The sequence below is a fragment of the Hippoglossus hippoglossus genome, chromosome 17, assembly GCF_009819705.1.
Source record: "Hippoglossus hippoglossus isolate fHipHip1 chromosome 17, fHipHip1.pri, whole genome shotgun sequence".
Lineage (NCBI taxonomy): Eukaryota > Metazoa > Chordata > Actinopteri > Pleuronectiformes > Pleuronectidae > Hippoglossus > Hippoglossus hippoglossus.
Window position 1 is genome coordinate 18,644,171 of NC_047167.1, and position 61,975 is coordinate 18,706,145.

The following is a 61,975-nucleotide window of genomic DNA, read 5'->3' on the forward strand; positions in this document are numbered from 1 at the left end:
GTTGTGCGAGGGAGGTTTTTTTTGTCCCATTTATGTAGAGATTATAGTTATGTATAGCAGAGATAGATTTGTAATGAAATGGATGCTCAGTCCAACATGGCTTTAACGCATAGCTTGACATTTCTGACAGCACACAAACAGCTATTATATGGCAGGAGGCTTACTTCCCTATAATCAGAGCTACTATGCTGACCAAGTTTTGCTCAACTGTTGATGTGACATCACTTTATCCGAGACAATGGCAGGAGTGGCAGGGATGGGATGAATCGGTGGAGAGAGAGGTAGAAAAATGAAGGCGACTCAGAAGCATGGAAGTGTTCCTCTCGTACAGAAGCAGTGGCTCTGTCTCCTTGACTCAGAGGGCTGCTTGAAACCCCACCTCCCCCGGTGCGTCTCTCCTCCCCTCTCCTCCCCTCCTCTCTCGGTCTCTGGCCACGGAATCCCAGACAGTGTTTAATTGCAGAGTGCAAAAGGCTTTAGTTGGACTAATGAGCGGAGGAGCCACTTCACACACCATCTGAGAGACTGAAGCCCCACATGGAGTCCCTTACCGGAGGAGCCCGGATCTCAGGTGGTGGAGGCAGAAGGAGCTCACAGATCCAGGTACTGCAGAGTATGTGAGAGAATAAACCAGAGGCAGGAGACGGAGTAAGAGGTGGAGGAAAAGAGGAGAGCAGGAGAGGGGAGGGGAGGAAACGGGAAATACACAGCCAGAGAGAGAGAGAGAGAGAGAGAGTGAGAGAGAGAGAGAGAGAGAGAGAGAGAGAGAGAGAGAGAGAGACTAGAAGCCTGCAGCAGCAAATGAGATAGAACAACGAGGCGGGAGAGGTAGAGAGACAGACAGAGGGAGGGAGGGAGAGGGGCCCAGTGTAGGAGAGAGGGCTACAGGGTAAGGAAGAAGAAGGAGTAAGAAAAAGTTGGGAGAAGTAGGAGAGCGGGTGTCCAGGGAAGGAGAAGAACTGTAGCAGAGATTAACAACTGCAGGAGAGGTGAAGCAGCAGAAGAAGGAGAAGGAGAAGGAGAAGGAGAAGGGAAACAACAGACAGGAAGGAAGGGGAGGGAGAAGTCTTGGGTAGAGAGAAAGAAAAAAGGAAAAAAGAGCTGAAGAAAAAGTTTTCTTGTGGGAAGGCGCAGATGAGGAAAACAGAGGGAGTGAATGACTGGGCTGGAGAGAGCAGGGAGGGGAGGAAACCAGTTGTTTTCTGACGCCTTTTCCACGCAATCCTCTGGACTTCTTTGGACATGTACACAGAAAACGCACAAACAGCGGGACACCATCGATTTCTTCAGCACAAGGGCACCCCGGCACCCTGCCCCTGCCAGCACTGTGTCCACCATGAGCAGCCATATGGACATCACGGTGGGCCGGGATACCAACCAGCATCAGCCAGACAGCCGGACCACCCATCTCTGGACTGCAGGAGAGACGTCCAGGCTCCTCGGGTTAAAAACGTAGGAGGCAGAGGTTTCTTGGTGGACAGGGTAGAGAGAAGCGGTCATCGCAGCCCACAGAGGAGGCCTGTGTTTGCGGGGCCCGGCCCTTGCACTCATTCAGACGACTTGAGCCAAGTGTGCCCCTGGGAGTTGAACCCTGCCCAGTGGAGCTACGCACTGGAGTCTGGGGTGAGACACTACCCGTCTGTCAGAGAACAGTGTGGCTGTGTGGTGCAGGCTGACACCAGGGCGCACGCCTTCAAGGCCGGGACGCCACATCCTCTTCCTCATCTTCAGGTCAAAGGTCAAGGATACAGGCACAGGAGGACTGTCAGGTATGTGTGCGTGGATGAGGAAGAGGAAGGATGTGAATGCACCCAGGAGAGCCAGCACGCGGAGCTGCACTGTTCCCCTCCGGGTCATTTGCCCGTGCCAAATGGCCACTGTGGACCGAGGCCAGTGGTTTTTGAGGGAGGGCAGGAAAGAGATAGCCATCAGGACTGGGGCAAACAGAGGGGTGGATCAGAGGAAGGTTACAACGGACGCAGTGGCTCCCACAAAGGTTTCTTCCCCACTGAAGTCCCGCAAAAACACTTGAACCAAAGCAAACGGAAGGGGCCCTGCATCCCTCCCTCTGGCATCAGCAGTGCGGAAACCTCAAAACCGACACCCACCGTCGACCACCAGCACCAGGCTTCTGAGGTGGTGAAGCCAAAGAGGAGGGAGGACTCGGTGAGGGATCAGATCCGACAAGTGGTGACAGATCTGGAGGATGTGTTGGGGGGTTTGAAGCAAGTTCACGTGGAGATGAGAGAGGTAGGAGGCTCCGTTGTTATCCTATTATCCTGTTGGTTGAATAGATGTAAATCAGGTGTTTAACCTCGATGGCCGGTGTCAGGTGCAGATGTCCCAACCTTTCACAGAGGCTCCACTGGACATCGTCACGTTTAAAGCGATTAAGCCGCGATGCTAACAAAAGAGTCACAGTGCAGATCAGTTAGACACAGGTTGTGTGTCTGAGTGAGCATGAGAGCATAATCAGGATGTGTGTGTGTGTGTGTGTGTGTGTGTGTGTGTGTGTGTGTGTGTGTGTGTGTGTGTGTGTGTGTGTGTGTGTGTGTGTGTGTGTGTGTGTGTGTGTGTGTACTTGCTGACTGCATTGTTTGTGACTCACTCATGGTCTCTTACCGAAGCAGCGATTGAGAACGATTCGCTCTGACCTTTTGCACAACACTGCCTGAAGTTGGCAGTCTCCCGACCAGCACATTAAAAAAGCCTGGCTTGAGACTATTACTGAATTATGCCTTGCTCTTACAGTGTCCATTTTGCATGCAGCTGTGGAATAGCATCGATTCACAGCTGAATGCATCTGTGCGAGGGGAATATACATTTGAAATAAAATCATCTCGGTGATTGTGCATTTAGACAGTTTCAAAACAAAGCAAATCTGAAAACAGCTTCATTCTGAAAAGGTTTGGTTGAGTTGCTGATTGTGACTTCAGTTTTAGCACAGTCTGAGCTTGTGGTTGTAAATACTGTTTGGCAGTGGTGTTGGAAAAAGAAAACTCAATTTACGGGTAAAATACTGCAGTAAAATCATACTTAAGTAAAGTAAGAGAGGATTTATGAGCTTAATGTACCTCAAGTATCAAGAGGAAGAGGACTTGTATCTTGAAATCAGCCCCTGTGACTGTGTGGATAGTTTAGTCCAACAGCTTCATCCCGAAGTGTCACCTGACAAATGAGAGGTCATGGGATGAGGGAGGGAAGAGATAAGAAAGTCCTGCTTCACAAATCTGCTGGAACCACAGGTTCAATCTCAACAATATTCTGCTTTTTATCATTTTATTCCATGTTAACTCCTTTTCTGAAAAGTAACAGTCAAATAAGAATTTCCTTCTGAAATATAGTGGATAATAAAGTGGCACTAAATTCACATAAAGTTCAGGTAACTAACTTGAGAACTGCACACAAGTACAGACTCATACAGCACAGAATGTCCTTAGTTATTTTCCATCACTGCAGTTTGGACACGTATTGACCTTCTTTATTATCATTCAGGTGGTCCAGCAGATTGATCGTCTCACTGCCAGTATTGACCTCAGCGAGGAGGTGCCCTGCAGCATTCAGGGGCTGTCCAATAACTCTGACAGCTCGGCTCATTCCGGTGACACCAGGCCGGCCCTGCTGCCCAATCACAGGCCCGCTGCGGTCCTGGCGTCGCCAAACGTCGTCGAGGAGCGCATCATCTTAAGGACTAACTCTCCCTCCCCCGTCCACATGGCAGCTGTGGTTAAAACCAGCCGCTTCACCAGACCCAGCCACAGTAAGGATGCCAACCACGAAAGGCCACGTGTGAACGGCCACCCGCCTCACCTGCACCCCCATACTCCCCCACAGCCCCACCCACAGACTCTGGACCCCAAGGTCATCATTGGGAACAGCACCTCCAGTTCAAAAACTCAGAAGCCTCCACCTTACCCTCAAAACGGGCGGTGCGGCAAGGGCCCGTACCCGCCTCCCAAACCTGCGAGGACCCCTGCCTACCTCGGGAGAGGCCGCCAGAGCACCAGCATGGTGTGAAGGGGGTTGGGGGTTGGTGGTGGTCTGCCCCGGTGCCAAGGGGGCCTGAAACATGAGACCCTGCTGCAGCGAGTGGCGGTCAGAAGGGACCAGGCAGGGGAACAACTCATGGTGAGCTCAGATAACAAGAGGATGTTTATTTTCTCTCTCACTACTTTTACAGTGTTGATGTTTCCGTCGGTGCTCGCAGCTGATGACGTTCGCCGTGTTTACTGGCAGCGTAGTTTTCAAAGTCAGTAAATGAATTGCAGCGTTCCTCCCTGTTACAAAAAAGGGTTTATTGACTGTTTGATGTATGCGTGTGTGTGGGCGGCGGCAGAAGGGGGGGGGGGGGGGGGGGGCGTAATGTGTCTGCTTTTGTTGATGTCACATGATTTCCCACTTCTTCACTACACTGCAAAATGAGCCTGTCTCGGCAAGTGAAAGAAGAAGGAAGCCCTTTTTTGTAGTTCCGTTTGTTTTAGACGTCATTCAAAATCAGCCGGGAAGGTCAGATCAGCTGAAGGGAAATACACATTTTGAGGTGATAATATTCCACGACTAAACATACTTTATTGCATATTTTAAGACACATCTATGAGACATGTCTTATTCGAGCTCCTAAAACTCAGAAGAAGATAATTCAGACTTTTTTTTTACAGTGTATCTTAGTCATCTTACCATATCTTGGACCTTCAGAGTTTTGGCAGAAGCTCAGTGTTTTTTGGCACAGCGAGACCCTCGAGCCACTTGACTCCAATTATGTGAAACAAAAGAGGAGTCATTATGTTTACAGGATGATCACAGCTCTGACTCACAATTGGAATAATTTACTGTTGGAGGGACGATGATGAGAAATCCAACCTCTCTTCTGATGCCACACTCAGTAAGTATCATTACTGACGGAACTAGGAGCAGAACTAATAACAAGATGACATCTGTGAAAAACTCCCTGCAGCACAATAGGAACATTTAAACAGCACATGCATGATACATAGTATTCCCCCTTAAAAAAAAAGTCCACCTTTGCAGATGCTGCAGAGGCTGCATGTTTCTGTACTTCCCTCTTGTGCAGAGTATGCGTTACTGCAATCTATTTTTCTGGCCTCTCAGAGTTGGGCAAGCACAATCTGGTTTTAATCATAAAATCCCCCTGGCCACGTGCCAGAACGGAGTGAGGCAAACTCCTGGTATATTTGTGACGTCCATATAAACAGGAGCACCTCCGCACAGCAGAGCAGCTCTCCGCCACGTCGTGCTGCAGCAGAGACGCACCGGCGGCGCTGCAGCTCCGGGTCGAGGCCGGCAGCCAGAAGAAAAGTGCCTGATCTCCAGCTTTCATTCATTTAGTGAGATAAGCGTTTGATTGGCTGCAAGTGCAATGGAGCATGTCTCTGAGACGACGTCGTTTCTTTTCACTTTCAGAGTCTTTTAGAGCGTCAATGCTGCCGACAAGGCCTGAATCATCCGCATTAGTCAGAGCAGGTTCAGTGTTAGAAAGGCTGGCACAACAGATTTTGTGCTAAGCAACACAGACACACAAACACTCCCTTGTTTTTTGTTGTGAGTCGAGTAACTGTTGTGTTTGGTTTATTATTTATTAGTTTCACAGGAGGTAGCTTAACCATTACCCAAGGGTACTACACACACACACACACACATACACACACACACACACACACACACACACACACACACACACACACACACACACACACACACACACACACACACACACACACACACACACAAACACACACACACACACAGCCTTTTAAATGTTTTTTTTTACTATTTGGATTCCATTAGCTCCCCCTAAGGTAGATCTTAGTCTTAATAATGAGTCCATCAATAAACACTGATGACCCCTTTACAGTTAATATAACGTACTTTATGTTGCTATATACGATTACATGAAAAGTAAACTGGCACAAGAACAAATGAAGAGGGAATTTAAAATGTTGAGTTCGTAGAGTTTATAAAGTCGGTGTTAGGTTGAATAAATGAGCCCAAATGCAGAACATCAGTATAAAGACGTTTGAATGATGATTGTGGGTACAGCAGACAATGAATCAGGAAGTGAGGGTTCCAGCAGGGGAAAGGTGGAGGACAGAGAGGAGAGATGGAGGAGAAGGAGTTGGAGGGAGGTGGTGAGATGAGCAGTGAGCACTGCAGATGGAGAGGCAGACGCACAGCTACACAGTGCACTGACAAAAATGCTCTGTTGAATTTACTTATTGTTTCACGTGATTGCACAAAACAAAGATATTATATATATATATATTGATTCTATTCATTATTTTTCAGGGATTTAAAATACATGCAGGGGTGATGAAGATCTGGGGTTTAAGCACTGCTGTGTCGATGAGCTGATGGACAGGTGATGGATGGCAGGAGGCAAACTCAATAGTGACACAGGGGAGGGAGAAAAACACTAGAAACACAAGTCACGACAGGGACCAGGACAGATATATTTACATCAGCCACCATGCTGGAACCTGTGCCCTGAATTCTTAGACCTGCAGGGGCCCGAGAGCCACAGATGTGGTGTGAGTACTCTGTGGCAATTTGTGAATATGCAGGACTAAATTGCGATATCAACTGAAATCATGATGTGACAGTAAAATAAAGTTTACTACCTCTGACTCACTACAGACGGACATGAAAACACTTAGCAAGCAACAGTAAGCCTTCAACTGTAACCCATAATGCAACACTCTGCAGAACACCATAGTTATACTGGTACTCTAAATATCATCTTATATTTGGGCCAACTTGGGTTTTTAAGACTTGGTTTTCGATTGTTTAATTGTCCTCTCATCTTCAGTTGTCCTTCTTCGTGTGGTGTTTATGTGCTTTATCCTGCCCTCGGCTAAGTTTCCTCCCTGATACCACGTTAATTCAGACAAAATTATAACACACACACACAATGTCTTACTTTCAGTACAGTAGAAAGTGTAAAAGAAAAAGCAGAAGTTGTGTGCACAGTATTTGATCGGGGGAGCAGCCCTGACTCTGAGCTCGTGGAGGTTCAGCCGAGTTCTGAATTTAAATTCTTATTTTTTTACCCCCCCTCTCTGTTTTTCTTTTGTTATGATGTTTTCGGCAGGAGCTGATGCCACTGAGACGAGCTGTCAGCCGATGGAAACAGAGCACGGCCTGAAGGTGGAGATATTTCCAAAGGGAAAACTCTCCCAGGAGTCGACCTGTGAGTGTGTGAGCGCAGCAGCACGGACGAGTGGCGCTCGGACCTCTCTGAAGATTCATGCTTTTACTTTGAACTGGAGACGTAGTGGAGAGTAATAAAGATAAACTGTGAACTGCTGCAACCGCCCATAGAAACATAAAGGTATCTTTTCATGCCAGTGTTAATTTATTTTTTACTATTTTTGTTAAATTGAAGAAAGAAACATCTGTGGTCAGGCAGCTTACACCAGTCTGGATGCTAGTGATACTAATGTATGCTGTGTTAAGATGTATACCATCTAAACTGTTGTACAGATATTTTACAATTAAAATAATCTAGACGGTTTTTCCCATGGTTGTCACAGGACGTAAGAGGAAAAACAGTGACAAGACAAGAAAGCTGGAAATAAACTGCAATATAATAGATTCCTCTGCACTTTTCTCATACAAAATCAATCTGACATCTCAATTATCTAACTCCAGAGATGTTGTATTGGCTGCTGAATGTCCCACATTTTAATGAGAAATAAAGGAAATGACGCCAGCATTTTATCACCCCCTGACTCTGACAAATGATTCGTGCATCCTTTTGTGTGGAACAGAAGTTAAAGTGGAAGCAGGAATACTTCTCGGGCCGGTCTGGAGATGGCAGTGTGTGATCTCTCGTGGCCTTATTCTGTCAGGGGCCGCTCGCTGCTCGCAGCCCGGGCCGGTCGAGCCAGCGTCTGTGTCAGTGTTTGTTTAAATCTTGTCTGAGACTTTCACCACTCTGCTCTCAAAGGGCCCTGCTGCCACCAGAGTGCACCGCCTCCCTCTGAGAACCACTACAATTCATCCACCATTAAACAAGACAAAAATGCATCCCTCGCCAGTAGATCGACGATAATTATCGTATTCGTGAGATAATTTAGCCCTCGGTACGATCAATAATGCCAAAATTTCCATGATGTACGATAATCTGATCATTTTGTAACACTTCGTATTATCAGCTTGATAGTAAAATATGGATCACGTCTGTGTTTACGCATCTTTTCTCATGTGACGTCTTTCCAGCCAATCGTCTCATCCCTTCTCTGATCTCGTACGATAATTTCCCTCAAACTACGATAATTTAAAACTTCTGGTACGATGCTTCACCATTTCCCAATCTGGCAACTGTGTCTTTCTTCGTGTCTGCCTCACTGATGGAGATGTTCAGATGAAGGATGACACATGCGAACTGTCCAAAGCCACTTAGTCACTCATTCACTGTCTGGGTGTCTGCAGCCTGGATGAGCTGTGAGAGTAATTGTGTTACGAGGGCGAATGAAAAGAGTCGACGAGCCGCTGAAGGTTGTTTATTGTCAACTTATTTCTTGTCTAGAGCAACATTCAAAATGAAAAATGGTCCCTGGACTGTTCTATTGTGCGATGATTCAATAATAGTGCAAATTTAGGCTGCAGCTAAGCAGAGAGATGGGGAAGGATAAGAAAGACATAGACTGCTGACCGAGGTGTTTTTTTTAAATGATCATGACCCTGCCTGAAATCATACATTTTTCAGAAGCTAGAAAACCAAGAGAAGCAGCACATATTCACACATGAAGAGCTGGAACATTGGAGACCATGTTTAGCATGTTTGCCTGATGAATAACTCGAAGCAACTAACTTGAAAGTAATGCTAGATAGCCCAATGTTTTAAAATTTCTTAATAATAAATAAACATACAGTCAAATCAATATTTTCTCAAATCATACATTACTTGTTATTCACAGGAGAGGTCTGTTTTGGCAGTGAGATAAAAAAAATGCTTTCATAAAGACCATTCCTTGATCCATTTTATTTGAGGAGTCAAACTTTTAAAACAAACGTCTGAGGATAAGAGAAGTTCAGAGCGCCGTATGAACCCAATCGCAGAACAACCATCAATCCTCAGGGTGGTCATTTGAGAATCTGTTGGCCTGGATCGTGTGTGTGCAGCACATAAAGCCTGGTGGGCTTTGACTCAGGCCATGTCTGGGCCTTTCTCCACGCCCTGTCTGCAGGAGCCTGTCAGACAGGAGGCAAACGGGCTGAGCCGCTGGTTGTTCTGCCTCTGCAAATACTGGAGTGATTCTGGAATGTCAGACAGAGATTCAGACCAAGAACAGCACTGACTCTGAGTACCGCCACTTCCCGTTTGTCTCATCCACCCAAAAATAACACGACGAGAAGGATGCAGTTCGTACCGCAGGTGTTGGATGCTTGTCCGGCGGGGTATTTGTTTCCTGATCTGTTTGGGGTTCTGGATGGAAAAACTGCAGCTCTCTGAACAACCAGGGTCTTTGTGTCTGAGGCCAGGGTCTGATCCTGAACAACATCTAGGTGCTAACAGATCCCAGCGGCCTCCAGAGCCAGGCAGGGAGAGAAACAGCTTTCAGATCATAACATGTCAAACTAAACTGATTACAACAAAGACTGTGGTTTGTTTTAATCACTAGAAAAACACAGTGGCCAGATTTTGGTTATATATTAATATATTCTTATTGACATAGTGCTGTATTATTCCATTTTAACTGATTTTTAAATCATGTTTATTTGAGATGAAATATTAAATCGACCGCAGCAGAATATCAGCTGATTGTAGATATTGGTACTGGTGTATATGTTAATTCAGAAATAACAGCGCAGATATGCCAAAGTCAAGTTTGAGATAGTTTAGAAACAGGATCTAAATTACAGTTATATTCATTCAACAGAGAGGGTGAACAAATGTTAGTTTCAAAGAATAACTTACACTGTAAAAAGGTGTTTGACTCTTCTCTGTTTAAAGTTTCAAGCTGGCTCAGTGTTGCCACGCACGTACGATAATTATCGTATTTGTACATGTGTGTGATGTTCAATCAATAAGGCTACAATTTCCACGATGTACGATATTTTTATCATTTTGTGACACTTAGTAAATATTGCTATTTCTTAGCCAACTATTAATAATTGTCTCTGAGGCATCCACTAGTTTGCTAACTACCAGCCTGCAAAAGAGGAAAGTTTTTGTAAATGTATACAATTTTGTTATGATGTTCCCTTATACTCTTTTCTTACTTATACCATCAGAGATAAAAGAAAAAGACAAGATGCTCATAGCAACTGTCTCATTATTGTACATCAAAGTTGCATCAAAACTGAAAGAAATAAGATATTTATGTGGAGGTTACCTTGAAATACTAAAACTTTCAAACTAAACAGGCAACAGCAACTGACAAAATGAAAATGAGTCGGATTGTCTGTTTTCTCTCTCTCTAGTCAACAAAGTGTTTTTTTACAAAGACGATCACACATGGAATTCATTTTCTAAAACTCCTTTGTGTCTCGAGTCTCCCGATACGACCGCGGTCTTCCCTTAAGGCCTTTTAAAGAGAACAAATCGAATTCGAGGGAAATTAATACGAGTGTTTGAAGCAAGAGATGAAACATACACACACGCTCCAGCGGATCAGCAATCAAAGACGAGCAAATCCTTTGAGCCGTCCCTTCAAATACCACCCAAGTCATAATACCACCCAGCTTGAAAGAGAAACACAGTTCATCATCAGTCCCACTGGAAGATAAGTCCTCTGTGTTTTGTCTCAGGGCTCGACGTCGTTCTCACTCTCCACAGTTGCAGCTCTGTGTCCGGCGGTTGTGTGAGTGACCCCCGGGGGAGAGGAAGTGGCCCAGTGTGTCTGCCCTCCACGCCCTCGCTGGTCGTCGGGCTGACCTCAGCGCTGCTCGCAATCTCGACGGGATGACAGAACTGCTGAGGAATTTCTCTGCTCTGTGCCTAAACCAACCTGTCAAGATGCTGCCTTTGGGCTGAGCGTGTTCCTTTGTTACGTCCCCCGCCGGCTCTCACGTGGTCCCCCCGCTTTGTTGAAATATGACCCTACAAATTCCAAACCCTGCCCTCGGTAACCTCTCCCAACACGGCCCGCCGACGTGCAGATGCATCCGGGAACTCCTCGCCACAGTGAGTTCAGTGTGTGCCGCGAACCCGTCCTCTCCTCACCTTACCTACCTGTACGCTGGACTGTATTTGTTGAGGCCAAGTGAAAGGTGCCAGCCGGCCTTTCTTTTTTTTTCCGCCTTTGCCGATGCTTGTGTAAAGCTAACGCGAGACTCCAACCAGATGTTGGTGTGAAGCTGCACAGCTGAGCAAACAGCGGCTGTCTTCTCTACAGCGTGACATGTTTAAAATGACACGCTGGTCCAAAAAGGAGGAGACCAGCTGAGCACCGAGGAACAGCCCAGCCCTCATCACATGATCAGCTTGTTATAGAACAGGTTAAAGATCAACGGCCTTTGGATTTTTTTTAACAGATCTTAGAAGATGAGACAGAAATCAGAGGATAGAGGCAATCATTCAAAAAAGATCTGGGTCTAATTCATTGTTAATTCCGCCAAAGTGGTTTTTATTTCATCTGTGAAATGTTGTGGAAGGGTGGGGCTTGACCCAAGGAAGAACCTGAACCCATTCAACTTTGGTGTGGATCTGGATCATTTTGGTTGAATTCTCAGAGAAGAATTCCTGAAAGCAACAATGTTTTTGGGACTGATATTTATGAGTTGGGTGCAGATCCAAATAAAAATCTGGATTTGGTGAATTTAATTGTGGTTTCATGAGGGGACTGTTGAGTGCAGGTATGTGTTTCTACTGAGTGCCAGTCTGGTTGTTGCTGGTATTAGCTTCAATGTAAAAAAAATGTGTTTGCAATCCTACAATTGCAGCTCCAGACATAACTTTTTGTCAGTTGGGTTTTTACTTTGGTCCAGATGGAAAAATCCTGACAACTGTTGGATGGATTACCATTAATTTTGTACAGACATTCCTAATCCACAGAGAACGAACCCTTATGACATCAGTGATTATCAGATTTTTCCACTTGTGTCTTTATGGGGTCCACATTTTAGTTTTTTGGTCAAATATGATGATAGATATTTGATAGATTGCTATGAAATTGGATTCATATATTCATCTTCTCCTGTATCGACTTATTACTGGACTTGACCCCACATCTTTACATCAAGTGCCATAACAAGGTTTACATTTAATTTGTAATACTTCTGATCTACAGTTTGACCAAATACCTGCAAAACTAAAGACCTACACACATGAGCCGCAGCTGTAACAAATGTTGACATGTTAACACGGCTGAACTCAGATGGTGAACATAGTAAACTGTAGAGTTTTCCTCTTGTTGGACCCAGAGAAGTTCTGCCCTCAGAGACCCTTTGCTCTAACAGCCATTGTCTGTAAATATTGTCCTGAAAACTCCAAGACACACAGGAAAGGAGTCGACTAAATAGGAGTCGGGGGGGATTTTCCAGACTCTCAATAACACAGACAATCTCCTCTGGCAGGGAAGCACCTTGGCAACTTCCAACGTAAACCATTTCATTTGGGCTCAATATCCCTGCTTCTCTCGCTTGCTTAAGCTGAGACTCGGCTCTGCTTTGTTGTAAATACCTCACATCTGTGCATTTAATAGCGCATACATTGTCTAGAAGGCTGCATGTTTTCCAGTTGGATTCGTAATGGCCTCACAATGTATAAACCTTTTTGGGATTGAGCGATTCGTTTAAGGTGAAAAAAAACATCTTTGAATGAGTCGCTACTCTCAATTTGTGCTTTTTCCTGCCGTTCTTTAACTGTTTGAAACAGTCTGGTGCTTCCTGCACAAACACATTTGTCTTTGGAGATATTCTCTGTTGGCTGTTCTCAATCCTCAAACCTAGGCAACATATCTCGGTGCTGTCAGCTGTCGTCTTGGACAATCCCCCCCCCCCCAGACGACGTGGTGAATTCTGGGCCGGCAGTCGAGAGACGCTGCTTTTTACATGTGCCGAGGAGGAAAGGGTGAGAAGAGGCCTCCATTCATCGTGCTCGGGCTGTGTTTTAGTGGATGTGGCGCGGCTGTATAAGATCCTGCCAGTTGTGTCTTCACAGAGGCCTGTCAGCAAACATGCCGCCAGTGTCTGTCTGCGGGCCTGTTTGTCTCTGAGGCCACCATCGGCACGCATCGCTCAGAGGGAGGCGCCATTCACAGAGAGACACAGATCATCCTGCAGAGATACGAGAGGAACAAGCCCCATTCAAAACCTATGTGAAGTATATGTTCTTTAATTGTCCTTGGCTGTTTTATAATAAAGTGATGCATGTGGTTATTATTTAGAAAAGAACAGGGAAGACATTTCACTCCTAAACACCTTTATTGCATTAAATTTAACAGAATAAGATACAAATTTTCAACAATATTCAAGCAATATCAACAGTTTTACATTTCAGTTATCAACATTTTCCATTCACGTAGATATACACAAGCAAACATTTACATAAACATATAGCACCGACATACTTCAACTACTATTAGAGATATTCATGATTATCAGGTGGATAAAGGTGACATTCTATTTCTTATAAAGATTAAAATCAACAATGAACATTGATTAATGTGTCCAGCTGTTTTAGAAAATTATTTCTTTAAAAAAGTAACTTATATAAGATTTACATTGGGTTCAGGTTTAAGAGCCACAAGCAGCACAGAGAGGTCTGGAAGTATTTAGTGATGAATGAACATATCGTTGGCTTTTGGTCTTTTCATGAGATTTTTTTGTCATTAACAAAAATATAGAATATTTATCCTTGAAATGATGTGCGTGTAACAATAATATGAAGCAGAAAAATAAGACACAGACCAACAAAAAGCACCAAATAAGCAATAAAACATGCATTCAAGTACCGAACCTATACAAACACAGTACTCGTCTTTGTTAAGACCAAAAGAAATATGTCATGAATCAAGCCATGTAAGTAGAAATGCTTATTTCCGGTGATCTCACTTGTTTCATGTACAAAATTAGTGTAAACTTTTGCATTTAAAATCAATAAATGCAACATATCGACACTATGGCAGCAACATTGCACAAAGTTTATTTATTTAACTCTTTGGCTTTTACAATTGTTGTTAATCAGAGTGTTGATGCTGATGCAGATTTCAACCCCTGGAAAGAGAGAGAGAAAGAAATGAGAACGACGACACACACAACAAACAATGATACAGAATCTTACACCTGCAATCAGACTGTTTACAACTTCTATACATTCACTTTTTTTTATCCAAACTTGAATAAAGAACCATATTTTAAGCTGTTTAACAATGAATTTATCAGCTAATTTAACAGGATTTAAAGGTTTATTTAGCTTCATAATTAAGATCATTTGATGAACTATTAAATACAAGGTTTTCAATAGAAAATGGATAATTATGAGATAGTCCTAATATGTGTTTAAACTGTTTAAAATAAAGAATAAAGCACATGCAGCGTTTGTGTTCGTCATAATCTCTCTACAGTACCTTGCTACTCGGCAGTTGCGCGTCTGAACATAAATTCCTGTGTACGTGATATCACATCTCACTATGTTGTTGGTGAAGTCCGACTCCAGGACGTGGAAATTGGGATTGACAGTAACCTGGGAAAAAGAAAAAAATCTTGAATAAGAGTTTGCTCTGCCGGCAGGTCAGTAAAATAAATCTCCATGCTGAGAAATCTAAATCTGAAAGATATTCTGCAGTCGAGGAGTCGATATAAAGTCGACACATCGGTTACCTTCAGGACATAGTTTCCTGGAGGTACATCAGTGATGTCGATCCACTGACAGTCGATGTTGGCGGCGTAGACGTCGTGACATCCTGGGCTCAGGCCCTGAAAAACACAACATCCAAAACCCTGAGTGTAGTTTGACGACTGTTTTCCTACAAGCGCTGCAAATGAGGCAGATTTGAGAATAACTTAAACAAACAGTTCTTGGAAGTCAAGCTGTTACAAGACACCAGGACTGAAGAGCGGAAAGCCAGAATCACAGAGCTCAGACCCAGACAACAGATATAATAAACATTTCAACATCTTCAGGGTGTTTTGGGAATAAATCTGTTTTTAGTTAGAAAAACTGGCCTCAGACGTGGAGCTGGAAAATTCCTAGAAAAAACAAACAAACTTTGGAGCCTCTGATTGGTCCCATTAAATATCTTCACTGTTTTAATGTGATAAAATAACGTTAGATAAAACACTTTATTTTGGTCCATTTCCCCATGAGTGTCAAATTTACAGTAAAATTTACCTTTGTACTGGAAGTTTTCACAGCTAATCTGGGAAATTCAAATCTATCTATCTATCTATCTATCTATCTATCTATCCATCTATCTATCTATCCATCTATCTATCTATCTATCTATCTATCTATCTATCTATCTATCTATCTATCTATCTATCTATCTATCTATCTATCTATCTATCTATCTATCTATCTATCTATCTATCTATCTATCTATCTATCTTCTCCCTTTACCTGTGTGTGGGATGTGCAGGCGTAGCGCCGCCTGAATCCAGGTTCACAGCCGGTGTCCTCGAGGCAGAAACTGGCCTTGTGTCCCTCGGCCACTTTACGTCCAGTGATGGCGTCCAACAGGTCGTAGTTACTGAAGGCGTCCATGCTGTGGTAGTGCCTAGAGGACATAGGGTGGATAGAACAGAATGAAAACTTTTTTTTTCATTGCAGCTTTGACAAAATTTTGAGGGTGTGGTGTTTCTCTGTTGTCAGATGAAAGTGGAGCCGTGCTAATCACAACATCTGGGTCGTTTCCCTTCATGTCCGGCTGTGTAGACTCACTGGTGACAGCTGTGCCAGTCCCACTGATATCTCGGCTTGACGGGCAGGAAGTCAGAGGTGCCTTGGTTCTTCACTTTCTGGGGGAACCTCAGGAGGACTCTGAAGTCGATGTCTCGCACGCCGGGTCCATAAGCTGACCTTGGATGGATCACAGGAGGAAATGGACGTATAAGCTGCGTTGGAAAGTGCTACTGGCCGAGCTCCTGGGGAACCAGTTTTCTTAAAAGTAACGGAGCGCAAAGAGTTTGTTCCATTGCACTTAATGCTTTTGGGAAAACCAATCCAGAACATTTATTTCTTGGCAGGACAAGATGTTGGAGAATCACTGCTCCATAATAAGGTCAAACAATTTTTGTAACTCTATCAACTTAACATTTATCCTCAAGAAAACTGAGATAATTCAAAGATATTCTAAACCACCAAAGAATTCTCCTCAATCATGTAAAATGTATCTTCGCCAAGCAGCTAAAACAAAGGAAATACACATCTGTGTGTGTAACGTCTGCGTGTGTGTGTCTGCTTCAGTGTCTACGTGCTGTTGTGAGCGTGCTGAAGAGGTGAATCACTTCTGGCACCACAGATTACCTGGCCAGACAGTTCTCCTCAGCTGCACAGCGGAGCGCGTACATCTGCATACGCTGGATGTAAGCACCTGCTTGGATGGCATACGGGTCTGGCACAAGGTCGGGCAGTCCTGGAGGAAATTAAAGGGACAATCCAAGTTTGAGATCTTGATGATGACACACACTCTGCTCACACTGAGAATAAACTGGTAAATTAAAGCAGCTGTTTGTGTTTTGTTGGCTTAATTCATCACTTTACATTCCTGATGTGTCATTCTGGGATCAACTGTACCAACGGGTTTGTTCCCGACTTGACATGAATCTTTTTTCTCTCAGTGAGTGAGACAAGTGCAAGAGATGAAAGATTTAGGGTGAGTCGGTTTTATCCTGACTGATGCACACTCTGACAGGGGTGGAGGACGTACTCAAACATTTTACTCCAGTAAAAGTACAACTTAGGTAAGTAAAGGTACCACTTAACTTTTCTACTCTAGTAACAGTAAGTACTTGTTTTTAAATATATACTTATATTAAAAGTAAAAGTACTTTCCAAGTGTAGTCTATCCCCTAATGCAACAGTCGACTACCTCATTACCAATGAATGCTACTGCTGTTTGTTACTGAATACTTAAAAAAATCTAAAATACTATGTTAACATTTCACACAATGCATTGTAAAAATGTAGGGGAGAAGAAAGTACAGATATTTGTATTAGTGGAGTAAAAGCCTGAAAATAAATCCACTTATATACAGTACTAATACATGAAAAATGCAGTAATGAAGTAAATGTACTTTGTTTCATCCCACAACTGCCCACTGGAAGACCATGTTAGTCTAGGATTTGAATCCAATGCTAATTAACAAGGATAAACTCAAAAATGTGACTCTTACCATTTTGAAAGTATCTTGTTCCATATCCCGTGTCGGGTGGACGCTGCGCCCCTGCCCTCTCCCTGGTGGGATACAAGTTGTATAAAACTGAATTCCTGTGGTTTTTAAACGGGTTTCGAGGATCGTCGTTAACCATGTCGTCTCTGTTTGTGGCCGCCTCGCTTGAAGCATCCGGAGCGGCACCTTCAGATTCTGAGGTGGAGTGACCTGTCTGCCGGAAGACAGGAACAGCCTGTGGCACCGCGCGTAACTGTGGTGCACCGGGTCCCGGTTCTCCTCCAGCTGTGCGCACCGCAGGAGAGTCCACTCTCACGCCTCCTCTTCTGCCGGGGAAATCCGCTGAAGACCGCGGTGCAGACGCGTTGATGCTGTTGATGTGTTCATGGCCAAGACGTCGTGCAACTGGATAACCAGCAGCACCTGTACCTTGAGGGCGCTCCGGCTGCTGTCTGGCCCCTGACGCATGAGCATTAACCGGCACGAACGGTCTACCATCGCGCCCTGGTGTATATGACCCTGCTTCTACACCTGGATCGGTCCTGATCACTCTGGACTCACCCTGCCCGGTTCTTACAAGCATCGTTCCTCTGTGCGCTCCGGACATCTGGCTCCTGGTGCCGTCCCTCCTGCCGCTCACATAAACCCTCGACTGGCTTCTGGAGCGAACCGGAGCCTGGTACTCCAATCCAGTGCTCATCAAACTGTAAACCTGTCCGTTGTTCTGCCACTGAACCCGGTGCCGCCAGGGCCCAGCCGCGCGCTGCTGCCCACAGATGAGGGGAAGTAGTCCTTGGAAAAAGTATAAAAGTAAAAGTGATCTCGCCATGGCAGTAAAAACTAAATGAAAGTGAAATCCCTTCAATAAGTTAATGAGAAATAAATTAATGACATGTAGTGCGCGCACAGATGCTTCTTGGTGGAAGGTGGATGGGAGGCAGGAGTGCGCTCTCAGTTCCTTTTACGCAGAACATATCAGTTCTCAGGAGAGGAGAGGAGAGGAGAGGAGGGCTCGAGTCTTTCCCCCCAAACTCACTTATCTAATTCAGCCCAGTTACTGATGCAAAGTCAAAGTTTCTGTCAGGAAGATTTAACCCATCCCTGCCCGTGGTTTGGTCCAGTTACACCAGACTTACACAAGGGAGTTTGCTGAGTAAACTTTACGCACGGGTGTGAGCTGCAGTCATCTGAATGTTACCAGTCAACCTGCTCGTTTTCAAGGAGCAGAACTCCTCCACTGCAGAAATAAAGAAAAAGGTTTCTGTTGAATAAGGTTTTTAACTTCACTTTCACATCGGTCGTCTTCTAAATTAGAATCTGCAGAGAAACACAATTTGATAAGTCTTTGATGTATAAGACTGACTTTAGAAAATCTGATTATTATTATTTAGTTTGACTTCGTATCATTAAAGTGTCTGAAATGTTCAGTTCATCGAGATCGAAAAACACAAGAAGTATCTGATACGTTTCAACAACTCTACTCGGCTCCACGGTCCCATGCAGGACTACATATCCACCACACGGTGGCAGGCTGCATCTACATGTTACCCTCCCTCTGTGGAGAGTTCATCGTCAGTCCTATAGATCCCATGAGTCCATTCGAAGAGACCCTGTTGTTTCAGTCACGTCTTCACTGACTCTGTTGTGAACAAATCTTGTTTCACATCCAAACAGTCCAACAATTTATTTATTATTTCTGTCTACGTTTAAGCCCAGTTTCAATGTTTTAGACCCAAACTGAACAATATAAATAAACTGAACTCCAATTTGATTTTAAAACACAAACGTTTTAAATGAAAGTTTGGTTCGACCTTCAATACTTCTTGAATCTAGTTTTTTTTCACCCTTCACATCACCAGCCATCCATCCACTGACTGACCATTAACAGGCGACCTCATAAAGTTATACAGTTGGAGCTGTTCAGGTTCAAAGGTCAATTCACTACGTGCAGAAAGCCACGTCAACACAGTGATAACAGAATAAAACAAATAGTGAACAGGTGACTGCACATGGTAATTTTAATCACTGGCTCCTTTGGATTATTATTTTCTATATTTTTTTTTGCAGTTTCTTTTGTACAAAATAACCTGTTAAGAAGTTGTTTTTAGAATTAGGTGATGCATCATATTTTAAAAGCTGTTATAGTTACTGCAAAGTAACTAGAAGTTACAGCTGCCAAACAGATGTAGTGGAGCAAAAATAAGTGTATTCTAATACATGTATAGCAGAACATGGAAATAGCACGTTATACAGCACATTGGCATGTAAAGTGCTTTATATAATGCATTGAAGCATTTGAAATGAGGAAAATGACAATTAAAAGAAGAATACACGTTAAAAACAAAGAAATCAAAAGTTAAGAACAGACATATAAGTACACAAACAGGAGGGGACTTCAGTATGGTGACTTCAGAGAGTTCAGATTGAGAGTTTGTGCAGCATGTTGCGTATTTTACTGAGCAGCACATGTACAAACATTACTTTAACTAAAGATTAACGATTATTGGCATGACTCAGGAACAGGGACGTGTGAGGCTGCATGATATGGGGTCACACGCATAGAGGAGAATCTACACCCTCTGGTCTACAGAGGACTCCAGCAGAGCTCAGTGTTTGTCACCTCTCACATGAAGTATCACGGGGAGTGTTTCCTCTGCCAAATAGGGCGACATGGTGGTGAGGCCGCATGCTTTTCTATTCTTAGCAAATCCCACCCCTGCAGCAGAGCTCGGCTCCGCCCGGCTCCAGACCATATTTATAAGAGCGGCAGATCCTCGGTACTGGTTTGGCACAAGACTTCCCGAGCAGGACATGTAATCCACAAAATTTAGCGAGTGAGTATTAACGTTGAATTGAGTCTTTCTTGTGTGTCTGACGTGGAAGTAAACAAATCACAACAAATGTTGGCACAAAAAAAACCTTAATGTTTTCTGTAAATGAATGTTGCTTGGAAATAAAATAAAGTTTCTGGTTGTTTTCATGGTGCTCAGCAGCGGCAGCAGCAGCAGCAGATCTCGCCCTGAGTGAAAGACTAATTCTTGTACGCTTTGAATATATCTTATCCCATGAATCTAGGTATCCAGGCTTTGCTTCTTGTGAGATTAAACGAAGATGATGGTCTTAAAATGGTTTTACCACAAGAAAGCTTCCCCTACAAGGATTATACCTGTTGTCCTCCCCCCGAGGCCTCACACTGCCAGTCTGAGGAGTAAAATGATAGATCCTGAAGGTTTACCACAGATCATGGGGAGACAAGACAGGTGAGACGCTGACAAAAATGTTTGACAAGTAAAAATGATTAACCTTGGGCAAATCTCAACTCATGTGGATACTTAGGTTCCATCCTGATACACGGTAACAGCAACGTTTTGAATAAAACTAAGCTGATTTCTGCAGTGTAACCTGAATGGAAATAGAAATGTGTGATGAATGGTGAATTTCATGTGGTTTGGCAGCTGCAGCTCTGCACATCATCAGGTTTCTTGTGACCCGTGTCCTGCTCATCTTTGATTAAGCTTTGCCAGAGTCAGCGTGGTCAGCTCTCCTCACGTTTCAGCCTCGAGCAACATGTCGCTGGGTCCATCTTCACGCTTTCATTTAACTACACGTGGCAAGTTAGTGTTGAGAGCACTTGACACGTGACCCAACGACTCTAACTTTACACAAATTCTGTCAAATGTCAAATCCGACAAGTCTCGGCCTTAAGTTTTGGGACGTGGCAGCAGTGGTGGAAGTAACTAAGTACATTTACTCAAGAGTTGTAAGTCTGAGGTACATGACACGACAATACAAAAAGTATTGTACATTAATGCATAATATGATATAATATAATATGATGTACTATAATGTAATATAATATAATATAAAATTATATAATATAATATAATATAATATATTATAATATATTATAATATAATATAATAGAACAGAATAAAACAGAATAGAATAGAATAATGTTTGGGGACCAAACCTTTGGAGAATAATGATAAAAACATAAATAGGAAGGCTATAGAATATATATACCACGCCACCACAAACCAGTCAAAGTACTGAACCAGATTAAACCAGCTAATTTAGGTTTATTAATTTAGATTTTAATAGTTTATTTGCCTATTAAGTGATTTAGCAGTTTTTTAATTGGTTTTATCTGTGCTCGACTAAAATAACCAGTACTAAACAATTCTGAAAGCATGTTGATATTTAACTTTGTGTTATGTTGAATAAACAGTTAAACTGTCAGTGTGTGATTTAAGATCACCCTCTATGGGTGTATTTTATATATGTAACACAAATGAAATGTGTTAAAATCTCTAAATATTCATATAAAAAGTAGTTATAGTGTGTTATAAACAATGTTTATATACTGGGTATGAATAATATTTACGACGGGGGGGGGGGGGGATTTAAAGTCAAGTGTTGCACATTAACCGAGTCACTTGTTCCTGTTTGTCTCAGGGCGGCAGCCATAAATATTTCTGTGGCACATTCACAACTGTTCACATGCCTCAGGGGTCCTCACTCACTCATATGAGAGGGGGGGGGGGGACATGTGATAGCCACTCATCTCCAGGGTCACTGCCTCGCCACACTAATCCTAATATGGATACCCCAGTTTTAACTTTGGGGGTTTCGATGGCGGCGGGTGACGTGGGACCGCATACCGCCCCACAAGGTTCTGCTCACCCACCTTGAGGTGGCGTGAGGGGACTGGCCCCTGAGTCGGGCCCGGCTGTGCAGCGTCAAGTGGGTGTGTGTGTACTCGTTAAATATACTCCCCAGACACTTATCCTAAATATAAACTGACAGAGCTGCTCCAGGCCAAGTGCTGGCATGTAAAAACTCTCAGACACGCGTCACAAGACCCCGACTCCCGCCTGAACACACCCTCTGTGGCCATGTCCCGGGATGGAGTAAAGTACAGTGAGAGCTTTTCTGAAGAAGAATGATAATAAAGAGTAATAAACAGGCAGAGTATCTTTGACTCTATCTGCTCGGATTATAAAAACCTTTGATTTGTTAATCATTTGTTTTACAGTCCGGAAATGAAACCTTCATGGTCCCAATATAATATATATAATATATAATTTATATAGAGTTTTTGATCTCAAATATCAATAAAACTTGTGGCTCTATGTTGGCCCTCATTCATGTGCCGCCTGCAGATCAGTGTGGGCGACTTCATAAAAGGACTTTGGAACTTTTGAGGAAGTGTTATCTTTAAGCTCACAGTCGGAAAGTAACTAAGTACTTTACTTGATTATTTCCATCTGACAAAACTTCAAACTTTTTACACATTCAAGATGGAAACTTTCAATTCAAGTGTTTTGGGAGTTCATTTTGACATTTACAGATATTAAAAAGAAACACAAGATAAGCTTATAAAATACTATGTAATACTTTGTTATGTTGTACTAATATTAATAAACACAGAGTCGGTTGACATTTGCATTTCCACTGAAGATACATTTCACCTCTAAACTTCTTGGATGGTTTTGACACTCAAAGTAGAAAGGTTATTTAATAACTAAATATATTACGTTTTATACAACATCCTTCATTTCCCATTGATCATTTCATTTCACACCCGCTCGGTCAGGAACTAGTGGATGAATCTACTTTAAAAAGTAGTTCAAATTAGTTCCACCTCGAGTAACAACTGCAAATAAAAGCACTATGTGTCGATTGTGTGGCAACTTACATAAAAGAGGGTAAGGATCAGTTCAGGGCTTAATGCAAACACCACTGATCAAGCAGCAGCAGGAAGAATATATATATATATATATATATATATATATATATATAAAACATCTAATGTTAAATCTCTACGTCTTCAGAACTGCTTTCAACGTATAATGATGTCACGCATTTATCTTTACTTGGTCTTTAAGTTCTTTATAAAGTGTGTTTGAGCTCCTTCAAATAAAAGGAACAAAAATAACAAAAATAAAATCTATTATAATTATTAATGTGTTGTAAGCAGCAGCATGAGAGAAAATCCAGTCTCCTTTCAAACGACTAGTTTTTAGTGTGGATTCAGATCAGGGGGCGGATCCGGGAGTTTTTCTTTCATTGTCTCTAACATTGTGAGATGAGGTGTTTTGCAACTTCTTCATCGATTCCTCAGAATCAGGCACGTTCATGGGACTGATGTTTATGATCGTGTGAGATTTGGTGCAGATCCAAATAAAAATCTTTAAAATTGGAATGTGTTTTCTTGAAGAGACATGTATTCTCCCTGCTGAGTGACGTTCTTGTCACGTTTATGTTTCACATTGTTTCAACTGACATTTGAGTTTATGATTTTTCTTCCTGTAAACAGCGTCTTATTGTCTGGTAGGAGAAATTGTTCTCTCTGATCTCTGTTTGTCAGAAGCTTTTTATTGTGGCTGTTGTCTTTGTGATAAGGAGACTCGGTCAAGAGCTGCAGGACTTCATCAGTCCCCCCAGTGTTTGTGTTGTAAAACGTGAGATTTATGCCCCTGAACAAGACATGTGAACAAAGTGAATGAGTGAGTTGAGAAGAAAAACAGGAGCCATACGATGGATTCAGTCATTTCTTTAAGTGGCATAACACAAATCGTTCCTCCCAGTGGGGATTTTGACTTCGATCTGATTTGATATCTGCCCCTGATGTTAAACACGGGGCATTCAAGAGGTGGCTCATCATTTTAGAAAAAGTTACAGGATTATAGAAAACAAAACAACTTCTGCCATTAGTTCTTAATAAGTTACATGATTGACTATTTACAGATCAGTCTAGAAGTACCGAGCTGGTGTTACACTCAACATCATATTTACAAGTCTATACACGAGTCCGCTGTTGACCCCGTCCTGCTGCAGAGAGAGAGAAGAGAGGAGAGGAGTTACACACGCTGAATAAACCACGTGTTGTTCATCTGTCACAGCCCATTCATCTCAGGATTCCTCGTACCTATGATTTGTTCAGCAGGGAGTTCTGAATGCTTTCATAGACTGTGTTGTAAATGGCCTCCTTAGATGTCATCCCGTCGAGACACTCTGTGCAGAGACAAATCAGAAAGGATTAGAAACATTCTGGTTTTATTGTGACATCCAGGTTAGAGGATAGGAAGATGGATTAATGTATGAAACTGACATTTAGTTGTCAAGGGGAATAATCGGTTTAACAAACCTAATGTGTCGCAGTTGCTCTCCATCTCTTCCCTGTGTTTCAAGTACATGGGCCAGACGTGGCCGTCGAACAGGCCGGGGGGGTCGGGGACTGTGTATGACCTTGTACTGCGGAAACATAATCGATCAAGTCATATTATCACCTGAACTACAGTATGTGTCCATCAACTAACTGGTCGTTGTTACTGAAGCGCTCGTTACCTTCTCCTCCTTTTACACTCCTCACGAGGAATGGAAATGTAGTAACATTTGTCAAAGGCGTCGATCAGAGGCCTGCAGGGAGGAGCTCAGGTTAGTGAAAAGCTTTAGAGGTCAAGAGGCCCGTGGGTCAAATCTTTCAGTGATAATGAGCGAGACACACTTGTAGTTATAGATGAGGAACCCCTCAATGATGAGAATATGGATCCTCTTCTCCTCCGAGTCGGACTCGTCGGCTTCAGGTGATAGGCTGACCCCGTGAGAGCGGGCGAACTTGACCGGGTTCTCCTGCCAGCCCTTCACTGTGTTAACCATCGCCTCCATGTCCATGGCGCTGATCACTGATTTGAGGAGAAGGTAGAGAAAAGAAAAGAGCTTCACCACACATGCAACCAAAGCTGCTCAACAATGTGCTTGACACATGTCACCATTAGTGAATGTCTGTAGCATTCACCTAATAGATGACAGACCAAAGTTTGTTTTTTAAGAAATGTGCAGGAAATAAAAAGTACATTACTGCATGGTTTTCCTATACGGGAAATCCATTCTTACCATCCCACTGTCTAAAGCCGTCCTCCCCGACTTCTATTTGATCGGGTTTCTGAAACAGTCACCAATAAAACATTGCTGCAAACCTAGTAACCAGTTGAAGCAGATCACACCTGGACAGGACAAGTGAAGGACTCGTCTCCACCAAAAGTAGCGAACGCTGACGAAATTTGAGTTCATCCTAAATAATGTCTTTAAAGTATTTTTAAAACCTTTGCATAAGGGTGGTGAGGCTCATTATAGGACTTTCTGAGAGAACTATCTTTTTCTATAACTAAACTAAACTAAGTCCGAAAAATTGCGGGTTTTTTTTATTGCGCTTTTATTTTATTTTCCCGAACTGTGCGGATCCAGCCACCACCCTTATTTCTCTTTCTTTCCATTCTATATAATGCGAAAAAAGTCAGTGGTGTTGATTAGTTGTCGACCGTCCCTGAATGCAGCACGAAGAGATGTTTTTTTTTGGTAGAGATACAATTTTCTGGCTTTGTTATTATTATACTTTTTTTTTTAAAGCCAAATTGTGTTTATGTTCATGCAAAACGTGACTAAGTCACTTTAAGTGGGGACGCTCGGCCCTTTCATTGGCTGTCCAGGAAACAATCAGCCAGATGCATTACTAGGCTGCTGCGATGGCAGCACATCTCAGACTGGCGGATTATCACTGAGCACAAAACTTCCTCAAGGCTACATCTTATTTAACAAATTAAATATATCAAAAATAATGATCTTGTTAACTCAAGATTAACACAATTTAAAAAAGTTATCGTAGCATTGAATTGAAAGTTTAGTGATTTTTAAATCCTAAATAAAGGGTTACTTGAATTGATCATACCTTGAAGAAGTCATCCTGATGCACCACACAGCAGTTAGGTAATGTATTTAGAAGTCTGTGTGTCAAAGTGGTCTTCCCACCGTTGGTCACTCTGAAATCAGAATAGATTTTATACCATAAACACGAGTCACACGTTTGTTTTTTTAATGAGCAGGTGAATCAGTGAAATGATGCTTACCCTCCGATGCCGATGATGAACTTCATTTTCAGCTGTTTTGTGTGTTGGTCACCTGTGGAATTCAGTAAATAAAAGAAGGGAACCAAGCCAAAGCAAACAGTCTCTACCCAAGGCTTCTTCTGAAAACCTTTCCCTCGCTCTGAGTCACAGACGTTCCCTCCTTTTACTACTTCATTGATAGACAATCTCCTCGCCGGGTTTATATAGGGATTTGCTGCAGCGTCACGCCCCCCCCAAACCAATCAGGCCTCTCCGTCCCACATCCAGTCAGCTGACGCTTCACAGCCTGGAGCCCCAATGAGAGGAGGACGAAGTAGGAGCGTCTCATTTGCATGAAAGCGGATCCCTGATTTTCCACCTGCTGTCCAGGGGGTCAGTGTGAACGCCCGACAAATTAGAGTTCTCAGAGTTCTTAGAAGATTAGAGAGAAACAAGCGATTTGGCCGAGATGTGAAACGTAAAATGAAACGTTGTGAGACGCTCGACAGACACGTGGTGCTTCTGCAGTTGTAGACTGGTGACGATTACAGTCTGGAGCTTCTACGATCATTGTGAATCTGAGATAATTTTGAAAAACTCCAAGTCTTTAAGACAAAGAGAGATTTTGTCCAAGGAAAAGTATCATTTAGAAAGGAGGCAAAAGTCTGTGAACTGCACAATCATTAGGATTCAGTGTGGTACAGCTCAGGGTGTATGAGTCACACCTTGTTCCTGACACATCTGTATCACAAAGAAAAAACTTGGGTATTTGGCTTTTCACACGGAAACTTTCCGTGCTTCAACAGCTCCAGACGAGTGAAAACCAGAAGCAGCCGGCTATATTTAGGCGGCTGTTGTGAGTCTGCCTACTGTGTCACACACATATTTCTGAGGCAACCGGCCAGAGAGCATGGCCGCCAGCTGTGTGACCACGAGTCGCGGCCGCATGTCTGATAGCAGCTTTCCTTTGAACGTGCAGAAGCCCACTGATTATCTCCTTCTTTTCCTCAAACACCTCCGGATGTGTGCGGCCTCACCTTGTGTTGTTTACGGCCTCTTATCTCAGTAAGCGTATTAGTGAAGGAGAAGCTGAACTCATGTTTCACAACTTAAGACACTTTCACATGAGTAAAAGTGATTCGATGAAACATTTTCCCCTCTTAGATAAAAGTCATTGGCAGTTATGAGGTTGTTAGTTGTTGGTAAACAGAAGAAGTTAGTTGTGGGTAAAGAATTCAGGATTATAAAACTGCCCTACATACGCTCAGACACACTATAGGACCCCAGAGCGTGTGATCCACTATGTACAGCATGTGGGGCACATTCTTCTTCCATCTAAGACCAACAAGACAAACCTTCACTTGAGCCGTATGTTGACGAGTACATTTAGAATTTGACAGTCAAATTACCTGTTGAACTGGGAAGTTGTCAAATTATCTACACTTCCAAGGCTTAAAGGAAAAGATTGACATTTTTCAAGGACAAAATGTTCACAGACTCAGATGAGACTCTCATGTTTCTGCAGTAGTAAGTAGTTAGACTGTACAGTATATAAATATGGACGCCATTACAGTGAAGCCAAAGTGTCTCCATCACCCCCTAATGCCTGGCTGCAGTAAAGGTCATAAACCCCACCTCCTCCTTAGTCGATGTTGGCTTCATTACTGGATAATGAGGGTAAATAAGCTTAGCTTAGCACAAAGGTGAATGGAAACATCTAACCTTGCTAATAGTTCACTTATTAACATGATCTAAGTTGGTTGTTTTATCTTTCCGACTATTATTTCGTCAAAATTTTTGTTTTTTTACATTTCTGTGCACGTACACATGAAACCAGGTGTTAGTCAGTCGGCCACAGAGGTGTTGGTATGTGTTTTTACAAACTTTAGACAGAGCCAGGAAAGATGTTCCCCCTGTTCCCTGCCTTGATTCTAAAATAAGATGTTGGCCTCCAGCTTCTAGCTCTGTGCTGGAATGTATGAGATATATTCTTTACTTTTCAGAGAGTGAACATGTGTTTTTCTTTATAATTATTCAACATTAATTATCAGGAAACAGACCTTTGTCTATTTTAAGATTTTTGTTAGAATGCTAATATTATCATAGACGTAGTCTGATACTAAGATACCAAAACACTACACTATCTTTTTCATGGCTAAATCAGTCAATCAATCGTTTGTCATACAAGACCTTTAAATAACACACAGAACAAAGAGGGACATATCGTCCTCATCACAGTGACCTTTCCAATAAAAAGTAAAGGGTCCCTTCGAGAAGTCCAAATGATGCAAAGAACATCAGCTGTGATGACGCTCATAAATCAGAATTATGTCCTTTAATAACTCACCAGGACGTGTCAAAAACATGCAGGAGCAAAGTGGAGCGAGAGGCAGTAAAAGGGATTAGATATAAGCTGTAATGTATAGGAGCAAGGCTGTTCATTTATAATGTAAAGCTGTCATTTTTAATGTACATGGTAAGGCTGATGCTCTATATTTGTATCGTACATTGGCACTGCTGTCAATTATTCATGTATATGGGAAGGCTGTATATTCATAATATATATATATATATATATATATGGGCAAGGCTGACCATTTGTAATGTATACAGGCAAAGCTGGGTATATGTAATGTATATGTAATGGACTAGGCTGTATATTTTTAATGTGTACAGGCTGTACAGTGTACATTTGTAATGTATATGGGCAATGCTGTCTATTTAGACCCATAATGGCGAAATTTGCAATATTACAGCAGCAAGAGTCAAAATAGGCATCAGTGAGTAATAATAAGTATCATGCAATACTTGAGTGTAAGGATAATAATACTTAAATGCATATGGAATGGACAAGGCTGTTTATTTTGAATGCATATTGGCTATAAGCAGTGTATTTGTAATGTGTATGGACTTTAGGCTGTAGTTTGTATCAGAGGTGAAGTCTGGATACAAGAGTCCTGACAAAGTATGTTTTAAGTTTACTCATTTAATTTTTTTTACAAACAGTAAATGGCACATTTTCATAAATAACACTTATAGAAATGAATTAAACTCTCTCCTTAAATATATTTCATTGTGTTCATCTGCATCTGTCTTGTAAAAGTATCTTTTAAAACATGATGGCAAAAAAACGTTCTGGACGTTAACATGTGACGGAGGATATGAACGAGCATGCCACCTGCATATTAAACTCTGGAAAAACTTTGAGAACTGCAACACGTTTGCATCGGTAACATCTAACTGTCAGTCTAAGAACAATATCATTGCACGTTATTTTTCAGTAAACACTCATGAAACTTCACGATACCCATTCCATATCATCCATATATATATATATATATATATATATATATATATATATATATATAAAAAAAAAATATCTGCGCAAACACCTTTCTCAAAAATATATATAAACAATTATTTACACAACGTTCTCTGTCGGAAGATGTTTGAAAGTCCATTATAGATTTGTGTTGATATGATGGAAGTCATGCTGCAGATGAAGCTCACCTCGTCATGCAGGGAGCAGAAACTCTTTTTTGGATTTACGTTTTACGTATGTTTTGATGCCTTTGGTGCAGATGAACTTTCAGTTATAGGAGCAGCGAAGGACATTTTGAAAAATGATTGTCTTGCAGCCAATGAATCCAGTCAGGAGATTTGTGAAAGGCTCCTGGAGTAATGAATGAATGTTCCCCCACCGGTTCCTCCATCTCAAACCCTGCAATGCAAAATACAGAAGGTTTAACTCCACAATTTAAAAAACTCAAATATAATAATTCAGTTTGGCAGCGGGTCAGTCGGCACTAAATTAGATCCAACATGACACACAGGAGGTTCGACTATTCATCTTTCTCCTGCTTCCTGCGCCGGCCTCCGTTTAGAGACGGTGCCTGTGGACATTCCTGGGATGTCGGCCAGTCTTTTCGGCTGATAGCTCTTTTGATATATGGAGGTTGATAGGAACAGTCAGCAGCTCAGGTCGGCGCATGTGGGGAGGGGTGTGTGTGTGTGTGTGTGTGTGTGTGTGTGTGTGTGTGTGGGGGGGGGGGGGGGGGGGGGGATTCTAAAATAACCCACCCTTCCCAACCCGGACCTGCTGGGGTGGGTGGCTTCGTGAGGCGCAGATCAATTTGCCAGACCCCTTGTGCATCCCCATTAAAAATAGAGTCGATCGGTTGTTGCAGCAGCTTAAAGAGAGCAGCAGCTGTGCTTTATGTAACAGAGAGTAACGGAGGGAATACGATGTCCGGGGATCAGCTGACGTTTCTTGGACTTGGTTCAAATCTGAATGTAAAGAGCTGAAACGTGACTTGGCAGATGTGAAAATGAGCCGGACTCCAGGATTTAACAGTGATCAGCTGAAGTGTTGTTTGTGTTTCAGGATTTCAGTGAACTCAGTTACTAAGACTTTTTTTAAGTGAACTTTCTTTGGCATTCCATTGCCTTTATTGTCAGGACAGATTTAGATTCAAAGCAGGGAGAGAGAGGGGAAACACAGCAAGTGGCTACAACCTCAGACTAAAGCCTCAGTTTCATAACCTTAACTTAACCTTAGCCCCTTGATTTGGATGCAATTTGCATTAAAGATTAAACAATATAACTTACAATCATTTAAGAAACAGTTACCATGTAAAGAGATGTACTTTAAATTGGACTTAAACTCTAAAACTCTAGTTTGATTTCATTGTACTTATGAACACATAAACGTCATTGAGTTTTAAGGTCCGACTCATCCCCTCATTCACTCTGGTCGACTCTGCCAAACTGTGAATTGGATCTTGTTGTCCCTGCACTGAGAAGCGACCCCTTGGACCTTTCAGTGACACAACACTGCATCGTGAACCTTCTGCGCACATAAGCATGTTTATGTTTGTGTGTGTGTGCGTGTGCGTGTGCGTGTGTGTGTGTGTGTGTGTGTGTGTGTGTGTGTGTGTGTGTGTGTGCAGAAGACAACATTTCCTTGTATGTTGGAGATTAGTTGGGTTGACATTACAAACCAGGCTGTATGAAGCTGATGGAGAGCTACTTAAGTGAAGAAGATCCCTTACCTTAATGTCAGATGCCACAGCCAACATCTGCTATCATTGACTTTGGCCTGGAAGTGACAAATTAGAGACAAGCCATGAGTACATTTATACTCTGCTCAGTCATCTCTCCTATATTAGGCTGAGCTGTGTGTTGCCAAAATGTATCTGTGTAGCTGCTGCTGTTATTCAACCTAAAGAGAAGAGTCACGCACTAATTGATTTTCCATGCAGCTATTAACGTGCCAGTTTACTTCAGAATCTGAACTGGTGACATGACATAAAAGGAAAGAACTGAAGTTGCACTGTAAAGTAAAGGTTAAATGGTTTCAGTCTAATCGCCACTTTTATACAAAAGAAACATGTGAAGTTTTCCATATCAGCTGTTATGGGGTCACCTTTCTTTAGCTGCTGTTGAGTGGTTCTGCTGCTGATCTTGCTCAAGTCTGTAAGTAAGGAAGGAACTACTTAATATCTACATGCAGGAAAATGTTTTAAAAGTCACATCAAACTTCAACGCTCACCTTTCCGTTTGTGCTCTTATCTTCTCGTCATCATACCTTTAAAAGTGAAGGATAGAAATCTGTAAATGATGTGTAATTACATACATATGCTTCTCACCGGTGGCAGACAGAAGATGAATAAAAGATCATTTCTGCCTTTATACTGTGGCCTCGTTTACTGTGTTTGTTCATTCAAAGCCTCGCTCAGCTGAAGCTACTGACTTCCAAAGTACAGCCGCCTACAGTCTGCCCCAAAATCAAATCAAACAGAAATACAGATCCGCTGTTTTCTCTCTGTTGGACTTTAATCTGAGTGTAGATTTAGATCCCTGCTGTTTGCCACAAAAGACAGAAAGTCTTAAAAAATGAATGTTGATCTCAATTCGTTCACTTTTCTGTCACTGCCAACACGTTGCACACCATCTTGATCCCACACTGTTTCAGCCAAGTACATGAAAATAAACAATAACATCCGAATAACCACACATTCAGTTAAATAGTAACAAACTGTTTCACTGTAATGAGCATTTTTGCAACTGTACATGCAACATGATGTGACACACACACACGTGTAGCAACTCAACATTGACCCTTGGTGGCTCAGAGTACTTACTGCAGCACACACTCAGGGATCTGCACATGCTCCATGGGGATGATCTGGCTCAGCTCCGTCAGTGAGTGAACGTAACGGATTTTATCCATGAACTTCACACTGAAGAAAACATAGAAGCACATGTAGTTAGTGCCACAGATGCTCCTGTCTGATTATGTAACAGCAACACTTTTATGTACTGTGTTCTTTCAGACTCGTGAGCTCATAACCACGTCCTCACCTGATGAAGGGTCTTGAGATGGCGAGGACGGTCCGGATGAACCACGTGGGGTGAGCGATGATGAGACACTTCAGATTCTTCCTCAGTCTGCAGGAGACATTCAAGTGTTTTTGTGATGTTTTCAATCGTAACATCATTGATTCCCTTTCACCAACATTGTTGACTATTTTTTTTATTTCCCCTCACAGTTGCCCAAAGTGCTCTGATTGTATCTGCCTTACTTCCTGTCAATCATCTGGTAGCACCTCTTCAGCCAGCTGATGCCGGGCATCTTCCTGCGAGGAGTGGCTCCGTTCAGGTAGACGATCATGTAATCTTCTGCCACCAGAAGCTCCAGGCTGCTCACCACATATCTGACAACAGAACAGACAAACTCACATCTGACTCGGGCTGGAGAGAAAAACAAGGATTCTTGAAAGCAATGTGAGGGTTTGGTTTCTCTTATTTCTATCATTTAAAGTTAATAATCTATTCAAACAGGATCTGACGTGCTCGTTCCATTGAAACACTTTCTCCAGTCATTTCCTTTGAGGAAAAACAAGTAAAGAAAAGCAGAATAACAACTTTATGAAAACGTGTTGTAAAAGAGTAGAATGAATCTCACAGGAAGAGGTTCTCCATGATGTACGTGTAGTCCTCACAGCTGCTGTCAGGAAGATAACAGGCTGCAAACACGATAATGGCGTTCAGACCCTCGCCATAATAACCTGAGGGAGGAGGGAGACGCCCGCTGGTATCAAACGCTGATATCAAACAATCACAAAATTAACCTGCAACATTTCTGCTTGATAGTAAAGTAAACAGCTGTTAATGCTGGCATTGGCTATGTAGCTAAAGCAAAAACGTACGAATAGCAACTTTAAATCTGAAAAACGCATCATGTAAATAATAGAACACACTCACTCATAAACTGTATTAGTTATATATACATATGAATATAAATTCCAACTTCTAAACACACACATTTTATATCCCAGCTTTTTAAGGTTGGCGTTTGGTTGAGAGAAATGTTCCTCTTGTCTCCCACAGATCAAGAACTTTCAACAACAAACGCACACACACTCTAACCTCCATGTGTGACCACCCTCAGGTACGGCCTGATGACCTGCATGTCGATCCTCTGCTCCTGATCGCCGATGATCACCGTTCGCCACAGACGACCCGACGAGTCTCTCTCCTCCTCGCTGTCGCCTGGAAGACGTTTGGCGGTGGCCACCGGCGTGTCATCTGGATTCAAAGGTGACGCAAGAAAGTTGATGGTCAGTTTGTTTTCACATTCCTCTGCCCTGACATTTATGAAGTCACATGAAATCCTCATGAGGTAGATGAGGGAGTTGGACTTTTCTAGTGTTTGTGACACTTTCAACCTGAACAGTACCTTTCTTTCTAAATATGCTGAAACATTTCAGTATAATTCAACCTCTGTCTGACCTTCCCACTCCAGCTCGTTGCCGTTGTTGATGAACTCCAGCGAGTCGGTATCATCGGGGGTCTCGATGTCTTCTACGTTGATGTCCAGGTCGTCGGGCGTTTCCAGAAAATCGTCAGAGAGCACGGAGCCCTCGCTCTGATCCAGGGACAGGTTCATGTCGGGGGCCACCAGGGTGCGACGTTTATGCTGCGCCACGCTCTCTCCCACATTCAGAGAGGCGGGGGGGTCTGAAAGCAACAGAACAGGAAAGTTTAGATACAAAGTGAAGTAGTAATTTAAAACAAAATCATATTCAATGCTGTGTGTTTAGTTACATTTTCTGTTGTCGGTGAGGCCACATGAAGAATCAACATCTCCATCTTCTGGTAGAGGCCTGCAGGGAGAAACAGGAATATTTAACATGGAGAAGGACAATAACAACAGAAACATTATAAATTAGAAATGAACTGATATAAATACAGCAGTTTCTCTTTGAACATTTTTTTTCCTGCTGCTTAGTCAAAGGTTACTTTAGTCTTATTGATTGCAAGCATGTTAAAAAACATACTGTAATAAAAGATGCTAAAATAAACTCTACAGGATCTCTTGACAGTTTGCTCTTTGTGTTTCTGTGTTTTGCTCGGGAACAACACCAGTAATTACCATCTCCTCTCCATCAAGACAACTGAACACACAGTGCTGGGGGATGAGAGGACTTTATTTTAGGAACACACACACACACACACACACACACACACACACACACACACACACACACACACACACACACACACACACACACACACACACACACACACACACACACACACACACACGCCCTTAAACACTACAAGCATGGGCTTGTTGTTTGAGTAATTGCTGTTATTATGTTGTCAGTGGCTCTGTGGAGGTAGGCTTAAGGCGGCACCAACAGACATTAAGGAGTGGATAAAACAATGGAGACGAAAAAGACTGTTCTTTTGTGTTTCTCTCTGGTACCAACTTTGAAAATATCTTAAACTTTATTCAATAAAACACACAAACAGGAATATATAGTTCAGATTAAGTAAAAGAAAAACAAGAAAAACATGAAATTTTAAGTTTTTAATTCAATTTTCTTTGATGGAATTGTAAAGTTATGTTATTACAGCTTGTGAAAATGAAGGTGTGTAAATACGTTGTGATTAATCCATTTCCCTTTGTTAATTTTTCACACACACACACACATATTCCCTCTGCGGTAGAAAAGATGCTCGACAGTCAGAGTGTAGGCGGAGGACTGTTTCAACAATGGAGCCTGATGTGTTTGACTTCTCCTGTTGTGTTTCCTGCCCGTTGTTCTGCTCACGTAACACACGACGACATCGAGCAGAGAACACACCTGCCGTCCCTCAGCATTAAACACACACGACTGATCATTGCTGTGGCCTGTTTGTCAAAACATGAGCACAAATCGGACAAACTGGGCACACACACACACACACACACACACACACACACACACACAAACAAACACTAACTCACTCACACACACGCAGACGCTCTCCCTCTCCTTCACTCATTCAAACGCAGGATTACCTGGGGAAGTCCTCGTCCTGCCACTCGTCCTTGACCTCCATGCTGTCCATGCGTAAAGTGGCTTCTGCTGTACCCATCCTCTGCCGGGGAGGACAGGCTTCAGCTCGCTGAGGCTGACAAACATGTGAAATAAATTCATTCAGTAGACACCAGGGAGGAAAACACACAGTGCATGACGCTGTCGTGGAGCAACACTCCACCCATTTCAGACATCTAGTGCAACTCTGGTGATTTCATCAGGATTAACTGACTTTTGGCTTGAGACACTCAAACTGAAGGCGTGGAGGGTGGAAAAGATGTGGGTGTTTACCAGGCAGGGAGGGAAGTAGTGAAAGAAATGATGTAGTTGTATTGTGGGAAATGTAGGATTTAGTATCACCTGGGGTCCACACTTCTCTCAGCAGCCTCTGCTTCATTTCTCACCTCAAGTAATCCCTTAATTTGTCCCTTGAATAAAGTAAAAGCTGACCTAGGTTGGTTTCTGCTGTAATAAGTGCATCTTGGAAGCAGCAGCACAGCACTGGTGTTATGAGGAATCCAATCAACAATAACAAATGTACAATAAGGTACAAAATCTACCAATTTGATCAATTCCAATTGCATTCTTACTGTGGGTGAATGTGCAGAAGAGTCATAGTGACAAAAAATTTGGCAAAACTAAACCCCACTGGGTTTGTTTCCCCCACATCCCCGAGGCAGGAGACAAAAATAAAACTCCACATTGCTCACACAGCCCCTCAGGGTGATACAAGCAAATCAGAAGTGATTGCACAAAGCAGATAGTGATCATATTTTACATAACCAAAGTAGAATGGCTCTCAGTCGAGCGCATTCCTCTGCCAACAGTCAAATATTAAAAGATTTAATCCAAAAATTGTTAATTGTTTTTTAATAAGATCCATGAATTATTCCCTGGGAAATTGTCCAATCTCGCAATGTTAAAGAAAGTGATCAAAACATTCCTGGATCTGCACGAGAATCGAATGGGTTCTTCTCTGACCCAAATTGCATCCTTCTGTCAAACTGCTAATCCGTCCAAACAAACCAACAAACAAAAGGACAGGGTTGAAAACATGACCTCCTTGGCGTATTGAATCAGAGATCCCAGAAGGCTCCATCTAAAGTTTCCTGTCGTGTCCTGACATGTCACGTAAAGCTTTACAGAGTCATACGGGGAACCGTCATGCACGTGCTGGACATCATATGGCAGCCTTGTGTCAGAAGTGTGCGTATGGGGGGAGGAGTGTACCTCCTGCATCCCTGTCCCAGTCGGAGTTCACGCTGCAGCAGACGTTGCCACAGTCCATTTGTCCACTGGGACGGCACTGATGTGCTGTTAGCGACACACATCAGAGCACATATGGAATAAACAGCAAATGTGGACTAAAAGGAGCAGGGCCTCCGGCTGCAGGGGGCTGGTGCTGCTGTGACTGGAGCACTGATGTTCACAGAGCGTTGGGTTTAAAAGTGAATTCATTAACTGCTACTTTTATAAGACCCTTCTGGTTATATCACACTCGGAGTAATCTTCTTCTGTTCTCACACAAATATAATCTTTTAAGAAAGCACCATGAGAGGAGATCGATCATCCCCCCCCCCCCCCCCATGCTAAATTAAGAATGACGACGGGGTGCGACTGCAACTGAGAATCAGGACAGAAAGTTCCCACGGAAACAGCAGATCAGTGCGTGAGGTTTGTGGTCAGTGCAGATGTCTCTCACGCCGAGGCTCAGCTGCTCGTACACTGAACTGCACTGTGATGAGTTATGTTGCAGCAGCGTGTGTTTGTTGGGGATTTGTGTCCAGATGGCAGCGCTGCCTTCATTTACCCAACACTAACTTGTGAGGACAGACTTTCACCGCTGCTCTGCCAGTCAAACCTGAGAGTGGAAATCCTGCCTCGGAGAAGGAAAGAAAGCGGCTGTAGACGCCAAACAAACAGAAACTACACTAGCTGCATTAGTTACCTCAGCTAAGGAGGTCATGTTTTCATCTGTGTTTATTTGTTAGTTAGAAGGATTATGCAATAACTATTGAAATGTTGTGGCGGGGTGGGAAAGGACCAGAGGAGGAACTGGGTGAGCAGATCCTTGAATCTTTTCTTCACTTTCTTTAACATTGCGAGACAGGATGTTTTTCTAAATTTGACCCGATATTAAGTGTGGTTTCAAAAGAGGACTGTTGGGCCTTGGTGGAGGTTTGTGCTCCACTGAGTGTCATTAGTTCTTCAAAATAAATTCCATCATGATTGCTCTTCCCTTTGAAATAGAATTTCAGATACACACTCTTTGCCTTATGAAATAACTTGCATGACTTGCAGCGTGCATGAGATAAGCATCAATAGAGCCACTGATGACGGAAGGTAACAGAGACATGATACATTAGTTGTCCTCAAATTGTCTGACTAAAATTTACAGGCACAAGGTCAGTGACGTAAAAAGCCTTTAAAGTAAATCCCCTGAAAACACGGTATTTCTCTGTAACATTAAATATTCATGAAGAAACAAGTAACAACCAGAGTGTATATATATGTGTGTGTGTGTACACGTGTGTGTGTGTATTATCATAATAATGAGATTTGCTTGCTGAATGACTGAACAACCCCGAAACTGTCATCAGGGTCAAATGTGGCTAAATCTTGATCACTTCAATGAATCAATGATAAAAAAGTACACACAAATACAGAATAACACAAATGTCTTTCAGTACATGAAAAAAAAAGCTGACTGAGAAAGTACATTTCACTGCCAGACATTCCCTCACAAATGGATTAACATACTGAAGTAGAATGAAACAGCATCTGAACAGAATATGTCCTCCAAGAAGAAAACCATCTAATCCAGCTGTTAACGAGCAGAAGAACGGGTATACTCACATGATGTAGTGAGGAAGGACGCCTCTTCAGTGTTTGGAGAGCTTCCCTTCTTCTACCTTCAGATCCTCTATTTTTTTTTTTTTTAGAGCAGCTGCTTCCAAGTGAGCGTCATCACTGTTTACATCTGCAGGTGGGACATTCGCAGGCTGCTCCACACCTCCGGCTGGATCCTGATGCTGCTAATGGAGGCTGAGGGACGAGCCGTGCTGTCCTCCTGCAGAGGGGAGAGGAGAACCAGGGTCGTCACACATCTGACACCATCCTGCTCTCATCTTTTCAGTGTTTCCTCCGCCGGTCAGATCCTGTGCTGATTTGTTTTTTGACAAAAGATAATCCTCACCCAGAGCTTTTAGCGTGTCTCATGATGATCACTCCCTCTCATTTATACTTCTCTCCTCCTCCTCCTCCACCTCCTCCCTGCACAGACTCATAATGCCCCTACCCCAGGGCTCTAATCCCGCTGTGATGATGTCACCCGGGTGGGAGCTGTGTTATGGCGGTTACATAATCACACATGCCTACCTTCTCTTTGATTCCCTGGAGGCCGTCCGGAGTCACAATCAGCTGTTTTCTGTTTCCTCACAGTCGGTCCGTGTTGCATCCATCGTTTCCTGTGAGATTCTCTTCATACGAGCTGGAAAACACTGAGTTCTCTACTTCACCGCTGTTACCAGGCAACAGCATCTCCCCCCTTCTCTCCCTCTCTCCCTCACACACCTCCTCTCTCTCTCTCTCTCTTGCTTTTTCTCACCATTTATTCTAAGCTCTCTCGCCCTTGATGAAACCCCTCCTCGTCTCACGATCTGTGATGCTCACCCCCTCCTGCCCCATCCCTCCCCTCCTCTCCCTCTCCTCCCTCAACTGCACTGAGCTCTGCCCAATGTCAGTAAACACAGACTGGATCTCTCTGGCATTGCCCTCAACAGCCGGGGCAAGGGAACAGTTTTCATATTCTTCTCCCACCTAAGGCTGCATGACAAAAATGCATTTTGAGAGGGTTTATAGTTTTCTATTAGCAACGTTACTTTGCACAGCAGTAAAATACTGAAATATGCCCACATGTGACTGAAAGCATTTGTTTCCCTGCAGGTCCAGTTCAGTTGACTGATGCAGAATTGAGACTAGACAGTATTGGGTGTTTAAGAACATACAAACATTGTTTTAATGTTACTTTTAAATACAAACTTTTAATTGTCTTGTTTTGAGTGCTTCACTATCTGAAGTTGTTTTGAATCGTCAGTAGGTGAAAGGATCTTCTGATCAGTTCAGTTTTTATTCAATAAACCATAAGCTTTTTGCAGACTAAACACACACCAAAATAGTTTCAGTTACAGTCAAGCATTGTGCTGTGTTTGATTCCATAAAATGTTGCACCATAAAATATTAAAAGTTCAATATAGGCCTATATGAATAGCATATGTAACTGGGTCACTGACTGTCCTACCACCAGGTGGTGGCAGAGTGTTCCCTGTGAAAACCCCTAACCACTACAGTGGGTTATGTGCTAAGATACATCACAGACTGTAGATAATCATGGCCGACAGACTGCAAGCTGCTCAAAAGTGAAGCCAAAGCATGTCAAATGAATACATGTCAAATATATTTTTCTCGGAAAGTTTGGTTTGATTAGTAATTTTGCTATCACGAATCATAGCTTATTGAAATTGATGCTGTCAAGTATCATGAAACTCATAGATGGAGGTTTTCTTCCATCAATCTTTCTCCTGCAGGCCCGGGGCTCTGTAGCTCACGTCTGGACAGATGTTGAACGACACCGACACCAATACAGTCTCCCAGGACGTTGGTGGTTGTCCTCAAACGATCACTATCAAGAAACAAACAGGAATATCTCAGGTTATGGCAGGAACTTGACCAACGAGATAAAAGTTTGATTTCAAAATGTTACAGGTGAAAAGAAAGTTTTCAATTTCCTCAAATAGTTTTTTTTGTCTTTCCATTTCAAACAGGATCGACAAAATATAAAAGTTTCTACACTGTATTGTTCTTATCTCCAACCTTAAAGTCTAAAACCTTAAACAACCCTGTGAAGAAATGTTCACTCACAGAATCCAATCAACCATTATAAGCAGGGATATGTTTTCAGTGGGCAGTCCAGCGGATGACAACACTATCACCATGGAAACCAGTCCAGCCTGTGGGATGCCTGCCGCACCGGTGCTCGCAGCTGTAACAATCAAACTGAACAAGGGACGAAGCATTGGTTATCCAATGTGATTCATTTATTCAGATATATCCAAAACAAGCTGAACACCATTTACATGGTCAAAGTTTCTACATGAACTCACCTCAGGATGATTATTTGACCGAGGTCAAAATTCATATTATGTAGCTGGGCTATGAATAAAGCTGCCACTGCCTCATAGAGTGCTGCACCATCCATGTTCATAGTGGCGCCAGTAGGCAGCATGAAGCGGGTCACCCGTTTGTCCATGCTGTGATTGACCTCCATGCAGTGCAGAGTTACAGGTAAAGTTGCAGAGCTGTGAAAATACAGAAGAGAAAAGACGTTTTAACTCTGTCAAACCGTTATGTTTGGTATCAATGCACTGGCTCACCTTGATGAAGTCCCAAAGGCAGTGGCGAGAGCCTGCAGAACACCACTCATGAGTCTGAAGGGATTCTTCCGTGTGACAGAAAAGTAGATGAGGGACAGAGTGAGGAAACTGTGAATTAGCAGGCCAGCAATCACAGTGAGAATATACATCGCTACTTCCTGGCCCATCTCTCCTGTATCTGTCATCTTCACAACCTGACCTGCCAGCAGGAAGAAGATTCCTACAGGGGAGTACCTGTGGTATACAGAGGTGACACACATCCGTCTAGAGAAATGCAAAGAGGCTCCACAAATAGAGAGATATTTGTTGTTCATGGCAAACAATCATCACAAGGCTGCCCTTAATAATTTGGGGTATGTAACAAACATATTGTCACGGTGAGGTGTGGAGAGCAGGTGGACCCGAATGCAGGAGCGAGGCAGGTCCAATGGACAAAAAAATGAATCTAATGAAAACATAAAATATGGGGCAGGCCCGGCAGGAAACTAAACGTTCAGGAAAAACCAGGCAGGATAAGGAACTTGAAGCTGACAGAGACAATACAGGCAAAGACTTAACAGAGGACAGAACTGAGGACTTAAATACAAAGTGGACTGATGACAAACTAGAGACAGGTGGCACAGGAAGCAAAAAGAACAGAAACACATGAGGGAGATCAGAACTTCAAAATAAAACAGGAAACACAGAACTTAGAATGAAGAAAAATCGAAACACAAGGAAAACGTCCATAACTAAAGATTCTATAAAACTGAACCAAAATAAACCTTAAGAGTTCAGGGTCAAGGCAGAATCATGACACATATTAGTTAGATATCAGTTCCCTGGGAAATAATATTAAAAAAAACACCCAATCATGCATTTTTTAAAACAGACCAAAAAAAATCCTGGATCTGCCCAAAATCTGCTCTTAATCTAAGTCTAAATGTGAGATTTCCCTGCTTACCAGATGAATATGTTGACCAGATGCATAACAGCTTTATTAAGGCAGTCAAAGAAATCCCTCAGAGGTTTTCCCTGAGACTCCATGCTGCCCAGAATGAGGCCGAAGGCAACAGAGAAGACCAACAGCCCCAACATATTCATACCATCTGATGAGCCGGGCACTGGCACAGTGTTATCTACAGGGTCCAAATGATGACAGTAAAATAAGAGATGAAATTATATTGTATCAATGTTAATAAAAAAATAATGATTATTAGAGAAAAGAGGAATCTCACTGTTTTCACTGGCCTCAGTGATATTAAATCCTGTAGAAACACTCCTGGAATAAACAGTTTTAAACTGGAGAACAAGCAAATGTTAAAAGTCAGTGATAATATGTGAGATTATCAATATAAAGACAAATCATGGCCACTGCAGATCTTACCTTTCTGAAACAAGCTTCAACCAGATTTGAGGGGATCATGTTTCTATAAATAAAAAAACATATATGAGTTGTTTTTGGAGGCTGATATCTTATACCCTTAGAAATCCCTCTTGGTTTATAATTATCACCACACAAACCTGATTAGATCTAGAACAGCGTCCACGCTCTGCACAGCCTCCGCTCTACCACCAGAGGAGGCTGAGGGGTTCCTGGACCAGTTCCCTGGCTGGATGATAACGGCTAAAACGATGCCAGTGAATGCAGCAATAAGTGTGGTGAGCATGTAGTAGCAAATTGCCCTCAGTCCAATTCTCCCATAAGCTTTCCTGTCCACAGACGACGTGCCTGATGAAAAGAGAAGGTGCAACAGGTTTACATTCACATACTGTATCAATGTAAATCTGTTGGTACAATCAGTTGTTTATTGGGTTAAAAACCTCATTCACACACTCAAATACTAAAATATAAATATAAGTCTATACAATCTATAAAATAATTTTGATATGTATGTATAGTTCAAATGTTTTTATAACCCAACAAACACAGAGTTTCAAAAAATAAATGAGATAAAGTAAAAACACTTTAAATATACAAAGTTTAAATTTTTTTTCGTTTCATAAAGAGTAAAAAAATCTGCTATTTTATAGCACAATTATAGAAAATCCAATATTTATTTCCGTGAATGTGAAAACATTTAAACTTTTGAGGGAAACTATTAACAGAAGTCTATACGTTGGAAAAAGAACATACAGGATGTTAAATGGGTTTATTCTCTATAGTGGCAACTTTAGAATAGCTTCCATCTTTGAGAGCCTCAGTTCGACACATAGACGACACGTGTGTTAATCTACTGTGTTGATTACTAACAGGAGCCATTACGACATGAAATGTGGGTCAAACCGTGTCTTTGTCGAGAGCCTGAAAATCCATTTTAACCCGGCTGATGTGTGCATCTTACCTGAAATCAGACTTGAAACGATGAGAGGAAGCATCAGCATCTGCAGGATTCTCATCAGCAGCTCTCCAGGAAACATTAAGTATCTTACATCCCTGTCTGACATGTTTAAGGGTCGTAGAGCAAAGCCCAGACCAATTCCTCAAAGAAGCATAAGCACAGGTTAGTCAGTTATTGTGTTTGTCATAAGGCAGAGTTAAAAAAAACTAATGTAACAGAGCCTCTTCAAAGAGAAGGGCTGGAGAATACAAACACTAATATAAAGCAGCAGGTCCCAAGCTGTCTTGAAAAACAGATCAATGGTGGATTAAAGTAGAATTTCCACAGTGAAGTATGTTTGATAACCACTTACCTGATGCAACAGCTGTAACTGTGAGAATAACAAAAGTGTTTCTCTTCAGGAACGCCACAATATTACATCTGTGGTGTGTTTGAATTTCCTGAGGTTCTGTAACTTCTACTGAGTCCAACTCAGACTGATGCCCATCTGTTTCCATCTCTTTAGCTGTTGTTCCTTAAAGACTGTGAAGAACGACGGAGAGAACTGTTTGGTGTCTCTATAGAATGACAGGACTGATATGACTACTAATCCTACTCAAGTTTTTCAAGCTTTTCAAGTTTTTCAGAGCCCATGACACCAGGATACAATTATGAAAATGAACTCCACCTTTGGTTGGTACTTAAATAAATTTAAAAAAAATGTTAGTCCTTGCATGAGTTATGCATGAACTCAGCCACCAGTAAAGTCAACGTAGTCAATAGGTCGGAATGTCCAGTTGTTCTTCTCCTGACTGATTTTAAACAAATTCACTTTACTCCATTAATCATCAACTTTGTGTCTTTGTCAAATGGTTAATTTATTCATTTTATTCTCTTTTCTTTAGCTGTATATTTTGTCTTAGGGGTTATTAGATGTTATTTCTGTTAAAGTTACTATATAAATGTTATGTTTTATTATTATTAGGTTGCCAGACCTTGTTAAAGTTGAATAATGTGGCTTCAGTCTGTCGGAAAACAATTCAAACAGATACTCTGTGATTATATGTAAGTCCCGAAAGCTTGACGTACACAGCCTTATTAGTTCTGTGTTGGGTACAAAGGTTTTAGGTCACTGAGGTGTTAAGTCAACTGTGTCCTTAAAACACTGAGTCCCATGAGGACAATATGACAAAGGTGGAGGACGGTGGAGCTAATCGGTGAGATTTTAAGTATCTTAGTGCAACTTGAGTCTGTTTAAGTTACAGAGTCAGCTTAAGTTACAGTTACAAATCTACAAGTGACAGGAATCCCATCAGGATATACAAGAAATCCCTTTAACTGGTGTAAACTGGGCTGTGGAACTGTTGAAGATGATCGTGAGATGGACACTATCAAATGTCACTATCAAATCAAATATGAGTTTCAGGCATCTACCCTGGTGTAGTTTGAGATATGTTTTTTGGAGTCAGTGGAAACCAATAAATAAAACAAACACACAAACCAATGGACAGGGGCTAAAACCCAACCTTCTTGACAAAGGTAATTACAGGGGAAGCAGACAGTCGCCTTCATCCTGAAGGTCTATCGTCCTGCATCTTGTTTACAGTGACTCTCCATTGTCTGTCGGCTGCCAATTATGAGCTAAGCTCTTGAGAGGTTTTACTCCGGCCACAAGTTATTGATACAGTCTGATCATCTCGGCACACAATAGCCAAGGTTTCACTTTGAGAAGTCTGAATAGTGAGAGGCTCTTGTTGTTAATTTGTTGGTTTTTACGTTATACTTCTCCTGCAGCCATCGACTCCCCTCCTCCCTGCAGGACTAAATAACGTCTATTTGAAGAGAGCGGCTGCGTTTTTGTCATGAATCAAATGTTGGGGGACAAGTTGACGAGTTTCACCGGAGGAGGAAGATGAAGATGACGAAGAAGCACAGACACGTGGGAAGGAAAGCCCAGAATCCAAAGGCATATCCAGGGAGGAGTTTGAGGAGTACCAGAGGAAGCTGGTGGAAGAAACGTGAGTAAGCAAAGATGCTAATAGGCCAACTGGCTACAGTGCAAAAAAAAAATCATATTTATGAAGTCCGGCTTAAAATCTATTGTGCACCTTGAATCTATCTCTGTGTATGAAAGGTGCTTTTCCTTGTGCACAGCAAGAATCCTAAATAACATTAAACTGTCTAAATGTTTTTGTGTCTGTCAGTAGAAGGACTTTGTTTAAAATAAAATACTGAGATTTTATATTTCATGGAAAAAAGTGTGCATAATTAATGTGCGAATGTTCTTTGTGAATTGCTGAGAGATAGCATAGGAAATATGACCTACATATCCATAAGCAGGGATTAGCAGGTGTGATTAGTATGACTTAAAGTGGGCCCCCGCTTCATGTTTGTCTCAGAACCATCAATATAAACACAGACAAGAAGTCTAACTTCTTCAGATACCAGCAGGTGTATTTAAGAAACTGAAACGTAGTCTACATGGCTCATGATTTCCTTCCTGTTCAAACTCAATGAAGTTAAGACACATTATGATCCATCCATTGTGGATCATAATGTGATTGTTGTTGATTGTTGTTTGTGGCAGATGTACCACAAACAACAATACAAAGTTGTGACTTGTAATTGAAAAAATATAAATAATTTTCCCTATAAACAAATACTTGAATAAATACTTAAATTCTATTAAATTCAAGCTGTGGATAATATATTACAATATGATGAGCGTTATTGATTCAATAGCAATACAGTTGGTAACAAAGCCACAACAACTGAAATGCATTGATTGACAGTTCTTTATATAAGTGTGCGGGCGTGCATTAGGCAGTTTGAACTAGCTTCCCTCTGTGGCGTCATGTGATGCATGTGTGACATCAACGGATGCGAGCCAGGCTTAAAAGGTAGCTTTAGGTGGGGGTTTATTTCCTCGGCGCTCAAATTAGCCAGAGAAGCAGATTAGGCTCCGTGAGCAATAACTGGTCAGGGCTCAGTTTCAAGAAGCAGCCATTAAACACATCTCTTAGGCAGTGCGCTTTAAAACAATTATTATTTAATCACCTTACACTCTGAGGGGATGCAGATGTGCTAGTTATCTTCAATTATCAACTGAAAAGGCAGGTTTTAATGACGTTAGGGTCTCACTGTCCAACGGAGAATGTGAACTGAATGACATGTCAGTCATTTTTGTAAAACATCACTGAGACCAAGGATTTCAATAAGTTTTGTTTATTGTTTAAGATTCTATTTGACCATTATTCAAGCTTTATTCCACACCTGGTTAGAATTTAAAGTTAAACATATTAGACAGTATCTTCAATATTTCAATAACAGAAGTTTTTGAAATTATATTTTCTTTTTTTATCAACAACTTATTAAACAGACAAGTCAAAACTAAGGCGTGGGTGTTAAAACAACAGATTCATCAATAAACATATGAAGAATAAGGTACATGAGTCCACATTTTGTTTTTGTGTGTGAAAGAGTCAGTATCTAGGTCTGTGACTGACTCACAGTTCACAGTTCCAGGTCGTCTGCACTGTCCACACAGTGATGACCCTGCTGGGCGGCACAGGAGCTATTCAGTGCGTTTGCTGTGTACAGTTTCTATGGTTACACTAGAATCTATAAACTGTTGAAGCACAAAACGGTATCTCAGAGAAGTGGAAGGAGAAATGTGAAGGAGTGCCGCCCTGTCAAAGAACTTAGAGACACCAAGTAACTGCAAATCTGTGCCAAGCTGCAGCTCTCGGTTCAGATAATCTTATTAAAACAGAGTCGGGGCCTGAGCAGACCACCCTTAAATAGACATGGGTCAAGTCTGGTGTCAACATGGAAACTTACTTACACTGAAAAATGCCTTGAGATAATGTGTGTTTTGATTCGATGCTGTACAAATAAAACTGAATTCAATTACTGATGACATTAAATAACTGGTGTATCTTGATGTGGAAGAATGCTGTGATTGTTTCAGCTCAAAACGAAAAAGTTGGCTAAAATGCAACTACTACAATTTGTATTAAAAAGATTCAAATTACTAACTCTGTATAAGTATGAAAAACATAAGTATATAAAGACGCCTTCATTGCTATAATTAAAATGCAAATACAAAACGTATAAAGATATGTTTTGTCAAATCCAGGTCAGTGATTTCAAACTAAACCCTGCAGACCTTTAATTGAAGTACTCAAGGTACTTTAAGGTTTACTGATCTTCAGTCACAGCGCCCCCATTAGGTCAGTCTGTGCCAAGATACAAAGACGTGACAACTTTGTCTTCCCTCTTTACTTTGGGAGTAAAAATGAAGATAAACTGCGAGTGTGGCAAGGATGCAAAAAAACCAAAGGTATTAGTACTGTCGTATTCTCACAGATCCACACAGAGTCATAAAAGGATGAGAACCAGTAAACAGCTTGATTAGCCACACCCAAACAGTAACGTGTGACTAATTGATTAGATTAATAAGATAATGTTTCATAGAGTGAGCTCATTGACTCTGCTCAGGTGTAGCTGGAGTCAATTGTTTTCCCTTGCTAACAACATTACTGTAATGTGGTAATGCCTATGGGTAATGCTGCTGATGATAAGACACTGATCTTTGAGGAAAGCTTTACTCAAAGCCACCTGCTTCTTTGTCTACCCTCTAACCTTTTAATACACTGTGCTTATGGGTGGACACACTTGTTTGAGCTTAGGCTTCCTGGACAAGGTGGAGAGAGGATAAAGAGATTTTCGACACATTTAAACGTGCAACAATGTGCAAGCAATTTATGCATCAAAACGGATGGATGGATGGATTTAACATATTTATTAAAACCCACAAAGAACTTGTGTAAAATTCTACATGCATTGCCTTTGTCCAGGAAACATTACTGGTCTGTAAATATCATTCTAAATGTGATCACGTTTAACGACTCATTTCACAGAGCACTCAAGACTCTGCCACACTTCAGATGGCTGGAGATGACATTGATCTCCCAGAGGACCTTGCAAAAATGATGGATGAAGATGAGGAAGAGGAGACCGATGATTCATTCTTCCATAAGCTTCAAAACATGGATGTAGATAAAAGGAGACTGCAGAGTGGACTCTCATGTGACTTCTGGTCATCAAAAATAAGTATTACAATTATTATTTTAGGGTAATAATAAAGACAGTTCCGAATGAGGAAGAAGAAGAAGAAGTAGGATATTGAAACACCCAGTGGATGGCAGTAATGCAACTTGATGTTGGTTGCCACCCGCCAATTAACCGGATGAAGAAGAAGAAGAAGAAGAAGAAGAAGACCATAGGGCAATGAAGGTCCTGTAATCTGGACGAATGAAGGCGGGGGGGCTGTTTTGACTGTTGTGACAAACTAAAAGATTAAAAGATATATACCTGATTACTCCAATCATATATTTCCCCCCAGACCTATATGTCATTGTTTGCAATGGTTCAAATACAAAATAAGCAGATTTTAAAATAGCATAGAAGTTGGACAAATGCACCGGGTTAAAATACAACATGTTCTCCCCTGGATGTGTGTGCACCTTGCTTGGGCAGCCATTTTGAATTGCTTGTACCTATAGAACACCTTATAGGACATACTGCATAAGCTAGGATTAGACTTTCTACCCTGATACCGGTTTGTCCTCCTCTGCTGACTCTCATATCTAAATGGTTTTGGTTGATATTTTTGTTTTTACAGACATGAGACATATTTTTTCCTTTTTTAAAATTGGCTTCAAAGCAGCGTCAGCATTGAATAAAGATTCCGTTTGAAATAAAAAAATAAACACGATATTGATATTGAACCGGCACATCTACGACTGTACACTATGTGACCCAATGAGCTTTTCCTTCACGTTTAAACTGATCACATGACCAGCGTTTTACCCTCCCTTTCCATTGTCTCCCTGTCATCCCCCTGCTGCTCACCATCCCCCTTTCCCCCTTGTAAGCTGACACAGCGCCTTTAAACATTAGCCGCTTTCTTTCTAATAGGATCCCAGGGGCTTAAATTGTCATCTGATAAAACTAAGGAGCTTGATGGCTATGCTGCACCCTCTTAACCAATTTGTACTCAATTAGGATAATGGGGAAACAGGCAAAGAGGGACAGCTTTAATATATCAATGTGATAAAATGATTATCAAGTCCCCTTATCTATGACTTGGCTGGTATTAGGACCAGGTCTTATATTAATATTTTCCATTGATGAAGTCCGCATCAGAATATTTTCAATTGGATCTGAGAATTTATTACCTGTCTGTAGCATCGTAGAATTTCCAAATACAGATGCAAGATCTGACATTTTGACCTATTTAACGAGTTTAAATAACCAGGGGTCATCATAAGCTGAATCCCATGAATGTGTGTGTCACTACGAGGCCGGAACCTGCATTGCACAAGCTAGCACGCTAATGGAACTGAGCCATTAATGAAGCTGAACCACTGATATACACCAGTGGTTTAATGCAACACCAACATGCTTCAGTCAACTGAGAATACCAACTATTCTATATATACAAATTGTTTACCTTTACCTGATAACACAGATATCAGTGCCACTGTGTATGATTAATGTCACACTTTAAACTTTTCTTTTATAATGTGCATGCTGTACACACACACACACACACACACACACACACACACACACACACACACACACACACACACACACACACACACACACATCTGATAATTATATCACTCTCTCGGTGTACAAATGAATGGACAGAATCACAGTGAATCTTCTCACCTCCTTTACTAATTAATCAGACTAATTATCATCCCCTAAGTCCATTGATTCTCTTATGATATCAGCTTACTAAGGCAATTAATGCTCCTCTCAATGTTTTTCTTATTTGAAATCATGTTGCAAAAAATTTGACACGAGAGTCAAAACTACCAGATAATTAAAAGTAGCATAATTCTCTTATTAATTGATGAATACATCGATATGAAAATGTGCGGTTTTTGCCTGTTTTTTTTTTGTGTGTGCATATAGTAAAAGTTGGAAAAAAAGACACCTCACATGGCTGGACTGTCTTACCGTCATCATATGGTAGCAGCCTACTTCACAGTAAATCCTGCCACAGAGGCACCTTTAAGTTCTTTACTTCATGTGTCTGTTAGGGAAGCTTGTCGGTCTCAGGCAAAAGTAATGGGCTTTGCAGTTTCTGGTATCTTGGAAAACAACCTTGACAACCATGAAAAGGTGTAGGGCCAAAGCCACTTAACCCATAGGCATTCTGCCCATAGAAGCATTGGCAACGTAGCCCAGTGTTGCCAGATGGCTTTAAACTTGTTGGCGTTTAAAATTCCTCAGCTGCTTAGACATATGCCCTTCCTAAGAATAAGTGTGAAGACGTTAGTGTCACTCTGACTCATAGAAGATGGTGTCACGATTGATGGAAGACCCTCCCTTGTATGAGCAGAAATGCTTTTTTATTACTTTAATATTATTATTTTTTTAATTTTTATACTTTCAATGATCTGCAAAGTTTCTGGCAAAAATATTTGTCTAAATACAGAAAAACTAAAATGATGTGGTATAAAAAATATAACATGATCTTGATATGATTTGATACTCCAGACAAAAAAATATACTCCAAGACAATTAGCATTTTTTAGAACATTTGTTTGCTTATGTTAGATATGCACAAAAATGCGGCGGCACTTTTCATGCTGGAGTTTGTGTTTGGCGTGCAAACAGCTCCTAAATATATCTTCCACATAGGAGGAGTGAGGTCAGAGGAAATCTCTAGTGAAGTCTTTAGGCTCATTAAGGACGGGATTGATCTCTGCAACACCTACTGGAGCTGCCAAAGCTTCGGTTCTGCCAAGTGGCAAAGTAGAACTGTGTAGGCTGCAGGATGCAACACCCCCGATGCCCCCAACCCAATTCCACTGGGGACCATCGGAGGACAGCGCAACAAGTGTGTAGTCTGACAGGCCTCGCTATTTGTTTATTTATTTTAACACATGTAAGCAATATGATTCTGAGTCACATTTGCAACTCAGACATTTTAAAGGGATAATTGGGAATAGGTTCAACATTGGTTTTGTCCACTAATTGGTCGTGTTTGAATTAATTAGGTTAAACTAGGCTAATTAGGTTAAAGTAGGTTAGAGGATTGTCCATTTATTACTTTGCTTCTCTAGACCTGCATTTTCGCTCATTTGCCTTGTTGCTGGTCCTCCTGATACAACCATGAAACGTGCAGCATCAGCCGTCTATTATTAAAGTTCAGGGCATCTCATTAGTTCTGTGCTATTTATAGTAACTAGAAATAAAAAATAGATTTGATAAATTACTTAATTAGAGAACCATTATAACAAAAATAAGCCCCTTCCTGTTCCTCTTCAAAACAATGTAGTGTAAAAAAAAAATTTTGCTTTAAACCGCAAGTGTTCACTTCTTTGTTTCCTTTCATTATTAAAGTCTGCCGCTCCAAACGCAGTGGTGCCCATAAAGAATTAGGTGCCTACTTGAATTAAACTATTTTATGAACAGTGTGTAGCCATTCAAATTAAAAGTCCATCTCTGTGTCTTTTCTCCCTTACATTGTCTATAATGAAAGGATTAGTGAAAACTCTCAGTACGAGCCATTATCTTTCAGACAATAGATTTTTTGAAAGAAAGTTTTGTCGAGGCTTCATTAGCAATGACCTCCCTCTGTGGTCTGAATGCAGGACACATTTGGAGCAATTACTTGACCAGAAAACAACTGTCAGTCATTCTTAAAGGGGAAGGATTCCAATTAATAAACCTCTTAAACCCTTTGGTTTTACTACCATTCCCCCGCAAGCTTTGGTGTCTTGTGTGGTTAAGGAGAGTTTTTCCAGAGGAGAACAACATTATCTGTGCTTGTTGCTGAGGGCTCCCAACAGTCGCTCCTTTGCTCACTTGTGTGCAGGGGATTTCAAGGACTTAACTGGGAGTAACAAGTGCCTACACTACATGTTGTTAGTGTCATTAGTCTACTTATGGACTATGTAGACACCATGTGCGTTGCAGGAACCTGAAGAGCGGGTAAGTTTACTTTATGTTCATCCATGGGAATTCTGTTAGTTATGAGATTTATTGGTGAAAAGGTTTCTGTAAGGTTCATTATTTCATTAAGATAAGATAAAAAAAATATAGACAAAATGCAGCTTGCTTTTTGCTGCCTGTCAAAAGGCTCAAATGTCTTTGGGTGTATAAACCAACGACTCTCAGCTGAAGTAACTCTTTAAACATGCGATGTTTCAAAGTAAAAACTAATGGGAAACAGTTTTGAAAGATAATTTGATCGCTACATGCTAAACATACTCAGATCCAAAACTGAATCCTTCGTATTTTTATTTTCTTTCTTACTTTATCTCATCAACACAAGTTTATGGCTGTAATTATCAATAGTAATCGGAAATTATGCCTAAACAGAATTCCTCTGTGAACTTTCTTATGGTAGAGTATCACGGAATTAATAGAAGATATTCCCATGCATTATTAAAGCAGTTTATTTTAATCAAAACATGTAAAACTGCTCGGTAGTACAAGTATCATGTCTAATTTCTAATATGACAACAGTTTGTTCAGAGCACTAATAATTACTTCTTAAATGTAAATTCACAGCTTCACTGTATTTGTCTTTTCACTTGCAGCCGAAGATGCTAATTTGCTCTGCTTCTGTGGAAACACTATATTGAACGTCACAGAAGTTATCCTTAAAGGATACGGCCCCCATGCTTCACATAAATCTGCCCCATTGCACGTGAAGCAGAACCTAAAGCGCTCTGTACAACAGCTGCTTTGCTTAGTCCCACTTTGTCACGTTCCAATTTTTTCGAGGAGGAGAAAAAGTGTTTACAAAGGATCGGATGCATTTGTCAATGGATGCCCTTGGAATAGTGGACGATAGTTGCCTGGACAACTATGACATTGCAAAAAATGCCGGGTCGAGCAGTGGAGGCAGGGTCCACAGTATTGATGTCATACTGGGATTCACTAAAGACCAGGACCCTTTACTCCATTCGGTAGGAGATGGTGACAGCCAAAAAGCCAACGGAGAAAACCTACATCACTCTGAAAAGCAGGTCCAGCTCGACCCATACGGGCACCTTCCAGAACTGGGCGACAGCTCCCAGCATTCTTCCTACCATGGTGAGTCTTTTGAGATTTAAAAAAGCTATTGTCGACCACAGAAAGTCAGGGCATATTGTCTTGAACCATGCACCAAGTGGAATTGGAGCGGAACTAAGTTTGTCAGAGAATAGAATACAATACTCACACAAAAGTTTTCCCACTGATTTGGACGAGTGCTCTTCCATTAAGAAGTTAAATGCCATCTTTTCGCAACCACTCTTTATTGGTCATTATGGCTTGTTTGATATTACAGTGACAACATTTAGTGGTGTTAAATATTCCTTTGAATAATATAATTTTTTGCGACTCACATTTGAAGTAGCTACTCTAGAAAAACATGGATAGAAAGGCCAGTCAGTGGAAGAATGATGGATTATCAACTAATGGCTCTCGAGCAAACTTGCTCAACATCATGATATAGCTTTGCTCATGAGTGTCCAAGCTACGCTGTTGAATCCTGACTTTCTTCTCCCATCTCTAATACATTGCTCTGAAATTAGAGAAAACATGCCTGACAAAATCACACGTAGATTCTGTGTTGACCTGCTCTATATCTATCGATACGAAGCTAACACTGAGGGATGCTTTGTACATCTTTTTATATACATTTCACTGACATGTCATACACGTGTGGCAGCTGATGATACCCACTGTTACTCTCCATTCACGTGTTTTAGTGGCAGGGCCCAGGTATCATGTCTTAGAGACACACCTGACTGGCAGGGAGCGAAGGTTAATGTCATTAGCTTCACTTGTGCTCTTGTTGTTGTTTAAATGTTGATCATGAGAAAAGTCCATTCTGCCTAATTTATCTGTTGCTCTGGTAACTTTGGGAAACTTAGAATTTATCTTCTTAGGGTTCACACAAGTGAATGTGGACCAACAGGTGACTCTGGCTGAAAGTAAGAGCTTTGGAGGCCAGTGGTTGATTATACCATTGCTACCCACTGTAAATCAGGGATGTTAATAGATACCTTTAATTTTCACTTTTGGAAAATAAATCCTATGTGGTTGAAACGATCACCTGCTGTATGCTATCTAATACACTTGTACTATGTTATTTGAAATATTTCATGGAAATTATGCTGTTTTTGTCATTTAAAATTTGCTAAGCTTGGCTATAGCAACAATAAGAGCAGTTAAAACACTGTATAATCCTGGATACCATCAAATCCACAAGTGATTTATTACTCATATTGCCAGAATGTGGCCTGCTGTAACTTATTCAGCCTAAATTATGTCATATGCATTTTGTGGACCCCTAAAAACTGCATCTTCTTACCGGCCACAGTGTGAATATGCGATGTTATGCATGTAAGCGGCAAATACACACAGCTGATTATCATAGCAGCAACATACGGTATGCAAACAGTACAATAACCATCAGACTACAGTAACAAAAACAGACAGAAGATGGTGGGTGAGCTCGGCTGGAGCATTTCTGTCCGATGGACAGAGGAAAGAGACAGGAATGATCTGTTTCTCCTTGGATTCCACGAGAGAAAAAATACAAGTTTGGCCACAGATTTTTAATTTCAATGGAAACACATGTGAAGAAACTTAACATTTATATCATCACATTTGCTGATCAATATTTGCTCCTGATATTGCAGACTTCAAACCACTATGGGGTGTTTATTGCCTTGTCATACCACAGGTGGAACCGTATGCAAAGGCCGTAGTTCAGGAAGCTGCTGATATGGAAAACATGTGTTGTCATTCAGAAGAAAACATCCCATTCATTCTATATTCATGTTTATAATAATCACGCTTTCAATATCACAACAAACTCTGAACACAAAGCTTTTGCTACCAGACGTCCTTCTTATTGCAAACCAGTGATGTGATGACCAGTGATGTGATACGATTAAAAAGCATTGGTGCATCTCACACACACACACACACACGGCTCACATGCTCTACATCAATTTCTTGGATCACACAATATGGACTATGACTGTTTACTCCACCTGTGCCGAAGCCAACTTAAGTCCCTTGTTAGATTAGGGGAGGCGGGCACTCGCAGCTTTAACTGGTGGCATCTGTTACCATGGGATTACTGCAGGGGAAGAATTCAGTGAAAGACGTTGTCATTTGGACTCACTGAACCCCCGGGGTTCCCAAACCATCAACCGTATAAAGGCTCATCAGTCATTAAGCTGTTTTATCATGAGGAGAGGAGTTAACGTTTCACTTTTTGATCGGACTGAATATCCCAAATATTCAGTCCGATATATATATTTATTTTGATATAATTCACAATCACATGAGTAAAGACGTTTTCTTCTGGTAACATGTTTTTGTCCTTGAATTAAAATACAATATATTGTAGATCAAGTATAATTTATTTATTTATCTAAAGAAATAAAATGTAATAACAAAACTTTTGGTCTATTGATCATAATACTGTTAAAGTCTTCATGTTCATGCAACACAATTTATTGTCGAATAACGCCAACAGATCAGGTGACAAGGTATCAAGTAACGTGGGGAGTTAATGTCTGTATTTGTGAATCATTATTCTCACAAGTGTTTTGCCTAATGCTGTCAAAACGTTTGAATTATTTGGTCTGGAAAGTCTGGAAAGCCAAACATTGTCTTTAAGGTGTCAAATCTCATAGATTTATTAACATGTCATGTTATTGGTGGGGTAATGCACAGGGAGGCCCCTAAACTGATGGATTTGGCTTTGTGGTTTAGGTCGTAGCCTTCGTATACTTACCTAGATCCTTAATTGCTCTTTTAGCTCAACCTTGCTCTGCCCTCATGTCTTTGGCTTTACTCTGCCAAATAAGATTTGTCAACTTGGCAGTGTTGCCAAATTTAAGGGCTGCTTAGTGGCTTGATACCAGTTGCACGCCAGTTGGTCGCTGTTACATCAATTCTGAAAGGTGTTGATGGATGTAAATCCCCAACAAGGAAGATTAACAAATTGGTGTCTGCTATGGTTATTTAAGACACAAAATTTCAAACTTATTAATGTTTTCTCTTCTTCATTTCAGAATCTGACCTTTTCTCAGGTGACAAGTGTGATGGAGAAATGAGTGACCTGCAGAAGAGCGTGGACGAGGGCGAGGGGTCTCCAGAGACCTTAAAAGAGGAGGAGCACACTAAAAAGAAACACAGAAGAAATCGCACCACCTTCACCACCTATCAGCTTCATGAGCTGGAGCGAGCCTTCGAGAAGTCCCACTACCCAGACGTCTACAGCCGCGAGGAGCTGGCGATGAAGGTCAACTTGCCGGAGGTCCGAGTTCAGGTAAAGACTATATACCTCCAAAGTGACACATTTAATCAATTAATACTTCCAAATCCAACAAAACTAGAGTGATACTCAGATCGCATACCTCCGCTCAGGTCCGTTTCTTACTCGGCCCATGTCTCATTCTGTCTCAACCAAGTTTCGTGGAAATCCGTTCAGACGATTTTGCGTAATCCTCCTGACAACCAAATAAACAAACTAAACCACAAACAAACAAATTAACAGGGGCCACAACATAACCTCTGTGACGGAGTGGATGTGGCCGAGTTCTTCCCTACCTAATGATAACATAGGAAAATACACAATGGCACACAATACAATCCCCTCTTATATGTACTTTTCTCATGATTGAATTCTTGCTCTTCTGTCTCAGTGCCATCTCGTCACTGCATCTCATCTCATTTCATTTCTCTCTGGCCAGGTGTGGTTCCAGAACCGAAGGGCCAAGTGGCGACGTCAAGAAAAGATGGACACTAGCACCATGAAGCTCCACGATTCCCCCATGCTCTCCTTCAGTCGCCCCTCGATGCCTCCCAACGCTTGTCCCGTGGGCAACTCGATGCCCCTGGATCCCTGGCTGACCTCGCCCATCTCCAGTGCCACGCCCATGCATACCATCCCGGGGTTTATGGGCTCACCGCAGGGCTTGCAGCCTGCCTATCCGAGCCACGGCTTTCTCAACACCCCGTCTGGCATGGTCCAAGGTATGCAGCCCATGGGCCCACCTGCTTACCAGTGCCCTCCCAGCTTCAACGATAAATACCCAATGGAGGATGACAGGAGTACCAGCATTGCAGCACTCAGGATGAAGGCCAAAGAGCACCTTCAGTCGATGGATAAAACCTGGCAGCACATGTGATGTGGCAGCGGCACTATGGACGGATTTCTGAGCTGCTCCCGTGAATGTTTACAAACTGCTTTTCAACTGTTAGTTTCATGTACCGATGAAGAGGATACATGACACCAAAGGCGTTTGAGAGTCTGCCATTTTTTTTCAATAAGGCTAATAAGCAACTCTCAAATTGGACTTCTTGTGATTTTTGTTTTGTTTTAAAAATTCACTTTAAAAATGTCATTAATTTTGACCAAACAAGGTTTTTGGTCGCAAGGAATAATGATCAAATCTCTGGTGGTCATTATTTTGGTTGAGCACGAGATGTTTGGGAATATTCTTTTTTGTTTGAGTGAGAGAAAATCTTAAACGTGAATGTTTTGACACTTTAAATTAGTGTCCTTGTTAATTTTGTATATTTCTGACAAGTTTCAGACATTATACTGACACAATGAAATACAGCATAGCATATGAGAGACTAAGTAGAGCCATGTGGTCAGTATTAGCAACATTTTTCCATTTAGAGTTATTACTTTACAGATTTCAAAACATTTATATAAGTTTGCTGTCTTAATCCAGTGGCGTTCTGACCTTTTTGTTGAAATATACGTTAGAATTTATGAAGCTAACTCTCACTACAGGTACCTGAGTGTAAGATCTTCCTGTTCCCTTCATGTGATAACATGAGGTTTACATAAATGGCCACTGAACTGCACTTTCAGGGTGTTTGTTGGTATCTAATCCTCAAGAAATAGTTACTGTTGGTATAAACTCATTTTTCCCCCATGTATATCTGATTGGTTGGCTTTTTCACTTTGTCCATTTTTATTTTTTATTTTTACTGTACTTTCAAAAATGCTAAAAAGTTTCATCTCTTTATTGTAATTTGGGTTAAAAATCAATATGATTCCTTTTTTTAAATCATTAAAATTGCCTTTTGGAGAGCATGGAGTCCGAATGGGGGAGGTTATCGGAAGTCAGAGAGCATAATCTGGTTCGAGGGCTAATTTAAACAGACAAGCATACCTCTTAACACCTAATTACTGCTTTTAAAGCGATTAACCCCGGATTTTCAGCCATAGACAGAATGCCCTCAGATGCCCCTGAAAACCCCTTTAAGAGACCCGATTAACCCCCCCTCAAACTTGCTCGTTTATATTATTTCTAATTTACAGATACAACACTACATACCAGTGTTATTCTTCTACGGTCTTGATCTTCATCCTTATTGGTAAAGGATGCTTCTTATTACATTGTTGATACAATAGTCACTTGAGTCAAATGGATTTAAGTCGAGAAAGTTAATGGATGCTGGCAGCCCCTCGTACCTCTTGGAAATAGCACAGTTTGATAAAAACTGTTGGACCACAAATGGGAGGAGATGACAACGTGTTTCTTTTTTATGTTTATGCATTAAACTGATGTCGAAGGCTGCTGTGTTAGCAAAACAACCTTTTTCATGATTAGGATTTCTTCTGTGGCTCTAAATCAATAAATCAAATGACATTTTGTTCCATGGACTCGAGGGGAAAAGATCTTGCTAAGCATCTGCCCCATCTCTTTATCAAAATGTGTCATGACGTTAAATTGATCAATACCTGAATCAATATGACTCCATCGATAATACTGTCATCAATTATCTGTATATCACAGCCTTTAGAAATGGCATCATCCACAGTTGTATAGGTTTTGCTGTTTGTTTTGTTTTAATCCCTGTTCACACCGGTGGACGAAAAGGCCAAAGAAATAAGAAGGACATTTTCCTTTTACTAGAAGAAACATTTATAAATATTTGTGGATGTTTGTTATTTTTTTCATCCGTTTTCAGTATCATTGTATACTAATTTCTAGTTCTTCCAAGTTTTTAAACTGTGATATCCCTTTTTCCATGTGCAAAACATAGAATAAAGTTACAGTAGCACTACTGTAGAAGCACTTTGATTGTAGATCTTGTTTTTCTTTGCACACATCCATTAGTGAGCCACCAACATGACTTAGTGCCATTAATGAGCGCCCACATACAATAGGCCATGTAAGCTGTGACAGAGCAAGCTGGCCTGATGGAGGCCTGTTGTGTTCGTCCAGGCCTGTGGAGCTTTGCCAGGCCGTTAGGCAGATGAGGCTCCACTCCATCAGGCCCAACCAGGGGTGTCAGGAGGCCCCGCCTGCTAGGCTGCAGAGGCCACAAGGGCTCAAGCCTTAATTGCCCTCCAGTAGCTCGTGTGGCTTAACTGCCCCAATTTATTTTGGGATAAAGGTTTGAGCAGTGGTCTTGTTGCTGTATTTTGCAGCAACACATGAGTAACAACCTAATCTACAATATTCACCATTTAAAGTTGACATACGTTAGCTGCATCTGTCAGACACTTCACTACTTCTATCTACATTCAAATAAATTAGAATTTTTTTAACTACAGAAACAACAGGTTTAATAGTTATGTTTAACGGTCACGATATTAAAAGTGGTGTGCACAGATCGTCTGAAGGTGGTGATAGCAAAAACCAAATATGTGCATGGTTACTACTAAGGGTTATAATTACTATATTTGATTTGATAATATTGCAAAAGAGCAGTATGCTGCTTTAGAAGCAAGTTAAGTATTTTTGCAGAGTTAAAACCTGGACCTGTGATCTTTTAGAATACAAATTAAAACAATTAAAAAACAAAAAATGCTGAATGTATGCATTTTACCCAATGTCTGTACTGTATAAGCGGTTTTAGACAGAGACAAGAGTTTGCTTCTTGCTCCCTCTGCCCTCCTATTATTTTTTCAGGGAGAGAAATCATTAAATTTTCTCACCATTTATATGCCTGAGCAGTTTGGCATAATAAATCAGCAGAGACATGTAGATGAAGAGTGTTTGACCATGCTATATTTAGTGATAACCCTCTCTCACCACACCTTTGTCAAAAAGACTCAACGTAGCAACATCCAGAAATTACAAGAGACGCACTCAGACCTAGTAATTATTATTATGTTATTTTGCTTGGCCAAGCATGACCTTCGCTGGGGCCCGGGCTCTAGTTAACAGGCTGACTGGCGGGACGTGGTCCATGGTGGAAATAATAAGGGAAAAGAGCGGAAATAATTGGGTTTGATTAAGAACACTTTTCAAAGGGACACCATTTTCCCCTCTTGACATAATTGCGGAGTGCGTGTTTATGTGCGTGCGCATGTGAGAGGGAGTGGGAGGGCAGGTTGATGGCTGGCGCCACTTGCTCGTCTTCATCCCACTCTTTACTTTGAGGAAAAGTACATGTCCCTCAAACTGTTACTTGCCTTACAAACATGTACCTGACATGCACCGGTGCCCGTGTCAATGGCTTAAAGGTCCAGTGTTTGAGATTTAGGTGATGGGATATATTTGCAGAAATTGAATATAAAATAATTCTAGTGATGTTTTCACTTATGTATGTTTCCTCTAAATTGTACAAATTGTAATTTTCTATACCCAGAATGGGCCTGTCATATTTAAATACTTTATATTTACATCAGGAGCGGGCCCTCTCTACGGAGGCCACCATGTTTTTTTTACAGTAGCCCAAACTGGACAAACTAAACACCTTTTGAGTTTTAATGACGGCTGAAGGCTGCCACAGGTTCTCTGTCATGTTTGGAAGGGGAGGGTGAGGTGAGGGGTGTTCAGCTGCAACAAGCAACTTCACCACTAGATGTCCCTAAGTTTTACATACTGAAACTTTAATATTGACTTGACCACTCACCCAGTAACTCTTGATGACTCATAAATGTTCAACTAACCCTGATGTTTTTCACAAATTAAAGACTATATTGCTGTTTCCCCAGTAGTAGGTCGTTATCATAATTCATATTTTAAGTTAGAATGGCAGGATCAGTCCAGATGGAGCCGGCCAGAATCTCATTGGCAGAAGAGGGAATTCATTTAACAAGAAAAAAGCATGATTGCCACAGTACAGACATGGATGTATTATAAGATTATAAGATAAGGCCTTATATATGATACAATATATAAGGCCTTATAATATATCCATGAGTGTAGGCCACAGGTTTTCAAAGTGGGAGGGCGCTCGAGACAGTTTCAGGTGAGCCTCAGTTAATGAAAGTGAAAAAAGAAGAGTTTGCACTTAAGTTATCAAAAGGAGAACTGGTTCACTGTTCAGAGAAACTAATAAATACTTCAGCACGGACCTTATAGACCTATAGGAGGTGTCTTAATTTATGTCAAACTTGACAACAGAGGCATCCACAAAATGAGCAAAACTACAGGCAAGGAGTATAAAGTGTGATGAGGAGGCACTTTTTTCCAGCTGTGACTTAGGGGAGGCGCATCACAAGCCCTCGTATCACTTGATGCTCCTACAGTCACAACTCACCATAAAACATAAAAAGGTCATTTTCCCATGAGAGTCTGTGAGACAATACAATTGGGAAATACCCCCTAAAGTGACATTTATCACATGTAATGTGCACACTTAAATTACACTTCAGGCAGAGACCCAAATGC

At 41.5% G+C, this 61,975-nt stretch overlaps 6 protein-coding genes, 1 long non-coding RNA gene and 1 pseudogene across 10 annotated transcripts; 4 read left to right on the plus strand and 4 right to left on the minus strand.

The window, feature by feature from the left end:
• The first annotated feature begins 311 nt into the window (after window positions 1-311).
• On the plus strand, window positions 312-7,727 carry LOC117778495. Its single transcript, XM_034614082.1, has 3 exons — window positions 312-2,250; window positions 3,496-4,128; window positions 7,106-7,727. The coding sequence occupies exons 1-2, from the start codon at window positions 1,243-1,245 to the stop codon at window positions 4,015-4,017; spliced, it is 1,530 nt and encodes a 509-aa protein (XP_034469973.1). The 5' UTR covers window positions 312-1,242; the 3' UTR covers window positions 4,018-4,128; window positions 7,106-7,727.
• A 5,332-nt stretch (window positions 7,728-13,059) lies between these two features.
• LOC117778753 (protein-lysine 6-oxidase-like) lies at window positions 13,060-18,284 on the minus strand. Its single transcript, XM_034614521.1, has 7 exons — window positions 17,299-18,284; window positions 16,430-16,538; window positions 15,845-15,982; window positions 15,524-15,680; window positions 14,785-14,880; window positions 14,532-14,647; window positions 13,060-14,178 (listed from the first exon to the last, which is right to left on the minus strand). Exons 1-7 carry the CDS (start codon window positions 18,122-18,124, stop codon window positions 14,172-14,174), a joined length of 1,449 nt encoding a protein of 482 aa, XP_034470412.1. The 5' UTR covers window positions 18,125-18,284; the 3' UTR covers window positions 13,060-14,171.
• A 1,704-nt stretch (window positions 18,285-19,988) lies between these two features.
• LOC117778286 lies at window positions 19,989-34,130 on the plus strand. Its single transcript, XR_004616768.1, has 6 exons — window positions 19,989-20,129; window positions 20,371-20,555; window positions 32,519-32,596; window positions 32,735-32,844; window positions 33,637-33,805; window positions 33,991-34,130. It is a non-coding gene; the product is annotated as an uncharacterized LOC117778286 (long non-coding RNA).
• On the minus strand, window positions 23,837-26,388 carry LOC117778285 (nicotinamide riboside kinase 2-like). 2 transcript variants are annotated; one of them, XM_034613760.1, is made up of 8 exons: window positions 26,205-26,387; window positions 26,027-26,117; window positions 25,195-25,243; window positions 24,806-24,983; window positions 24,646-24,717; window positions 24,446-24,552; window positions 24,227-24,312; window positions 23,837-24,129 (listed from the first exon to the last, which is right to left on the minus strand). In XM_034613760.1, exons 1-7 carry the CDS (start codon window positions 26,228-26,230, stop codon window positions 24,227-24,229), a joined length of 609 nt encoding a protein of 202 aa, XP_034469651.1. In that variant the 5' UTR covers window positions 26,231-26,387; the 3' UTR covers window positions 23,837-24,129. The 2 variants fall into 2 exon arrangements, with proteins under 2 accessions (XP_034469651.1, XP_034469652.1); XM_034613761.1 differs by lacking the exon at window positions 25,195-25,243 and having other exon boundaries at window positions 26,205-26,388.
• LOC117778283 (caytaxin-like) lies at window positions 29,564-39,166 on the minus strand. 3 transcript variants are annotated; one of them, XM_034613758.1, is made up of 14 exons: window positions 38,933-39,166; window positions 38,411-38,624; window positions 35,536-35,648; window positions 34,293-34,351; window positions 33,978-34,205; window positions 33,615-33,773; window positions 33,151-33,253; window positions 32,768-32,899; window positions 32,547-32,633; window positions 32,327-32,425; window positions 31,735-31,770; window positions 31,609-31,656; window positions 31,235-31,281; window positions 29,564-29,904 (listed from the first exon to the last, which is right to left on the minus strand). In XM_034613758.1, exons 3-13 carry the CDS (start codon window positions 35,610-35,612, stop codon window positions 31,242-31,244), a joined length of 1,068 nt encoding a protein of 355 aa, XP_034469649.1. In that variant the 5' UTR covers window positions 35,613-35,648; window positions 38,411-38,624; window positions 38,933-39,166; the 3' UTR covers window positions 29,564-29,904; window positions 31,235-31,241. The 3 variants fall into 3 exon arrangements, with proteins under 3 accessions (XP_034469649.1, XP_034469648.1, XP_034469650.1); XM_034613757.1 differs by lacking the exon at window positions 38,933-39,166 and adding an exon at window positions 38,751-38,859; XM_034613759.1 differs by lacking the exons at window positions 35,536-35,648; window positions 38,411-38,624; window positions 38,933-39,166 and adding an exon at window positions 34,455-34,581 and having other exon boundaries at window positions 34,293-34,402.
• A 494-nt stretch (window positions 39,167-39,660) lies between these two features.
• LOC117778190 (excitatory amino acid transporter 4-like) lies at window positions 39,661-43,914 on the minus strand. Its single transcript, XM_034613551.1, is given in 9 exon segments — window positions 39,661-40,235; window positions 40,475-40,609; window positions 40,717-40,911; window positions 40,987-41,220; window positions 41,930-42,267; window positions 42,353-42,395; window positions 42,490-42,697; window positions 43,311-43,448; window positions 43,660-43,914. Coding segments are annotated over 9 exon segments (1,572 nt in total). The 5' UTR covers window positions 43,805-43,914; the 3' UTR covers window positions 39,661-40,099.
• A 557-nt stretch (window positions 43,915-44,471) lies between these two features.
• LOC117778370 lies at window positions 44,472-50,492 on the plus strand (annotated as a pseudogene).
• Window positions 50,493-53,033: 2,541 nt separating this feature from the next.
• Window positions 53,034-57,564, plus strand: rx2 (retinal homeobox gene 2). The gene is made up of 3 exons (XM_034613553.1): window positions 53,034-53,414; window positions 56,399-56,655; window positions 57,080-57,564. Exons 1-3 carry the CDS (start codon window positions 53,132-53,134, stop codon window positions 57,515-57,517), a joined length of 978 nt encoding a protein of 325 aa, XP_034469444.1. The 5' UTR covers window positions 53,034-53,131; the 3' UTR covers window positions 57,518-57,564.
• The last annotated feature ends 4,411 nt before the right edge of the window (window positions 57,565-61,975 follow it).

Bases quoted from the DNA above. Each gene is read 5' to 3' on its own strand.
- LOC117778495 (XM_034614082.1), top strand. From the start codon at position 1,243: ATGTACACAGAAAACGCACAAACAGCGGGACACCATCGATTTCTTCAG. The intron at 2,251-3,495 runs GTAGGAGGCTCC...ATTATCATTCAG, and splicing joins TTCACGTGGAGATGAGAGAG to GTGGTCCAGCAGATTGATCG.
- LOC117778753 (XM_034614521.1), bottom strand. From the start codon at position 18,124: ATGGCGAGATCACTTTTACTTTTATACTTTTTCCAAGGACTACTTCCC. The intron at 15,983-16,429 runs GTAATCTGTGGT...GATCCATCCAAG, and splicing joins GAGGAGAACTGTCTGGCCAG to GTCAGCTTATGGACCCGGCG. The intron at 14,648-14,784 runs GTAACCGATGTG...TCTTTTTCCCAG, and splicing joins CAGGAAACTATGTCCTGAAG to GTTACTGTCAATCCCAATTT.
- LOC117778285 (XM_034613760.1), bottom strand. From the start codon at position 26,230: ATGAAGTTCATCATCGGCATCGGAGG. The intron at 25,244-26,026 runs GTATGATCAATT...TGACTGTTTCAG, and splicing joins ATCAGGATGACTTCTTCAAG to AAACCCGATCAAATAGAAGT. The intron at 24,984-25,194 runs GTAAGAATGGAT...TCCTCAAATCAG, and splicing joins CGGCTTTAGACAGTGGGATG to TGATCAGCGCCATGGACATG.
- LOC117778283 (XM_034613758.1), bottom strand. From the start codon at position 35,612: ATGGGTACAGCAGAAGCCACTTTACGCATGGACAGCATGGAGGTCAAG. The intron at 34,352-35,535 runs GTAATCCTGCGT...TTCTCCCTGCAG, and splicing joins CAGGACGAGGACTTCCCCAG to GCCTCTACCAGAAGATGGAG. The intron at 32,426-32,546 runs GTGAGGACGTGG...TGTTTTCTTCAG, and splicing joins ATCTCAAGACCCTTCATCAG to TGTGAAGTTCATGGATAAAA.
- rx2 (XM_034613553.1), top strand. From the start codon at position 53,132: ATGCATTTGTCAATGGATGCCCTTGGAATAGTGGACGATAGTTGCCTG. The intron at 53,415-56,398 runs GTGAGTCTTTTG...TCTTCATTTCAG, and splicing joins CCAGCATTCTTCCTACCATG to AATCTGACCTTTTCTCAGGT. The intron at 56,656-57,079 runs GTAAAGACTATA...CTCTCTGGCCAG, and splicing joins TGCCGGAGGTCCGAGTTCAG to GTGTGGTTCCAGAACCGAAG.